Below are 72,089 nucleotides of genomic sequence, written 5' to 3' on the forward strand. Positions count from 1 at the left end.
TTACAGCACTGATTTTCATGTTACAGCTCTTAATTGATTGCATCACTCGGGTATTGTAACTACCTAGAATCTTCTCTGGAACAATTAGCTGGCATATTTTCACACTTGTCTCGCCACATGCCGTGTGATCTCTTGCTTTGTTTCCAGTCGATATATCTAGTAAATATATCCAGCCCGGCCTGACTGTGAGAACTAGAATAATTGGTACTTGAGTAGCACGTTAAAACGAGATAAACAGCACGACAGCGAAGTGACACAGAAAGTTCCTTACTGCTCTTGTTTTATTGCTGTTTGCTCCATTTATTATGTTATTAGACTCAAACTTATCTCGTTTATAAAGCGAGTTTGTCTAAATTCTCCGTGTAATCAAATTTAATGGTGTAATTACAATCCATCACTTTCGCTGCATAGAAGATGTAAACTAAATTGAAGTTACCAATTCTGACTACAACTTACAAGCAAACATTCTCATGGGGGCAGATAAAAAGTTATTTTTTTTCCTTCCATCACGCTAATAATGTCAAAACAAGTGCTTATACAAATTTTGGCCACTCGGCCGCAATTACGAGGCCGTCCAGAAAGTGATTTTCCCTGGGGCAGTTTATAGAAAGAAAACACAATTTCATGGAAAGATTTATTGGAACAGACACAAGAATTATTGCGCTATTTGTCAACATATTCCCCACCAGAAATGAGACATTTGTCATACCGGTTCGGATCCCAGACTTCTACGACACAAGGATACAAAAACTGACCCCATGGTATGACAAATGTCTCAATTCCAGTGGGGAACACGCTGAAAAATAGCGCAACAATTGATGTACCTGTTTCAATAAATCTTTCCCTGAAATTGTGTTTCTTTTCTGTAAACGGTCCCAGGAGAAATCACTTTCTGGACGGCCTCGTAATTGCGGTCGAGTGGCCAAAATTTGTATAAGCACTTGTTTCGACATTATTAACATTGTGGAAGAAAAAAATTTAACTTTTTTATCTGCCCCCATGAGAATGTATGCTTGCTAGCTTTATTGTCCAGTCTGTACGTGGTTTTCCTGTGCATCTTTTGCAGGTTGGATTTTGTATGGTAATCTAAAAGCCGTAATCCTGATCACATTATATATCCATTGCTATCTGTAATTTTTATTTTCGTCGTAGAATAGTTTTTCCCTGTACCGATACTGGCAAAATATTTCAGTATTTAATACAGAAAAGTATGTAGACTACTACAATATTTATTAAAGCAATAAAAAAATGTCATTTTTGTCACAATTTCGAGTCTGTTTATCCTTAATACCTCACACCTATTCTGTAGGTGGATTCTTGACATTTCATAGTACTGCGTAGGCCTAAGTATTACGGTAATGTAATAATCCTCTGTATACAGGGTGATCAGTTTTGGTATGGATAAAATAAAAACACCGTAAAACATTTACTACTGAACTTTATTTGTTGAAACTTTGTGCATACAACACTGAAAGTTGGGAGATTTCTCAGAGCTCAACAGACCCCCATTGCGCACCCTACACAGCTCATAGCGGTGATGCAATTCACCCATGCCAGTTGTAACATAAGAGGGGTCATTTGTTGAAACGCTTGAGTAATTTTTACTCTCAGATCATCAATGTTCCTAGGTTTCTGTGAATAGATAATGTCTTTAACAAAACCCTACACGAAGAAGTCAGGAGGGGTTAGATCTGGGGAGTTTGAGGACCAAGCCAAGAGATAACTGCTTCTCGTACTGGGTTTCGCCTGCGATCTCCTGCATGTTTTTTTAACACGGAACCTGTTTCTACAAATGTTCGATACCACAACATTATGGAATCGTATTTAGGTACATTACGCACGCCATACTCACTCGAAATTCCCTTTGTACTCTTTTAACACTCTCAAATTTAGCATACTAAAGAACACATTGTACCCTCTGTTGATTTGAAGTAGCCATTTTAATCATCTACGATTTTCATTTGTCCTTTCAGATTATGCATTGTTGATTGTCATATATGGAAACTCTCATCTTTCAATCATAATATAACCGGCAAGAAATTTTTCCTACTATCATAATAGCGTTATAATAATAAATTAATATTACCCAGACCCAAACCGATCAGACTGTATATTTCATACATAGTTAAATGGTAACCACCATATGACATTGTATAATATCGTCGGTTTACAAGCAAAACACATTAATATTATTTTAATGTACCGAAGTACATATGATATTTCCATGCACATATTCTGCGTCATCATATGATGAAAGAGTAATGGAACGGAGAAAAATTCTCTCCGGCACCGGGATTTGAACCCGGGTTTTCAGCTCTACGTGCTGATGCTTTATCCACTAAGCCACACCGGATACCCATCACGGTGTCGGACATAATCGTCTCAGTTTAAGTTCCAACTCTTGGGTTCCCTCTAGTGGCCGCCCTCTGCACTACGTCATTGATGTCTATGAACGTAGGACTGAAGTCCACACATGTGCTGAGGTGCACTCGTTATGAGTGACTAGTTGGCCGGGATCCGACGGAATAAGCGCCGTCTTAAATCACGAAGTGATTTACGCATATCATATACATTATTTTAATGTACCGAAGTACATGATATTTCCATGCAGATATTCTGCGTCATCACCTCAGCACATGTGTGGACTTCAGTCCTACGTTCATAGACATCTATGACGTAGTGCAGAGGGCGGCCACTAGAGGGAACCCAAGAGTTGGAACTTAAACTGAGACGATTCTGTCCGACACCGTGATGGGTATCCGGTGTGGCTTAGTGGATAAAGCATCAGCACGTAGAGCTGAAAACCCGGGTTCAAATCCCGGTGCCGGAGAGAATTTTTCTCCGTTCCATTACTCTTTCATCGTATAAAAACACATTAAGTCAAAAATATTACTTTTGAGAAAAAGTGTTTAAAAGATGTTGACAAAACTGAAATTTCAAAATATTATTTTTAATAAGCTGTTTCTTTTTATGTGTTTTTTCCTCCAATTCTAAGTTTATACACATACCTTATGTAGGCTACATTATATACGCCTTTTTCTCAGAATCAATAGTTTTTACTTAATGTATTTTGATTGTAATTCGGCGATATGTTATTGTTATTAACGTAATAATTCTCTGTATATATTTCATATTTCTGTACACCGGAGATAAAGGACACTATGTCCATTTTTTTTTTTTTTTTATTTACGGAATTGAGGTGTTCGTAAACTTTTATTTCATTTTTCGCGCTCTTTTCAGTGGTGCAAAGCAATAACTTCTACGCGTAATAATACGCGATTTAGCAAGTTGGAAAGAATACTACGTGTTTTCTTGTTATATTCCCCTTTACTAATCAGTTCCTTTGGCGTCCATACATGATCTTGCCCACACCTGTGGAGTAACGGTCAGCACGTCTGGCCGCGAAACCAGGTGGCCCGGGTTCGAATCCCGGTCGGGGCGAGTTACCTTGTTGAGGTTTTTTCCGGGGTTTTCCCTCAACCCAATATGAGCAAATGCTGGGTAACTTTCGGTGCTGGACCCCGGACTCATTTCACCGGCAATATCACCTTCATTTCATTCAGACGCTAAATAACCTAGATGTTGATACAGCGTCGTAAAATAACCCAATAAAAATAAAATACATGATCTTCCTGGTCTGAATCCGCCTAGATGTCAGAAATATATTATATTAATTAAATTTCTTACAACTGCGAGAACCTCGTATGTTAATGAAACTGTAGGTCATAAAAACTGCTTTATATAGAATAAAAGCGGCAGGAGTTATATTCCTAACAAGGTCACCAACTAACGTACAACAAAATCATAGGTCAAGTTGAGAAATATTACATTCGATAAGAAGAAAGGAATAAGTAAGTGAAAGTGTTACAAAGAAGTAATAGGAACACAATTTAAGTCAAAAAGCAAATCATAATATTTTCTAAGTTTGTTGTTACTCTGTTTCAGAAAGTGGCTTGTTACTATTGAGCATAAAAGTAAGTCACCTTAGTTTAGGGGGAAAGGCGCTACAGATATCAAGCCAGAAACGAATGTTTTAATAGAAACAGTAATAATGAAAATATGTTTTCCGGAAAACCTGTAATTTCACTTTAACATCGTATTTCATTCACTAAGAAAATCTAAATACAAAGAAAGGGATATACAAACCAAATTTTGGGAATTTAAGGAATTAACAAGAACATGTGAACAGAGAAGTAAGAAAAAGAAAAAGCGGTAGAAGAAGTAGTGTATATCACTAACTCAAACTATATAATGCTGTGTGGAATTTGTGTGTACTCCATTACGGGTCGTTGTGTGTGCTACATTGTGTTAGTTCTCTCCCGACATGTTTCTAATTTACGTCTCCTGTTTGTCTAGCCCTCCACAGTACTCAGGACGAGTATTAACATTATCTACAGCTATTACACTCTCCCCAGCAAACAAACACTCGACAAACTTCAGATTCCTACATATTCGAATTCTAGAAATTTTTGTCAACAGAAATGTTACACGTCACAAGGAATTATATGTGGGCAATTATTCCTATGAATTCACTTCTTGTTATGGTTTTCCTTATGGTTGCGTAAGGGAAATAGACTATAATTATTTTACAAGTGGCTTCAATATTTATCATATGAAAGCGGAAGAATTGTCATACGAAAGTGCAAAGAACTGCCATATGTAAGCTGAACATTGTCATTATCAATGCGAAAGAATTTTCGTACGAAAGTGCAAGAATTGTCATAATTATGAAATCGGAAGAATTGCAATTATGAAAGCGGAAGAATTTCCATATGAAAGCGGAAGAATTGCAATTATGAAAGCGGAAGAATTGCCATATGAAAGCGGAAGAATGGCAGTTATGAAAGCGGAAGAATTGCAATTATGAAAGGCGAAAGAATTGTCATATGTAAGCAGAAGAATATTGAAATTATAAAAGAGGAAGAATTGTCATATTAAAGCAGAAGAATTTTCATATGAAAGGAGAAGAATAAAATTGTCATATGAAAGAACAAGAATTACGATATAAAAGCGCAAGAATTATCATCCGAAAGCGGAAGAATTGCTATATGAAAGCGCAACAATTGTCATATGAAAGCAAAGAATTTGGATATGAAAGCAGAAGAATTGTCATATGAAAGCGCAAGAATCACCATATAAAAGCGCAAGAATTACCATATGGAAGTGGAAGAACTTTCATATTTAACCGGAAGAATTGTCTTATGAAAGCGCAAGAATTGCCACATAAAACAGGAAGAATTGCCATATAAAAGCGCAACAATTGCTATATGAGAGCTGAAGAATTGTCATATGAAAACGGAAGAATTACCATGTGAAACGCAAGAATTGCCGTATGAAAGCGGAAGAATTGCCATATAACAGCGCAAGAATTGTCATTTGAAAGAGGAAGATTTCTAGATAGAAGCGTAAAAATTAGACGTAGAAAAGGAATATTTATACCAGAATTGAAATAATTGGACGTTGAAATGGAAAATTTAAAAATATGGAGGCGGAATAATTCTACAAAGAGGCAAAATAAACAGATGTAGATTTGGAAGAATTCAATACATAAGCGGAGAATTAGACGTAATAGCGTAAAAATTTGACGTGGAAATGGAAAAAATAGACGAAGTCGTGGAAGAATTCAATACAAAAGTGGAAAAATTAGATATACAGTAGAAGCGGAAGCAGACATGAAGGAGAAAGACATGAACAAAGAAGCGAAAGGAATGGATGCAGAATAAAATGAAATATTGAAAAGAAGGGAAACATAGAAAAATAAATCGATTAAGAAAACGATTAAATTCATTGAAAAAGTGTAAGAAGTAGGCAGGTACTCACTCTTTGCCGGCTGTTTATATATAAATCTGACAGTAGTTGCGGCAACTCTCGCCCAGTCCAAGGTCGCAGCGGTCCACTCCATCTCTAGACGCACTGTATAAAGAAGTAAATGCTAGAGGATCAGGATCAAGAACAGGCGGTTTTAGACAATTATCTCTCAAGTTTTCGATATAGATTGTGAATTTTATTAAATTTATGTTATAGATGAGTTACCAAATTTGCTTATACAACGAATTTAATTATTTTCGTTTTGAAACTTTCGCTTGTTCTGTATTATGTGAAATTATTACACTTGGATTTTTATGATAGAGTAAAGAGTGCAGAGAAATAACCTGTTATCAGTAACTTGCGAGAAAATATCATATTCCCTTCATTGTTTGCATTACTGGACTTCATTAAAGATGTTGTTCTAAGAAACCGAACTGTAATAATTTTAATGTGCTCTGAAGCGAAGAGCGTCACTGCATTGTATTTCGATATAGGTACCCGTCTTTATTTTCTTTCAAGGCTATTAATAGAAGAAACAATTCCCATAAGTGGTGAAACACAATGGCAGTGCGTGGGTTTGGAGTATTCCAATACTTGTTACAATTTGGACATGTCACAACGATGTTACGAAACCCACTTTTGCAAATAAGTAACGAGCTTCAACAAAACTTTTTTCTGATTATTATTAGATTGTCCCGCACTATGTCTACACACGATGAGAGAACGTAATGAAGTTTTATGCGTTTCGCAGTAGTTACGTTCTTTTGTCTTATTGAAAGCGACAGGCCTATTCTTCATTACAGTTCGTTTTATAGAATTCCAGTGCATTCAAAAATCATACATTAATGCGCCGAAATAACAAAATTTAACATTTGTTTTTCGGATTACACACAAAAGGCAACCATTATACATCTAAAAATATAAGATAGTTGGATTTACTTGTAAATTATATGACATGTAGTACATCGATGTAATTAATTTTGTAAAAATTAATTTAAAAACCTATTTGTACACTGTAATGATCGGATACCTGAACATCTAGTAAGAGTAATTCGAGATCTATACACAATATATCAGAAATGCTGTTACACATACCTGCTTCAGGTAGATAAGATATATTAGATTAAATAGGTTAGAGCAGATTTTATTTTTATATAGTTTAATTGATGAGTTGTATATGTTGGAAAGTGAATAGTAGTCTGTATAGCTGAACTGATGAATTTTATAAGCTGTAAATTGAATAGTTATCTGTACAGCTCAACTGATGAATTTTATATGCTATAAATTAAATAGTATTCTGTATAGCTCAATTGATAAATTATTTATGCTTACAAATTGAATTAATCTAATTGATATGAATTGTACAATTTTGTATAGCTTAACGGAAGTATGCTTGTAAATTGAGTTAATCTGTTTACTATGTATTGTGTATTTTTGTATAGCTTGGCTGATGAATTGTATATGCTTTAAATTGAATAGTAATATATAGGCCTATAGCTGAACTGATAAATTGTTTATTCTTGTAATTTTGAAGCAATTTGCTTGATATGTATTATTAATTTCTGTATATTTCGTCTGATTGAATTGTTTATGTTTTTATGTATTTACTAAACTGTCCCTGTAAATATTATGTTGTATTACGGCTAAGACCACAAGCCTGGCTCTTACGGTAGTGGCTAGAAACATTTTTGTTTTATAATTTTAATTCGTACTCACTAACTAGCTCGCTAGTAAAATAAAAATAAAAACAAAAAATAAATTAAATAACTTACTTGCTACATATATTACATTTTATAGCTAAACTGATGAATAATTGTTTACGTTTGTGAATATAATAATCGGATTGCTATGTATTATATATTTTTGTAGAGCCACAACGTAGCTCAGTTGGCAGACGACTCGCTGGCCTGCTGAACCGGAGCTGCGCTCAGGCTTCGGTTGGATTCCCGTTTGGTCTGATTGCCTAGTTGTTTTTTTTTTTCGAGGAATTCTCTGGCTGTGGGACGGATGCCGAGTGGTCTATGGCGAGTCCTCGGCCTCACTTCACTTCATCTCGCCAGAAAATTGTGATATTTTAAAATTTTGGCTTGTTCCACATCTTTAAGCTTCAATGCTAATGTAAGATCTATGGAATACAATAAATGAAATGAAATGAAAAAATGAAATGATAAGATAGATTAGATAAGATAAGACAGATTAAATAATATATATTACTTAATTACAAAGGGCTTTTAAGGAACCCGCAGGTTCATTGGCACCCTGACATAAGCCCGCCATCGGCTCCTATCCTGTGCAAGATTAATCCAGTCTCTATCATCATAGTCCACCTCCCTCAAATGCATTTTAATATTATTCTCCCATAAATAATATATATTAGATTAAATAATAGAGAGAGAGAAATAAATAGCCCGGCCTTAATTAAGGATGACGACGAGGATCCGGAAATTAACAGCAAATAAAAATATAATTAATTAAATATGAGTATTGTTATAAAAATAAAATGTAATAATTAAGCACCACTGATTATGAATTATAAAATAAAATATTAGAATATGATTTTAAAATTTTTACTTATAAATAAAATATTTTATTTAAAATTAGCATATCCTTATTTAAGGCCTTCTGAGTGGTATAAATGAAATTGTATAATCTGCAGGGAATCTTTAAGAATTTTCGAGATGATTTTTTGAATTTGAAAAGATGATATTGAATTGTTTTCAAAAATTATATGTAAATTTTGGTAAAGAACTCCAAGCACCAAAAAATAAACCTGTCACTGACCAATTGAAGAGAGAGATGTTATACTTGACACTAAGGTAGGGAATACAAGGTTCAAGAATGACCCTCTTCATGATCAACCTGATGAGCTTGGTTTAGATTTTGTTATAGACAACAGACAATTTTTCTTTACTAATGAAGTATTACAGGGAGTCTTAACTTCATTTTAAAGTTTTAGGAAATTGATTACTAGTACCTTTATGTGAGGGTCAGATATAATGTTTACTAAAAATATAAACTATTATATATATATATATATATATATATATATATATATATGGGCACATTTTTCAACATGAAAAATTGAAAAAAAAAAATATATATATATATATATATATATATATATATATATATATATATGCATATGTATTTCAGTAATATCTGATGAAAAACTCTCAAGAAAATACAATGGAAATTGTAGAAATTACAAAATTACAGAAGAAGAAGAAGAAGAAGAAGAAGAAGAAGAAGAAGAAGAAGAAGAAGAAGAAGAAGAAGAACTCAGTAGCTCGTACACTTTAAAAAAATAGTTCCCTTAGCGTTGCAGGACTCGCAAACATATCGAGATATAAAGTATATTCTATTATTATTATTATTATTATTATTATTATAAATAGCATGGCCTATGTGATTTTCTGTTGCAGAATTCAGTCTACACGAGGCCTCCTTTCCCAACAGCTGCAGTATGTTTTGGTTTTTCTTATCTTGCGCACAACTAGGCGCACAATTGTTCTGTGCCATATTTTTCCTCGTTGGTTTATTAGTCATTAAATACCTTTTGTATTACGGAGTAAGTACCAAGCACTGCCAATATCTTTGATCACATAAACATTGTGACTGCAGAAGCTGATGAAACGCATTACGGCAGAGCAGAGCAGAGCAGCAGTGTTCCTCGTCCAGTTCACGGATGTTTTCGGCCTGCTTATATGAGCATATGTATTTTGACTGACTTAGCTTCGACATAATAGTTTCATTGTTATTGAAAATTACTGTCATTGGAGTGGAAGAAGATACATCATTCAACTTAAATTTGGTAAGATAATTTTAAAATTAATAGTCTGATTAAGAACGAATTATACACTTTTTTGATTACAGTAATAACATTAAGTAGACTAAGAAAATGACAACGATTTCTTCAAAAGTAGGATTGATCATATTTTAACAGAAAGACTTCATAACGATTTTATTGGCAACGAGAAGATAGCAACTGAAATATATATCCATGTTGAATCTTTCGTACACTACTTTTAACACTTTAATATAAATAATTGATTAAATGGCGATCTTACTCGTGTTAATTATCTGAGCATTTGCGGCTTACAGCTGTTTCGGTGCTATTCGACACCATCCTCAGAGCCTACTAGATATCGGCACTATTCAACTTCGCTGCCTGTTGTGTGGGTGCGTTCGTGTGATGAAGAGTTGTGTCAAATAGTGTGTGTTCTGAAATTGATCTGTGTGTTGAGAATTTGATTGGGGTGTGTTTTAGTGTGACTGTATATTTCATATTGTTCTAGTGTGTTGAGTTTTTGGTTTTTGGGTTGTATGTGTAGAATTTCCATGTCTGTATTTATGTTATTGTATGTGTGATTGACATTAGTTATGTGTACGGCATATATAGGTGTATTGTGTCCTGTGGTTTTTTGCTTTAATGTGTTATTTGTATCGAGTTTGGAATGATCTGCCCGTCTGTCCAATGTAGAAACTGTCGCAACTATTGCATGTGATTTTGTATATGCCTGTGTGGTTGTATTTATTTGTTTGTGTTAGTTGTGTGTTGAGATGTCTTTGTAGTGTGTTTTCTGTTCTGTATGCTATGTTGTATTTCTGTTTTCTGAATGAGGATGCGATCTCGTGTGTGTTTTTGTTTTCTTATGTTAGTGTTAGTGAGGATGGTGTCGAACAGCACCGAAACAGCTGTAAGCCGCACATAATTAACACGAGTAAGATCGCCATTTAATCAATTATGAAATATATAGTTCTTATTTAATATTTTATGGACATCTTAGCAATGTTAGATGGATCTGTAGGATTATATTGCTTAAAATCGTGATGTGTTTCTGTGTACATGTTTGTATGGTAATGTGGTATCTATATATTGGATAATTTCAACTTGAATATTATTTGTGTTGGATACTGAAGTTCGTTGTATAACATTTTCTGTTTATTTCTGGGTTTTTTTCTTATGCTTTTAACTGAAAGTGAAGCCTTGCATCGTCATCGTCATCATCATCATCATCATCATCATCATCATCACCATCATCAACTCTTCAAGGATTAGGAAAGCTCTCCTGCTCCGACCTCATGTTTCATGCTCACTGAAAACTTAGTTACATACTATGTAATACAATAAATACTAAGTTTGTTTTTGTGGACATGCAATTAAGTTTGCATAGTTTTAAATAACAGCTTTTTTAGTATTTCCGGAAAAAACTCAAAACAATAGACAGTTTATTAGTGTTTTATTAAGACAGGAAATTCCAAAATAAATATTAAGGAAAGACTCATTGAAATAGTAGTAGAAATGTTGAAAGTGTAGCCAAGTTTGGGATCAGAAATATGCAAGAATCCTTGGTGTCATTATGTTCTATTAATCTGAGATACATGAAAATAGTACCAATGGAAAGAGAAAATCAAAAAGTTTAGTTCCTTACCTTAAAGATCATCAATGTTTGGGGGGCCTTGGTAACACGGCACGCATTAAGCCTATATCAAGTTCCACGTAGGTACGCGGATTTTCCGATCCCCAGATACTGAGGTTATGTCTGTTCATCTTACCAGAAAGATGAAAAGTGGCTTCGTCAGAAAACACCACGGAACGAATAAATTCATCATCATTTTCAATTAAAGTCTGCATACTCATGCAGACATTTCTTCTTTGTTCCCTGTTTTTAGGGCTTGCAGCAACTGTAGTCGGTGCGAATGAAATCGCAACCGCTTGCAAAGAATCTTGCCTTAAAATCAGTGTACCATTTACGGATTGCAGGCCCACTGGGTGGATCTGCACCAAACTTTGTTCGGTAATGCCGTTGCACATTAATAACCGAAATTCAAGTTTTTCTGTCCTCTATAGCAGCCATTTGCGTCAACAATGAAGAAATTTGTTTATACGCGCTATTATTAGGCGGTGTTACCAACTAGGAAAACAATGTTGCCAGAACTAAACTTTTCGAGTTTCTCTTTCCATTTGCTGTTATTTTCATGCATCTCAGATTCATAGAACGTAAATTACATGTGTTCGAAACCGGAAAGGTCTTATGTAGGAGCCCTGCATTCCATCACGACAAGACCGAGGTTCAAACCCTGCCCGCCTCTATGAACGACCAGCGAGCGCTCAGCCATTAACACAGTCATCCTCGCATTTCTTCAACTCGCTACGCGAAATGTCATTAGTCATCACCATTTATCATCATCATCAATTTCAAGGATTAAGGCATGAAAGGCTCGTTCCGTCTCGTGATTTATAATTGCTGAATCCATCTCCTCCTGATCTGCCGACATCTCTTCTACCACCTGGTTGATATCGTGAAGCTAATTTCGGGAGACGGTGGTCTTCCACTCGCTCCACATGTTCTTTCTCATTAATTCTATATTGATATAGCCTAATTTTTCTATTAAGTTAAAGATATTGAGCTCTTTCTGAAGTCTTCACTTCTCTTCCTTCTTTAACGTATATCCCGCAATGTTTCTTAAAATCTCTTCTCTAGGGCCTCAATTTTTCTTCCTTCGTTTTTGGATAGTGTCCAGAACTCCTCTTCATACATCAGTATGAAAACAGTCATTTTATAAAATTTTAATTTCGTTTCTTTCCTGGTGTTGTAAGTACCTTTTTATTGTGCCACATATATAACTGAATTTATTTTTGTTTGTAGCGTCGTTTTTATTAAGACAGGAAATGTTGCATTGTAGGTAGTCAAAGCTTTCCCTCCAATATAATTTTTGCTCTTATTATTTATGGTGAGATCGCTTGAATGCTAAAACCTTAGTTTTGTTGCTCGATATTTTTAGGTTAAATCACATTATTTAGTTTAAATAAGGACTTCTGCAGTTCAACTTCCGAGCTACATATCAGAACCTGGTCATCCGCAAATAAAATTGATTCTGAAACTGAATTTCTTATTTTAAAATGTGTTGCCTGTTCTTTCTGCCATTTGTTTACAGCATCGTCAATACAGAGTGATTCACGAGGATTTACCGCCACTTACGTAGCTTTTTTCTGAAGATATTCTGAGCAAAAAATATCATGCAGGCCTAAACATGTGTCTTAATTTCAATATTTTCAAAGTGACACTAATTTGAAATTATTTGTAAAATACCATTATTCTTTAGTTTTAAGGGTAAAATAATATTATAGATAAAGAATGAACTATTCAGGAGTATCATTTCTTTAATTAGCTAGTATTCTGAAGCTAAAAATGTGTTGTGAATTCCATAGTTGCTTCGTAGAGATTTTTTTTCGATTTTTAACTACAAAATTATATTTTTCTTACGAATTTATCACAATAATTGTTACAATTGATGCAACTCTTGTAAATTCTTCAAAACTATACATTAGGATGCATAATTAAACTGTAAAGAATCAAGATCCTAAAGTCGTGTGATTTGTAATAATTAATGTGGTAAGTGCGTAAGAATGATGCGATTTTTAGTTAAAAATTGAAAAACAAAATCTCTATAAAGCAATCAACAAATTTTAAGCTACAGAACACTACCCAATTAAAGAAGTGATACTTCTGAATAGTTCATTCTCTATTTATAATATTCTTTTACGCGTACAAATAAAGCAAAAAAGTTATTTTACAACAACTTCAAATTAACGTAACTCTGAAAATATTGAGATTGGGACATATATTTATATGAAATTGTTTGCTCAGAATGTCTTCTAAAATAAGCTCCGTAAGTGTCAGTGACTCCTCATGAATCACTGTTATATAAATTAAATATTAATGGTGAGAGAGCAACCGTGTCTCACTCCTTTATTTATAGTTGCTATTAGATTCGGATTCCTTTTGGATATTTTATCAATTGTAATTTTATTTTATACATAGATACTTCTTATTATCATTATTAGATGTTGTGGTATACCTTTTTGTACAATTTATTTCTATTGATCTTGTCAAAGGCGTTTTCAAAATCTATAAAGGCCATAAATGTAGGTATGTTGAATTCTGTACGTTTTTATATTATTTGATTTATTTTAAATATACAGCCTGCACATGATATCCCTTTACGAAATCCGTTTTGGGCTTCTGAAATTAGGCATTCTATTATTTTGTTTAAGCGATAGTCATTAATTGGTTTGTAATGTTGGGGACCGATTACACAAGTTGACTGCAGCATGGTACATAGACCGGGAACATGAGCTAGTATGAGGACATTGACTTGGTTCTGTGGACGATTACGCGAATAACAAGGTTCACATAAACAAATCTGGACAGCTCTAAAAGTAAATATACGCTACATAGCATTACAAAGATATATTTTACGCACCTTTTGTTATTTGCAGAAGAATTATCATTGAGCTATTCGTGGGTTTGAGTTTCTTCCTTTCTTTTCTTGTGCTACAATGTCTCTGTATATAATATCGCTTGTCACCTCTTATGTTTGTATTACATAATATACAGGTAATGTTCCCGTCATTCACTCCAAAATGCTCACCAAATTCCGCTGCAAAAATATGCGCCTCAGAACCTTTAACCTTCGGCATTATTATTCAGCAGGTACACTGTTTACGCATGCTACGGTAGTGACTGGCGAACGGAGTATTCAGCAGGTACACTGTTTATGCATGCTAGAGTATACTGACTGGTGAACAAAGTATTCAGCAGGTACACTGCTTATGCATGCTAGAGTACTGACTAGGAAACAGATAGTCAACTTGAAATCACCGTAAATTTTGGAGCAGTTCACGATATGACTGCGAAGAATCTTTTGTCTGTATTCTGACTCAAAATCACGTCCTAACAGTCCGAATCATTTGTCCCTTAAAAGTTATCTATCTACAATATATAATTTGTCGAAACATATCTAAAAGAGCTTTAACGTCAATGTTTAGTTTAATAAATAAGTAATCTGTATTAATTTAAAGACAGTCTTTTCTATCGTAAATGTATTGTATTGTATTTATTAACATTCCATGGTATTCATACATTGTTTCACAGCTAGAATATGGAACAAGTCAAAAAACTTAATACTATTATAAAGTCTTAATTTATAGTCACAGTCTAGATGAAATATATACAGAAGAGGTTTACAATACAGTCTACTAGTACAACACAAAGTTTTAGTATCAATTTCATGAAGCGTTATTGAATGTCATGAATTCACCTACAGAATTCTCTAATTTGGCCCTAAATAATCTTATGTTTTGAGTTTCATTTTTTATATCGATAGGCAGGCTATTAAACATTTTTACTGCCATATAACACACTCCCTTTTGATATCACGATAGACTTGCCGATGGAGTATGAAAGTCATTTCTTGACGTGTATTTATGTTATGAACTGTTGAATTAGTTACGAAGTTTTCGCGATTACATACGAGGAAGATTATTAATGAAAAAATATACTGACAAGCCATGGGCGTTATTTGTAGTTTTTTTTTTAAATAGTCCTACACGATTCCCTAGATTTGGCACATACTATTATTCTAATTACTCTTTTTTTGTAATAGGAATATACTGTTACTATCTGTGCAATTTCCCCAGAATATTATTCCAAAACTCATTACCGAGTGGAAGTATGCAAAGTATATTGTTTTTAAGGTTTTTACTATCTTTTGCATAGATCTAATAGGAAAACATGCTGAATTTAGTTTGGAGGTAATTTCTTTAATATGATTTTTTTCAATTTAACACATCGATTTTTAAGCCAAGAAATTTGGTTGTTGTTGTTGTTTCTAATAGGAATCTATTGTTAATTATTGCGCTTGAAATTTGAGAGGTATCTGAATAACTGGAAACATCGGTGCTGAAATTACTTTTTCATACAAAAAGTGCTACTCTTGTCCATGAAGTCCTGACCACAATTGCTAGCGTTGATTAGTACGGGTCACCTCCAGTGACACACTTCACAGCAAACTCATTGAATAAATTTAACTGAAATGTCACTCAATCGTGACCAAAACCACTGGAGCTGACAGCGCCCTTTCCTGTGCCATCCCTTCCGACATTTTACACTCTATTTCATAGTAAAAATTAAGCTCGCAATTTAGTGAATATTACAGCCGATTTGTTTGGTTTACATAACAAATTTATTACCAATAAAGTCCAGTAGTTTATGGGGAATTTATTTCCTGATCACTTTCAAAAGTTTGAATAAAGTTAGAATATTCGATAGAAATTTAATCTTTTAATTCACATGTTACAGTACAATTAGGAAAACCAAATTTTTTTCAGGTAACTGTTACGCAAGCTAGGGAGAATATTTCAGAATGGTTTTAATAATAATAATAATAATTATTATTATTATTATTATTATTATTAGTAGTAGTAGTAGTATTATCAATTATTATTATTATTATTTGATTTATTTATTTATTTATTTATTTATTTATATTTAATGTGTTGTACAACAGCCAGTGGCCAATTACAGTTCAGCACAAAGAATGAACAAAACCATAGCAATGATATAAAACAATAAAAGTAAAATGGAATAATTAAAATAATGACAATTAATAAAAATGATAATTGCAAATGAAATAATGGAATCATATAAATGAAGAATGAAATATATAAATAGAATTACAATGATATACAAGATGCCGAGAATATTGTGATACTTCTCTAAACAAAAGGCATAAATAAAATTCATAACAACTGACATAAAACTCATAAAGTATATACTACACATTAAATGGATCAAAGTTCAATCCATGCAAATTAGCATATTTTATACATGTGCAGACCGGAGAGAGAGCTTTAGAATTTCTATTATAAAGTACTTTACGAAATCTTAAACCCTTAGCAGGAATACGAAGACTGATATTGCTTATGAATGATTCACAATCAATATCACCCTTAATGGCTTTAAAAAAAATAAATAATCATGATCTTGACGTCTGGTAAATAAACTACAGCAATTAAAATATTTGCAATTAATCTCATATTTATAATCGGAATTAGGTAAAAATCTATAAGAACACAAGGAAATATTTTTTTTAAATATAATAATAATAATAATAATAATAATAATAATACTTATTGGCATTTAAGGAACCCGGAGGTTCATTGCCGCCCTCACATAAGCCTGCCATTGATCCCTATCCTGAGCAAGATTAATCCAGTCTCTACCATCATATCCCACCTCCCTCAAATCCATTTTAATATTATCTTCCCATCTACGTCTCGGCCTCCCCAAAGGTCTTTTTCCCGCCGGCCTTCCAACTAACACTCTATATGCATTTCTGGATTCTCCCATACGTGCTACATGCCCTGCCCATCTCAAGCGTTTAATAATAATAATAATAATAATAATAATAATAATAATATAAACGAACAAAAAAGTGCAAAGAGTTGAATAGAGCTTCCTTGCCATTATTGCAGATTCTCTTGCTGTTCTGTGATTTAATACCGGTTAATTCAGTAACAGTGAATTCTTCCATTACGTGAGGTAAGGTTAATGACCCTTCAGTAACAGTGCGTTTATGCTGGACTGCGTGTGATCGAAAGACGTGCGCATAGTCTAAACTGAAGGCGTTTCATACAGTAGTAAGATCAGTCGCTATAAAATACGCGACACTTTTACGGAAAAATTATTAGAGCAAGGGAAAAATGAAATAGGGCGTTGCCTTACATGCATTTTTCTTAACCACATGTCAACACATGGGAGGAGTAATAGTAGGAGAAAGAATGATAAAGTGCATAAGATTTGCTGATATGGCGTTGTTAGTAGAAGAGGAGATAATATTAAGGAATATGCTAATGGAGCTAAATGAAAGCTGTGAGCAGTATGGAATAAAATAAATGTCAGCAAGACGAAGTCCATAGAGCGTATTCCGAATCTCACCGGACCGGTGGACAACAATGACGTCACGCTACAGCGAAATAGGAACAAAACTCCTGGAAGGTTCGATGGCTGTCATGGCGGCTGTACAAGTTGTTGTCTGTGCTACGCTAGCAATATTTTGCGAAATTTCCGTACTGTCATCTCGTTCAAAGAAAAGAGAGCATAAACAATTTATTTCTTGAACCGGTAGTAATAACTGGTCCGTTGACATGTTCGCTCATAAGCCATTTACATATTGTTTTTACGGTGTGCTCATTACAAACAATACAGCAGAACACACCGCCATGACACAACAGTGCGCGATGTCATTCGTCTGCTAATCCCGATCTATAAAAGAGCCAATCAGATTCACTGATGGCGGTTGATAGAGACTGCCACCACCTCTGCAAGCTGATGGAACCGGTGCGACACCGGTGGAGCATCAGTGACGTCATCATTGAAATTCGGAACACCGTGATGCCATCAGATTGCTCAGTGCTGAGATTCGGAATACGCTGATAGTCATAGAAAGAAAAGTAAAGTAGGTAAACTTGCGAATTCTAAATTCTAGAACAAGTGGACAGCAGTAACATGGCCTGCTGCCAGGAAGTCAAAAGGAGAATATCAATGGCAAAGGAAAATTTTAATAGAAAAAGGAACATCTGGAGAAAGAACTAAGAAAGAGACTAGTGAAGTGCTTTGTATGGGGTGTAGCATGGTATGGAGTAGAAACATGGACATTATGACGAATTGAAGAGAAGCGACTAGAAGCATTTGAAATGTGGATATGGAGGCGGATAGAGAGTGTGAAATAAACAGACAGAATAAGAAACGAAGCTGTATTGGAAAGAGTGGGTGAAGAAAGAATTATGTTGAAAATGAACAGAAAGAGAAACAGGAATTCTTTGGGTCACTGGTTGAGAAGAAACTGCCTACTGAAAGATGAACTCGAAGGAATGGTGAACGGGAGAAGAGTTCGGTGCAGAAGAAGATATCTTTTATTTTATTTTATTTTAGTTGGTTATTTTACGACGCTTTATCAACATCTTAGGTTATTTAGCGTCTAAATGAAATGAAGGTGATAATGCCGGTGAAATGAGTTCGGGGTCCAACACCGAAAGTTACCCAGCATTTGCTCATATTGGGTTGAGACAAAACCCCGGAAAAACCTTACCAGGTAACTTGTCCCGACCGGAAGAAGATATCAGATGATAGACGACATTAAAATATATGCATCTTATGCGGAGACAAAGAGGAAGGTAGAAAGTAGGAAAGGCTGGAAAATGTTCGGTTTGCAGTGAAAGACCTGCCCTTGGTCAGAACAGTATGAACGAACGAACGAACGAACGAATTAATGAATGAATGAGCGGTCAAACTATTTACACGTATACATCCTAACTCTCTGTATATTATATTCACGAGAGAGTTCTTCTCTTTCTTCACTTCTCGTTTACAATACAACCATGAACAGAATTTAAATCTCTGTCAAGTATTACGAAGGAAAGAGAAGAGATGAATCATGCCTCGCCCACTGCCTTAAGCAGATAACCAAGAATTTCTCTGACCTGGTCACCGAATACTTTGCAGCAAGAAAAATGTTTTTGGGAGAATGAGAATTCTCACGATAAAAAGCAAGGTGATATCGTTGCCAAGTAAATCTCCATTTCTCTAGATCCAACAGGTGGTAGCTGGAAGAGAGGTCGACCACAAACATCAGTAGACCTACATATTAAGTTTTAAGAAAGAATTATTCTTGTAACTGAATCTGTTATGAGTAGTTATGCACTGTAACAGCAAACTTCGAAATGAGTGTTAGAACACTCAGCTAAAGGTAACAAATACACTTACGACTTCTGTAATCCTTAAATTATTCTGCTCAAGAACGCTTCACCAGAATAAGAGGAATTTGTAGTGTATAATACGACGGATAATATTTCTAAAGAAATTCCCTCCAAGGTATTGTACAACGAATTGTAACAAAAAAAAGTACAGTATTGAACTACGCTTTCTAGCCATCCCTCATTGAATTCCACTATTTCAAGTAGATTTCTCTCTGAACAAGGAATTATTACTAATTAGCAGAGAGCATAATGTTTATCAAGAACTATGAACACATTTTCAATACGGCATCAGTTTCTCTCTTTATTTTATTTTATACATTAGCGATATTGCATGTTTCCACCAATGTTCCCTTAATTAAGTCCCTTGTTTATTATGTGGATTATTTCTTTATTTTTACTTATTTTATTAAATGTTCAATTCTTCCTTTCTTTATTCCTAACTATGGTTCGGATAAAGTACTGTATCAGGATAGGTATACATTGGTCCGTACATTTTGTTTACAAAAATGAACCACTTTTTTTATTTGTTTCCTCTTTTCGTTTTTTTTTTCCCACTTTCTTAAACTAGTACGTACACAACACCCATGTCCGAGGCGGGACTCGAACCCACAACCCTTCGGGCAAAACGATAGAGACATGCCGTGCTCTTACTGCTTGAGCCATCCAGACCGGCATTACTGGGAAGAGCGCTCTCCAACCCCTAGCTAAAACATCAGTGAATTTTTTTAGTAGGTTATTTTACGACGCTTTATCAACATCTTCGGTTATTTAGCTTCTGAATGAGATGAAGGTGATAATGCCGGTGAAATGAATCCGGGGTCCAGCACCGAAAGTTACCCAGCATTTGCTCAATTGGGTTGAGGGAAAACCCCGGAAAAAACCTCAACCAGGTATCTTGCCCCGAGTCCACACCTGTGGAGTAACGGTCAGCGCGTCTGGCCGCGAAACCAGGTGGCCCGGGTTCGATTCCCGGTCGGGGCAAGTTACCTGGTTGAGGTTTTTTCCGGGGTTTTCCCTCAACCCAATACGAGCAAATGCTGGGTAACTTTCGGTGCTGGACCTCGGACTCATTTCACCGGCATTATCACCTTCATTTCATTCAGACGCTAAATAACCTGAGATGTTGATACATTACTCCACAGGTGTGAACAACATCAGTGAATGGACAGTATAAAAAAAAAGATCTTGCAAGCTGGGAATACCGACGGAAGGAATGCGAATGAAACAATGCGATAAGGAAGAGAGGGCGACAGGAAAGGTAATTAGATAGTTTGAATGATATTCATGAGTACAGTCGGAAGAGAAATGACATCGATAGAATCAGTCTTGCGTTGCGATAGTCACATTACAACTTTAGTTTGTTCCATTGCATGTGAATACGTGTCTTGTATCGCACAGTATTATTATTTCATTCGTAAACATATGTTGCGCGTTTAATTAGCTTCGAATTTTTCTCTTGCTACGTTGTTTATTTCCACAGCGATGTCCTCATCTGTCCATCTTCTGTGAAGAGACAGTACTTCCATCGGCCCGCATCGCCTACATACACACGTCAAAACAGACAGCAACGCCACCATTCCTTTTCGGTAATCGTTTCTTGCGCGAGCTATACAGCCTTAGTTAATGTTTGTAAACAAAAGGCACGGACCAAGGATGCCTATCCTGATACAACTACTTTATCCGAACCGTAGTTATAACATTTTATTTCCTTTACAACCCTTCACATTTGTGTGTTTCATTGTTATACTTTATTTATATTTGTTTTTTAATTTGTATCTTTTCTTTCAAGTTTTTTTCGTTTCTTTACTTTCTTCCTTTTTTCTTCTCACCTTTCCTTTATTTTCGTTACTTTGTTTTATTTCGCAGCTCACAGTTCTTCTTTATTTTGTATCTCTGCTGTTAATGTAAGTCTCCTTTAATTTTCTTCGAGACTTGTGTCTTCTGTTATCTATCTTTTTGCTTCTGTTCTTATTCATTTCCTTCCAGCTTTCATTTCTATAATGTTTCATTTTCATGTTTATCTGTCTTTTCCATTCTTCTACTTCCATTTGTTTCCTTTGTGTCTTCTTCTTTTATTTATTTCCCTCTCTCTCATTTTACTTATATCATACCTTCCTTTCCTTTTTTATTTTATTTCTGTCATTGCTTTCGTTTATCTTCCGCTTCCTTCATTTTTATCGTCTCTTTTATTTTAATTTTAATTCCTGTCCTCGTTATCTTTCGTCTCCTATGCTCTCTCAACTTTCGTTTCCATTGTGCTTGTAACTTTATTTTTCTTCTTTATTTTCATTTTGTCGTTTCTTTCTTTCTTTCGTTTTCCTATCGTTTCTTTTCTTGTACCTAGCTTTTCTTTTTCCGCCTCTTAATTATAGTCTGCCTTTCTTTTTGTTTCTTTTTCCTTCTTTCTTATTTTTACTGTTCGTTGATATTCCTCGTCCATTTTTTTTTTCCTTTTTCCTCCCCTCTACTTATTTCACAGATACTTTATCCCCTTTCCATTTTGCTTTTTGTTCTGTAATTTCTCTTTTATTTATTTCATTTACTGCCCTGATTTCTACTCTGATGTAGCAATTTGTTCAGTTTTCACAGCAGAATGGATAGAATTATTCATGTGACAATACAAGTATTACTCGACCGAGGACGGTGGAGTCCTGCAGCCCGGAGCGCTACTCGCACTTCTCCTGCGTTCGTAATACGTCATCGCGATAGTTCACATTACGCCCGCGGCTCCGCTCGCCTCGGTCGAGTAATACTGTCATGTAACATTATTACTATTTGTACAAAGTAATAAAATCAGTGGTTATAAAAATATATATCTATAAGGTATAAAAATTCTACGTTAATATTTCATATTTGAAATTTATAACTTATGTATTTCATGAATTCTTTGTAGTACAGTCTTCTTTTTTTTTTCAGAATAACACGTGAAGTCATTTTGGCTGCTGTGTGGAATTCTTGACTGGAAAATTCAACAGAGAAACAAACTACAGAATGCCGAGTACCTTAGCCAAACTATGCTGTTTCAGAACCCGATCTTCTTATGTGTAAGTTATAAGCAATTTGTAAAATAAAAATGTATGTTGGTCATTATTTTGTGACACACAAGGGCTACATACATCTTACGGAAATTACTACAGTAGTTTAGTACATAATATAATTTTGTTACAATACACACAACACACAAAATACATGTGGTATATTACAGACAATGCTCATAATAAATTACATTACAAACAATACACTACACAGTCCAACTCTTTGGAGCAGTAGTTGGCATCCACGATTGCGAAACTAGCGGGCCCTTGTTGGGACAAGTTGCCTGGTTGAGATTTTCCCGGAATTTTCGCTCAACGTATTAAGAGCAAATGCTAGGTAACATTCGGCGCAACATCCTGGACCCATTTCGCCGTTATTATCACAATCTTATCCATCCTACATACAGGGCGAACGGAATGCGACCTAACAGGTGCCCCAACCTCAGGATTTTTCATCATAATGACAAAAATTAGCCAGTGGCGCAAATGGCAGACATGAAGCGTTAATACTATTCATTATATAACGAACGTAACATAAAATACACGCATTTGAATCATGGAGACAGTTTTTAATATAATTGATTAAATGTTAAGTTCAGGTAGGTCTACTATCAGTAATAGTAGTGACAAAGTCTGAAAGACGAAAATAGCGATAGGTGACAGGAGTCCAAGGATTGAGAAGTTTAGGTTAGGAATAACTAAATGACAGGAGAACTGTGACAAGGTTAGAGTGAAATTTGCGAGGAGAGAAGTGAGAAGGTTAGAGTCATTAGATAAGCGGACAGATAAATGAAGAGGAGGCTAAGGACTGTTAGAGTGGGTTATATGAGAGAATAGATATGTGACAGGAGACCGAGGACTGTAACAAGGTCAGAGTGAGTTAGATGAGGGATAGACCTGTAACGAGGTCAGAGTGGGTTATTTGACGAGATAGATAAGTGGCAAGAAGTCGAGAATCTATAACAAGGTCAGAGTGGGTTAGATGAGGAGATAGATAAGTGACAGGAGACCGAGGACTGTAACAAGGTCAGAGTGAGTTAGATGAGGGATAGATAAGTGACAGGACCTGTAACAAGGTCAGAATGGGTTAGATGAGGAGATAGATAAATGACAGGAGACCGAGGACTGTAACAAGGTCAGAGTGAGTTAGAGGAGAGAATATATAAGTGACATGGAACCGAGGATCTGTAACGAGGTCAGAGTGGGTTAGATGAGGAGACAGGTAAGTGACAGGAAGTCAAGAACCTGTAACAAGGTCAGAGTATGTTAGATGAGGAGATAGGTAAGTGACAGGAGACCGAGGACTTTAACAAGGTCAGAGTGAGTTAAATGAGGGGATAGATAAGTAACAGGGAGCAGAGGACCTGTAACGAGGTCAGAGTGGGTTACATGAGGAGATAGATAAGTGACAGGAAGTCGAGAACCTGTAACAAGATCAGAGTAGGTTAGATGAGGAGATAGATAAGTGATAGGAGACCGAGGACTTTAACGAGGTCAGAGTGAGTTAGATGAAGGAATATATAAGTGACATGGAACCGAGGATCTGTAACGAGGTCAGAGTGGGTTAGATGAGGAGATAGGTAAGTGACAGGAAGTCGAGAACCTGTAACAAGGTCAGAGTAGGTTAGATGAGGAGATAGATAAGTTACAGGAGACCGAGGACTTTAACAAGGTCAGAGTGGGTTATATGAGGGAATATATAAGTGACAGGGAACGAGGATCTGTAGTGAGGTCAGAATGGATTAGATGAGGAGATAGATAAGTGACAGGGAGTCGAGAACCTGTAACGAGGTCAGAGTGGGTTAGATGAGGTGATAGATAAGTAACAGGGAATCGAGAACCTGTAACAAGGTCAGAGTAGGTTAGATGAGGAGATAGATAAATGACAGGAGACCGGGGACTGTAAAAAGGTAAGAGTGGGTTAGATTAGGGGATAACTAAGTGGCAAAGTCAGAGTGCGTTAGATAAGGAGATTAGTGACATAAGACCGAGAACTGTATCAAAGTTAGTGGTTAGATGAAGGGATAGATAGTGACAGGAGGCCATGGACGCGACAAGATTAGAGTTAGATGAGGGGATAGCTAAGTAACAGAAGATCGTAACAAGGTTAGATTGGGTTAGATGATGGGATAAATAAGTGACAGGAAGCCATGGATGTGCTAGATTGGAGTGGATTAGATGAGGGATAGACAAGTGACAAGAGACCAAGAACTGTGACAGGGTTAGAGTGGGCGAGATGAGAGGATAAATAAGTGAAAGGAAGCCGAGGACGTGACGAGGTTAGAGTAGGTTAGATTAGGGAGTAGCTAGGTGATAGAAGACCAAGGACTGTAATAAGGTTAGAATGGGATAGATGAGGGGATAAATAAGTAACAGAAGATCGAGGCCTGTAACAAGATTAGAATGGGTTAGATAAGGGGATAGCTAGGTGATAGAAGACCAAGGACTGTAACAAGGTTAGAATGGGATAGATGAGGGGATAAATAAGTAACAGAAAACTGAGGCCTATAACAAGATTAGAATGAGTTAGATGAGGGTACAGCAAGTTGATAGAAGACCAAGGACTGTAACAAGGTTAGAATAGGTTAGATGAGGGGATAGATAAGTAACAGAAGACCGAGGCCTGTAACAAGGTTAGAAGGCTTAGATGAGGAGATACTGTATTTAAGTGACAGGAGACCGAAGATGTGACGAGGTAAGAGTATGTTAGATTAGAGGATAGCTAAGTGACAGGAGACCAAGGACTGTAACAAGCTTAGAATGGGTTAGTTGAGGGGATATATAAATGACAGAAGGCCGAGGACGTAACAAGATTAGAGGGGTTAGATGAGGGAGTTATTAAGTGACAGGAGGCTAAGACTGTGACAAGGCTGGAGGGAAAGAAGAAGGCACAGCTATTCCATCTACCTGTAATAGTAATCTTGAAGTGAGTGGGTGGAAGTCAGCAATTTTGTCCTCGATAACTTTAATTGGTCTTCATTGTTGCGTTAATGAGTAGTGGCATACCCTTTGCGTACGTTGACAGCACTGCAAAATATTGATGTCGGAGAGTGGAAGTTGTTGAAATGGTGTGAAATCGCTCTACTAAACAGTAAGTTTCTTAATATGGTATATACATCAGAAAGGACACAATCTAAGGCGAGCGATTGGGATTATACATGTAGCTTTCACAGTGTTAACATTTTGTTTTTAAGAACGTTCTTTCGTTTTTATGCTATTGATTTCAAACGAAATGGTGTACCTGGCTCATCATTTACTATAAAATGTTACATTTGATTAATTGTTAAATATTCATAATACCTACATGAGTCCCAGCCAACGTTCCCAGTGTTCCTGTCGGACGACCAACGCCAGGCGCCCTTCCCCTGCTTCCGCCACTGTTTGCATCGGCGAACTTTAGACGTTTCGTCAGATTAAAACTTACGGACTTTATTGTAATAACGTTAGGCACTCACCCTCCTCACAGTAGCTGCTGCAAGTGCTGCCCATCTTGTTGATATATAATTCACATCACCATAATAAACTAACATTCACACGCATCGGTTCCTCTGCACTAATTCATTCATAGTTTTCTGCCCAAGGGCAGGTCTTTCACTGCAAACCCAGCATTCTCCAATCTTTCCTATTTTCTGGCGTCCCCTCTGCACTAATAGATCCAATTTCTCTTCAAATGTTTTAAATTCCTCCAGCGTATAATTAGTTGCATACATTTTATTTTTGTCTGTTTCCCAGAAATTAAAGTCACACGGAGTTAGATCTGGTGAACAAGCAGGGCATAACTCCCTGTTAATAGTTTTTCGGCTGAATATGTGAATGACACTCTTGTTGTTTGTTGTTGTTTGTTGGTAATTAATCAACTGTCAGAAAACAGATTTAAACCTCATAAGTAGACAGTGGATGCGGGATGACTTATCGTTGAATGTAGGTGCACATTTAATATATTACAATTTTTTCATTCAGACCATTGGTTGAACAGATTTTAAACGTAAACAGACGACGTCAACATGCTACTGTAGCTCCGTACAGTCAGAATGAAAAGAAAACTGACGTACTGTAGCACATAGTCATCATTGATAGAATTACTAGCGTTGCAGTAAACGACGATATAGTCTCGTAAGTTGTCGAAGCTGAATCGTCTTCGCCTATCCTGCAGGATAACACAACTGCACACATTGCATTGCAATGTTACTATGAACGGACCGGGGTCCCTTCGTTCTGTACGCTGCTGTACTCGCCAGGTACACAAAATACGGACGACGCGGCACGTGCCATATACTCTGATACAAAACAACTTCACTTTTCCTTAAGTCATCCCGCATACACTGTCTACTCATAAGTGATACCAATAAGACATCTCATGAGGTAACTAAGCTAGAAGATAATGGAGTAGGGTGGCCAGTCCATTGCATATATCTCCGATTAGCTACATATTACACTAGTAAGACTTCAGATGCATACAAACAATTGTTCTTCCTCTGATACCTAACGTCAATGTACTGCCCGATAATAGATGTACATATCAGCCAGTACCTCAATCAGAGGTAATGAATTACATTAATAAGTTTTAATTTGGCGAAGCGCCCTGAGTTCGGGGAGTTCTGCCGCTAGTCAGCCTACAGGAACACCGGTAACGTTCGCTGGGTCTGAATGTATTTTGCGAAAAGTTTTCTTTTTAATTCCCTCTGCAATAGTGTATCTTCCCGTATTAATGTTAAATTATTCTTGTAACTAAACATTTTAGGATATACGATGCTGCAAATTCCCAGGAGGAGAACCATTCTGACGATCTGAGAAGATCTTCAAAACAGCACAAAGACCAAGGCAAGAAGAATAGGCCAAAATCTTGGTCTGTTCCCCAAATTGAAAGCAACCGAGTTGAACAGAGGAAGGAAAGAGGGCGGAAGGAAGAAGACGCAGCCAAATGGAGGAGCTTGCCTTACTTATTTGCGAATGAAGGTTTGGATATTCCCTCTCCAACAGTGCTTTTCTATGCAAAAGGTTACGACAAAACCAAGATTCGTATTAATGAGCCTGATAGAAACATGTCGGGAAAGGGCGTGTCTGATTGGCGTTCTGTAATCATAGAAGCAAGCATGGCAAGAGATGGTAAACCATTGGAGACAAGTACCTTGAAAGGGACCAAGAAGAAAGCTCCATCACCTCCACTCTCATCAAAGAAGGAATCTACAGTTCAAATGTTTACCAGAATTAAACTAGATATTGAGAAAAACAAAAAACCATCAAATGGAAAGAAGGAGCATGTTTGCTCATCTGCTGCAATGCTTGAAGACAAATCATTGTACAAAGAAAATGGACAAGGGAATATGATAAAGAGGGAGGAAAATAATCAGAAGGAAAAAGAAGATGATGAAAAGAAAGATGAGGAAAAGAAAGATGGGAAACAAGCGCCAAAGTCAGATTCTGAAAAAGAAGATTCAAACAAGCGAGAGAAGTGTGAAAACAATAAAGAAGAAGAAGAACCAATGTATCAGCCTATGCATTTGCCTGCTTCGGCTCGAAAAGATGATTATGTGCATATGAAGAACCTATGTTAGGATCCACCAACGTGAAGATACATTTGATTTCTTTGCAACAATTGAAATTATGATTCAAATTGGGAAATCAGAAGGGACATTTTTCTACCTAGTATCTGTGTTTTATTAACAACTTCATAAAGCATACACGTTTGGGTAAAATCCAAGAATCAGTTACTGTTTCTCCAAACCGATAGAGCAATAACGCAATATTATGACATCACGCATGACGGCAATATTTCAAAATAAATTTAATTGGGGGACTGACGGATGCCGCCCCTAACACAGCAGATTTGTTGACGTGTGATGGCTTAAAACAGGTTCCTTCACGATATGTGTAGGCCATTCGGTATTTCGTAGAACTTTCCTGCGCGTGAGGGGAAGAAAAAAATGGACTGAGAAGCTTCCCTTCGTCGCTAAGCTTCGACTTCAAAGATAGCGGGTGCTCGCTAACCCTACCAAAAGGTTCTTGCTATAAGCTATGGCGCACCAATGCATTTGGTTTCGCGAGGTAACGAATGACCTATAATCCATAACAGATTTAAAATAAATGCATTTCAATAAAAAAACTTTACAATGGACTTATCCTAGACCCGTTTAACCTTCATAGTACATAACCTTCCACATTTGTTTACAAGTATAGATATTGATACAGAAGATAATTTTAAACAAACGTTTCAGATAATGGAGTTGAGAATTAGAATTAAGGCTGGTTCACAATAAACCTGGAATGGAAACGACAACGAGAACGGAAATAATGTTAAAATATGTATTTTAACATTTCCATTCTCGTTGTCGTTTCCGTTTCCAGTTTATTGCGGATCAGCCTTTACTGTACGTCTCTTAAACTGAATAGTAGATAATAAATTGGGTCAATCTTCGATATCGCCCCACACCACACGCGGGACTGACGTCTGATTTAAGTTTATTTATGAGTTAGGTGAGTTAAATGGGGGGATAGTTAAGTGACATTAAGCCGAGGTACGTGACAAGGTTAGTGGGTTAGTTGAGGGGATTATTTAAGTGATATGAGGCCAAGGAATTGTGTAGTGTTGAGAGTTACCAAAGTTTCACCCTAAACATTTCATATAGCCTATTTCATTATGACTAATATTTCTTTTACTTACTGCTATATCTACATAACAAGTCGTCAATTTCATATTAGTTTATACGCAGGTACAGTGGTGTATTCCTGAACAATAAAGTGCCTTGGCTTTGGAATTTCGGTAGTCGTCATCATCATAACCACCATTTCCACAGGAATACTTATGGAATGTCAGACGAAAATGCATGGGTTCGAATCTAGATATAGTGTGTTTTAGGTCTGCGGAGTATATCTCACTATGAAATTGCTTAAATATCAATAAAATATGACTTTTTATAAATGAAATCGCTTCAATATCAATAAAATGACCTTTTTAAAAATTGAATTGCTTCAATATTAATAAAATATGAATTTTTATAAATGAAATTTCATCAATACCAATAAAATATGCCTTTTTAGAAATTAAATTGCTTAAATGTCAATAAAATATGACTTTTTATAAATTAAATTGCTTTCATACCAATAAAATGTGGATGTTTTATAAATGAAATCGCTTCAATATCAATAAAATGAACTTTTTTTAAATTGAATTGCTTCAATATTAATAAAATATGATTTTTTATCAATGAAATTGCTTCAATATCAATAAAATATTACTTTTTATAAATGAAATTTCTTTAATATCAATAAAATATGACTTTTTAAAAATTAAATTGCTTAAATATCAATAAAATATTACTTTTTATAAATTAAATTGCTTTCATACCAATAAAATGTGTTTTTTTATCAATTTAATTGCTTCAATATCAATAAAATATGACATTTTATAAATGAAATTGTTTAATTATCAATAAAATATGACTTATTATAAATTAAATTTCTTCAGTATCAATAAAATATTACTTTTTATAAATTAAATTGCTTTAATATCACTAAAATATGACTTTTTATAAATTAAATTGCTTTAATATCAATAAAGTATGACTTTTCATAAATTAGATTGCTTCAATATCAATAAAAATATTACTTTTTATAAATTAGACTGCTTGAATATCATTAAAATGTGACTTTTTATATATTAAATTGTTTCAATATCAATAAAAATATTACGTTTTATAGATTAAATTGCTTTAATATCAATAAAATATGACTTTTTTATAAATTAAATTGCTTCAATATCAATTAAAATATTACTTTTTATAAATTAAATTGCTTTAATATCAATAAAATATGACCTTTTATAAATTAAATTGCTTCAATATCAATAAAATATTACTTTTTATAAATTAAATTGCTTCAGTACCACTAAAATATGACTTTTTATAAATTAAATTGCTATAATATCAATAAAATATGAGTTTTTATAAATTAAATTGCTTCAATATCAATAAAAATATGACTTTTTATAAATTCAATTGCTTCAATATCAATAAGAATATTACTTTTTATATATTAAATCGCTTCAATATCACTAAAATGTGACTTTTTATAAATGAAAAGTCACATATTATTGATATTTAAGCAATTTCATAGTGAAATCTACTTCGCAGATATAACATACTCTATATCTAGATTCGAACCCATGGATTTTCGTCGGACATCTCGTATGTTTGCGGAGATGATGATGATGATGATGATGATGATGATGATGATGATGATGATGATGATGATGATGATGATGATCGCTACCGGTACAACCGAAATCCCAGAGTCGGGACACTTTTTTATTTAGAAATACACCACTGATCCACAGGTGTTTGTTATTATTTTAGCCGGGATAAACTGTCAAGAAGGTAGAACTCATTCTTATCCGAGTGGGACTTCTAAACTGTTCCAAAGATTGTAAACGTTGCATAGAATAATATCAATTTAAAAATAGTTCATACATAAATACCACAATTAAAAAAGGAAGTACAGAATTCATTATTTCTATTGCAAATCTACACGTAGCTTAAAGAAAATCACGCGAACACTCACGATGCAGTTGATGTTCATCTGATGCATACATCATATTCACCAAGGCATGTTGACGACATAGCTGTTGGGTGGTTACTAACGGATTTGTACCCCCACTCCATCTCTCCCCACCTCATTTCAACTCGCAGCCACCCTTATCAAGACAATTTATACTTCCTGTATATGCTCTGATCAACATTGCCAACCCATGGTGACGTACGATAATCGATCATAGCTCTCATAGATGTAAATGTCTTAATTGAACTGTGGAAAAGATATTTTATTTTTGGGGACTTCTTATGTAGGTCAAAACTTTGCGATGTGTTATTTAAATCTCTATATTAAAATTTAACTTGAATAAGGAATAATATATTTACAGCGGAGATGAGAATGAATTTGAAACAAGTACACCTGTATGTCGGATACAGAAATAGGTAAAACTTTATAATGCTATAAAAATGTATTGGAAGTGCAAATATAAACGTGTAAAATAAATGTTTGGTACTTAACATGACCATAATGATAGGATAGACCTACTTGTAGCAGAAGGAGGATAAAAACAATAATAAGAGGGAGGAAAGGTTTTAAAATTAATTTAATATTTTCTTAACTTGCATTGAGAACTAAAACCAGGTAAGTTAAATGCATTTTATGTTAGCTAATATTGGTACATCCCAGTGTTTGTGCCCATGACGTTCTTAGTGAGTTAAAATAAAAGGTTGACATAATGAAACTGTATTTTCTTATTGCATAAATATGTTATGGTCATTTCTTCAAAAACATCTTTGTATCGCCTAATTTTTGTTCTCCTTACAACAATTATTGTAAAATAAAATCATTTTGAACATAAAATAATTTCCATAAGTTAATTATATTATTTGAGTTGCATTAAAATATATTAATTGTTCCTCTTGTATTAAATATGAAGTATTTTATTTTAATATTGTATAACACACCAGAAAGTGTATAAATAATAAACAAACAAATAAACATATATTTAATATTTAATAACATAAGTAAGTTCGAATGTGACAAAAAGTTATGGAATGCTTTGTTCCCATGCGCAGTGAAGCCAACCAATTTCCGGAATTTAATTGAAATATAATTTTGAAAGTCCCCTTGATCCATTTGAAATATATCCTGTATGCATTCCATCGTTTTAAAAATAATTTTGATCATAACAGAATATCAGAACCATGTATTGTAATTTGTTTTGCAAAGTCAGTCAACGCTTCCGAAATTGATTGTTCGTTTTGTAAAATGAGCTTTGCAATGATTATAGAGATTTGTAAGGCATTTCATTACACTAAGCAGATTTAGGCTACTAATCGAACGTAGTTATCGATACTGTTCAACACTTCGTGTAAATGTGAATTTCATGGAGACGGAAAAAATTGTGCGCTATTATCGTCCTATCATAGCTCGAGTCTTCTACTGTCGCTGTTTATATGTGCATTTATTATATAGATTGTAGGGTTAACATTTCGAATAAACTACAAAAATAAAAATAAATTAATAGGTGTGTTCATAATATTTCTTTATTAGAAGAAACTGCGTCCAGGGTTGTACACAGTAAACTTTATATATAATCACAAGTTCGTCGTTTTGGTTTAGGACATCTGAAGAACGAAAATGTGACATAAAGGTAGAAACTTTCTGAATTCCTTATTCTCACCATCCACTGGTGGGGAGCTTTTGAATACTAATTAACTTAATTGAATGTAGTCTACTATGGTTACGTTTTAATGTTTCATACGATATAGTTAATTGAAGACAAAAGAAAAGACAGTGTACCGTATTTGCAGAGGCACATGTATTGCTATTGTAAACCTTTATTTCAATCCTGTAAAATTCTCACTCTTCCATCGCTATATGTATTGCAGTGTTTGTTATATACCAAAATGAATATAGATAATTTCCCTTTGAACTTGCATTTTCACGAACACCATACGAGAAGTTGTAAAGATATAAGACTTGATTTATGCAGATACAAGACTACACAAAACAGTATTTATTATATATCTCTGAAGTTTTATAATAGCTTACCTAATTCAACTAAAAATTTAAATTATGATTCATTCAAATCGTTAATTGAAAGAAAATTGTATGAACATAATTTGTATAGCATTAACGAATATTTTAACTTGGCAAATAATTTTGTATCTTATTTATATTGACGTTGCTATGCATAAGGTACTTATGCCCAAGCCATAAAGTAGCTATCTACCTACCTACCTACATATCTATTAAAATATGAAAGCTGAAAAATAATGTAATTAACTGAAAGACATTACTTCCTGCAATTTGATCAACTTCTGAAAATTGTATCTTTATAAATAAAGTGTGTGTATTATATCATAAAAAGGATAAACACATTCTGAACATGTGACTTACTGGCTTATTTACGGAGTCTGAACAATTTAAATCTGATTCGTACAACAGTTTTAACAATGACCTTATCATGAGGTCATTTTACCAATCTGAAATTTTATAGAAGTAGGTATAAATTTAATAATATGTATAACATAGTCTTTGTACAATTTTCTGTTGTGCAACACTGTATTTGTGTTCAATATAATATATTAAATTTAATAATAAAGTCATTTACTACATTCCATTTCTCTCTTGGTTACGATGTTACGTTTCTCTGAGTAAATAAAGATTTTCGAAGCTTTCGAGTGACTTCATTAGTAGAACTCATATCTTGTGATGTCATAACGGAAAGATGCGACTTTTGTGATGAAGTTTGTGACTTTTGGTATTATTTTCTAAAAATTTTAGGTAAGAAAAATCTGTTTCGGACCTTTATATCAGTTGTTCTGTTATGATAAGAAATTATTGTAGAATGCAGGTGCAAGAAAATGATGTGACATGAGAAATAACTCAGCTTCCGTTACACAATGAAGTGAGAGATGGTCAGAGTTTGTAAATGAACGGATGTCATGCACTGGACTTGTGTTACTAAGATTGTAATAGCTTGTAATGTATTTAATATATATTTTTATAATAAATGTTATAATAGGCTAAATGTAAAATGTAAAAAAAAAACTTGTATTAATATAGTACTTGTAAACAATATGCAACAATTATGTGTGAGTTTACAGAAGTCAGAGCACTTGAATTAATAGTGTGTACTTATTATGTTTCACACTTATTAATATAGCAGTAGAATATTACACTAGACTAGACATACGAGTAAAAACAACTGTGAACATAAGTTTGTTCAATATACTTTTTTCTACCAAGTGGCAAAACAAAAAAAAAAACAAAAACAAAAACTACAAAACTGTTTTTATCATTGATTATAGTTCACGTTAACACTTTGTTTGTTAAAAACATAAAATTGTTTAGTCACACGTTAAAAAGTGTTAAAATTTGTAAAAAAAAAAAAAAAAGGTATGTACCTTGGACAGGCGGCCCGCTTCGACGTGATGTTACGTCTTCATCAGTGTCTCCTGAACTACTGACCGACGTGATGAAGACGTAACATCACGTCGAAACGGGCCGTCTGTCCAAGGTATATACCTTTTTTTCTTTTACAAATTTTAACACTTTTTAACGTGTGACTAAACAATTTTATGTTTTTAACTGTTTTTATCTGTTCCAGTGAGAAGTAGTGATCTTACTGTATGGCTGAATATCGGACAAATATGTATGTATGTATGTATGTATGTATGTATGTATGTATGTATGTATGTATATATATATATATATATATATATATATATATATATATATATATATATATATATTGTTTTACGAAACTTAAACAGAGTTACATATTACTGTTTTAATCTAAGTATTAAATAATATCTTTGCATACATTTAGAGCTAGGAAGATTCCTTCTCAATAACGTTTCATTGCCTACAAAAGCTGTTAACATATTCACAAAAACAATTTGATATGTCATACAGTGGACTATAGGTATCCTACAAGGAAAACTCAGTTCAGACTCCTCGCGGCGCGCATGCTATAACCCTCTTACCCCCCTGCAGTAGGCGTGAGAGCATGCTGGGAACGGGAGCATACGTCATCTGCGCGAGACAGTCACGTCCGCTGGTGTCTGCGCAATGAGTTGGATGCCGTCTTGGCGTCTTGATCATTCGTGTACAGCTTCGTACATTGAATTAGTAGAGCAGAGTGTTATGTTCTTTCATTTCAAGCACACACTCTCTATTCAGATTCCCTAAAGACGTAGGCTTTGTTAGTCACCTTTAAAATCTCTAACTCAATTTCGAAACAATATGTGCAACATAGCTTTTATGCGTAAGATATAGAGAAAATGTATCGCCACATCGAATCAGCGCATTCACTTAGCTAGACAATGTGGCGTTAATCTCAATAATGTCACTTTGGGACGACCATAACGAGCCCCATTTTATGTTCATAGTTGTATTGTGTTCACTGCAGTTACTGCACATATTATATGCATATTTTTCACAGTAGGTTTTGAATTAACGGTTTTGTACTTTATTACAACTAACAATAAATTTTGTATGATGTTATATTGAATTAATTATGGTATCATATATAAAATAAATAAATGTATTATATGATTGAATAACGAATAAATTGCTTAATGAAACTAAATTGTATTTGTAATTAAAATCATATCACATTTTACAGCAGAGTACTTATTAGGGCATCCATACGTGACAGGCATATCGATAGTTGAGAACCAGACTGTTCTAAGTCCAACTTTTTATAAGAAAGGAATCTGTGTTTCATTATGTTCCAGTTCTTGTCTGCATATATGACTGGAACAAAATTATAAATATTTCTCTCCAAAAGGTTGGTATGAAGCTATTCCAAATTGTTTCATGAAGCTTTGAATGTCAGGAGCTTAAAATGGCTCTTCTGAAAAAATAAAATAAAATAAAATGGACTTGGAACAGTCTGGTTCTGGGCCATGGATATGTTCAGATTACTGAAAATGTCAGCAAGTTCGAAAATAAAAAAGGAATGAATTAAGTGAAATTGTAGTATGAATACAAAATATTAAGTTTATATGGTATTAAAAAAAATTTTTATTCAGTTTAACTAAACGAAATATTGTAAGTAATATACTTTAAAACTTAAGACTAAATGGCAGCAAATGCAAAAGTGATTGTTAAAAAGTACAGACTAATTATGTCATAGGGTCTATGGCAAAAACAGACTGATATTAAATATTTAGGTAGTCACTCTGATATTCAATTACCTTGGGTAATAATTGAAGACTGGACATAAAAAGGCTATAAGTTCCAAAGAAAAACACCGCAGAAAACAGGGCTTTCTTGTGGGACTAATAATGCAATATCATATGTTTTCACATCTATGGAAGAAGCTAGGTTCTAAATAAAAATTTAAAAAAAAATTAATTTCCAAAGATATTAGTACTTACAACTTTTTTATGTCCAGTCTCCAATTGTCGATTATTATTTGAAGAAAAGATTATCCACATTAATTTGATTCGAAATTTATGAGGTTGTATTCCTCCTCCTTATGTGAAAGTATACCGCACTTTTTTGTTTCTGTTTTTGCAGTTAATCTGTTGCCATCCATCCATCCATCCATCCACCCATCCATCCATCCATCCATCCATCCATCCATCCATCCATCCATCCATCCATCCATCCATCCATCCATCCAGTTATTTAACTAGCTAGCTAGTGAGTACAGATTAAAATAAATAAAACAAAAATGTTTCTAGCCACTACCGTGTACGGTGTGGTCTTAGTCAATAATATAACATAAAATTTACAAGGATAGTTTACTAAATACAGTAAGTAACTTAATTCAAACCAATAAATAACACACAAGAGCAAAAAAAAGAAGAAGAAAGAGAAAAAGATAGAAAAAACACATTTAATATAAACTGACAATCAGACAGAAGCCAGTGATATTCAATAAAAACGTGAATATAGTCGATAGAAATAAAAGGTAAAAAATGCACACATTTGTTAATATTATATATCATGAATAATTTTATAAATTTCTTTTTTAAAAGTTTCAATTTTAAAATGTTTCAAATTTGGAAAATGCTTTGTAATTTTATTATAAATTCTTGGGGCGAAACTAGCACCATGTTTAAGAGCTGCACTTGTATGACATTTAGGCTCAATTAATGGGAAAGTAGACTTTTGTCTTCGAGTACGATATTCATGTCGATTAGATTTATGTTTTATTTGATTCCTGTGGATCAATCTTTTGGGGACGTATTAGCAAGATTAATGAAATCCTTCTATTGCAAAAGAAAATATTAATAAAAAAAAGTGTCATTATACAATGCCATGTAGATTTCTGTTTGTCACCTTAGGTACTTTGACTATAAGCTTTAATCAGGATTAGGATCCGAGACAACTTAAGAATGAAGTGAAGTTACAGTGCAACGGAGTACAGATGGAATGAGGTGGCGCGTTGAGTTTTGTTTACCTGTGCGTTAGTATACAATCCGGTTCGTAATCAGAGGTACAGTATTCTTCCGTCTCTCCGGAACGAACTCAGGCCATCACAATGCATTTTCAATTCATAGTGAACAATTTTTCCGAACTAGTTGCAATTATGTACATGGTTGTTCATTGTAACGCTAACACCTTCAACGTCGCCGAGGGACAGGAAAACTTGTGAGGTATGTATCCTACTTCATTTTCCACGGTCACTGGATTGTACTGTTAACAGTAGAATATAACGAAGCACATTGATGTCATTGTTTACATTCACAGTATGTCTGTCTACTATGTTCAAGGGACTCTATGTCAAGTTGTGGGTACATTGGTTGCTAAAGTGTCCCGGATCCTAAGCCTGATAATAATATTATCTTCGATTTCATCAACAGGGGTTAAAAATATATATTAACCCTGAGTTTATTAACTTCAGGTTGAAAGTTTAACTCGTTCCTGCGACTAATGCCATTCGCCAAACTTTTCGGCAGAGAGTTAGCTACAACGAGTTATACACTAGTTGGTTAGTTAACACCACTTTTAATCCTCGAGGAAAAGAGAAAGAAGTACTAATCTAGAAGACCGTGACCGAGAATTTGTTTTTGTGAACGGACCTTGTTGCTTGGATCTTTTGTTTTCTTCCACTACTCCATCCTTTGTCTTATTGATGCAATAGCTACAGACACCTTAGAGACAATTCTACAACAGTAGCTTTTGAAACTTCAACATTGTTTCCAATCATTACATGAAAAGACCCTGTAGAATAATAATAAAAATAATAATAATAATAATAATAATAATAATAATAATAATAATAATAATAATAATATCTTTATAGCACTTGCAGCATATGAGAGAAAGAGAGGCCTGTTTCTTTCCGTTATGTATTCCAACCTCTCGCGAATTTAATCGACAATGTTACTAAACACGACTTTCAAGAATTTACAGGTTATCTCCTTACAAATTGTTCCTCAGATATATTCTCAGAGGTATCTCTGTATTAGGAATACCATTTAACATCTAAATAGAGCAATTCTGCGTCAAAAACATTATTTACAGCAACCATTTTGTTTTTGGCCTCCAGTTAAAGTTTTAACCCAACTAAAAGTAAGTGTTAACTTAACCCCAAGCTTAACCACGTGTTAAAACTAACAAAGCTAAAACAAACAGAATTTTGATCGAATCTAGAGTCAAAACTGTATAACAAGAATTAAAGTTTCAACAGACCCTTACTCTTCGTACATAACTCCCCAGCAAATTTTGATTTAAGATATAACATACATCACTATAATATTAGGTTTGAATCAAATATAAATATGACCTATTTTAGATTTAAGAAGGACCCATAATAGTTACGTAGGACCTAAATTGTTTAATAGGCTAATTGCTTGAAAATGTAAAACACTTACCGGTACCTAGCAAAACTTTAGAAGCATCCTTTTTATTCAATTTTGATTAAATAATGTACAGACCCAGAAAGAAAATTTGGGCCACCTGAATTTTCCAAGTTCCAGTTACAACATACTGCGCATGCCTATATAGTGCCTAAAGATAAATATCACATTATATTATAGATTCGATGATACGTTACATTTCAGATTCGATGGTATGTAGTCTTAAGAAAGAGCTTTATTCTACGATACATCTCAAACATAATTTGCATTAAGATATTTTTTGCCGTAGAGGTATTAGGTCGAATATATCAGAAGGGTGATCGGGTGTTTGCTCCGTATACTGTAGGCCTATGTTGGATTCTTAGTGACTGATACCACAATTAATATTTTTATTTCCTTCGTTCTTGAGAACAATTTTATAGGAGCAATATCTTCCAATAAATCATAAAATGTGCAAATTTGTTGTACGGAGTAGAGGCCCGAAGACTAGTACCACAGTCTCCAGCGGGCTTATTGTGCCTTACCACTCCTTTACTTTTGACCTTGTAAGTATTGTGACTCGGCTTTGTGATACCAACTGCTGATTCAACTTGTAACGTCTTTACCGTTCCGATGAAGTCCCCCTGCAGTGCCATTTCACCCTCCTACAGTCTCCTCAGACTGATGCCATCTGTAGGTCAGTCACAATACTACATCATGCCGACACCGTTTTGGTTCATGCTAATGATGGTAATTGGGAATCATATTTTACTGTGAATGAAATTCTTAAATTTCGGTACAGAAATTTGCTTCATTTCGGTAATTTTTCTCACAAAAAAACATAAATTCGGTGTTGTTTTACATTTTAAAAATATAACTTTCTGACTCTCGTCTTCCTAGAGACACTAGAAGTATGTAACATCATTCGTGACTTTGAATTAACAAATTTGGGGGTACAAGCTTGAGTGGAAAAGTATCTGTGGGGTTACGAGAAGAAAAAAGGTTGAATACCATTGTAACAGATTAGTAATAGCAATAATAACAGTAATAGTAAAATTACCAAATGTGTATATAAACATGAGATTATGTAGTAAGACACCAAAAACCAAATAACCAAATCAAAACGTCGGCTTAGAGTGTAAACCTGCTAACTAACAAAAAGGAAATTTTACAGGGTAATACGAACTGTACTTCGGATTTGGTCCTAAAATTTCAGGATTAGTTTAGCAATACTCAGCTTTTTTTGTTTTCCCTGTAAAATTTCCTTTTTGTTAGTTAGCAGGTTTACATTCTAAGTCGACGAAAAGCTTACGAGTCGAAAGGGAAAATATCATTTGGAATTTTCTTTATAAAATGTAAGATAATAAAACAAAATTAAAAGTTAATGTTTTCTAACAGTTTTATTAATCATTATAATACATTGTTTAACTTCATTACGATAACATCAATATTTAGTACATAAACTATTGACTTCAGTTATAATTAATACAACATTTAATTGAAAAAAAAAATTCTGTATAATTAAGTTATAATACATCAGCAAAAATTAACATCAACAACGCACGAGACTCGACAGTTCATATAACAAAATGTGCCAGCAGGACAGTTTTGCACCTGTTCAATAGGCACGTTGTTCGGATCACATTCGTAGAAAGATGAATCGCTGGCGCAAAGGAAACCACCAACATTACATGGAGGTATTGGGCAGACGTAATCTCGGGTGCATGCCGAAACTGCTGGGTCCGGGTTGAAGAATGTTGGTTCTGGACAAGTCATATCCACCTTTAGGAAATTTCCAGGAGAAACGCTTATGCACATGTAGTACTTAGTACAATCACCTGGATAAGGAAAATTTCCTTCAGATTCGCATTCGTTAGGTGTCGGTATTGGTGTTGTAGTAGTTGGCACGCAATTGTACTTATCAGGACTGGTACAAAATTGAGAATGTGGATTGAAAACTAGATTCCCAGGACAGGTCATGTAAGTCAGAAATAATTTTCCACTGAAATCATAAGCGCAGAGATAGTATGCTGAACAGTCACTCGGATTTGGGAATCTTCCTTTATATGTACAAACAAAATCTCCATTCGCTCTCACACTCAACGTGGCAGCTGAGGATGGCACAATTTTATAACCGTGTTGATGGTCATCCTGACGGTGGACGAATGGATTGGTCCAATTGAATTCCCAGTTAGCTGATACTAAATTTAAGCACGATGAAAGGAAGATCTGGAAAGAGAGTAACAAAACGTAAGTTTAATGATACGATTTATAACATAAGAACTGCAATATTCTTTATTTAAAAAAAAGGCATTACTCCAAAGATTTACATTTTATAGAAGAAATTATATCTTGTTACTGAATTTTCAGACAGCATTCTTTATTTAAAAAGACTTAACTCCAAAGGTTTACATTTTATAGGAAAAATATTATCTTGTTACTAAATTTTCAGGCAATGTTCTTTATTAAATAAGACATAACTCCAAATATTTACATTTTATAGAATAAATGATATCTTGTTCCAGTATTTTCAGACGGTATTCTTTGTTTAAAAAGACTTGACTCTAAAGATTTACATTTTATAGGAAAAATGATATCTTGTTACTGAATTTTGAGGCAGTATTCTTTATTAAATAAGACATAGACTAACTCCAAATATTTACATTTTATAGAAGAAATCATGTCTTGTTCCTGAACTTTCAGACAGAGGTTTCAAAGTAATATTATTTATAGGCCTATAATTACACCATACAACAAATGGCTTTTAAGGAACCCGGAGGTTCATTGCCGCCCTCACATAAGCCCGCCATTGGTCCCTATCCTGAGCAAGATTAATCCAGTCTCTACCTTCATATCCCACTTCTCTCAAGTCCATTTTAATATTATCCTCCCATCTACGTCTCGGCCTCCCCAAAGGTCTTTTTCTCTCCGGTCTCCCAACTAACACTCTATATGCATTTCTGGATTCGTCCATACGTGCTACATGTCCTGCCCATCTCAAACGTCTGGATTTAATGTTCCTAATTATGTCAGATGAAGAATACAATGCGTGCGGTTCTGCGTTGTGTAACTTTCTCCATTCTCCTATAACTTCATCATAAAACAAGGAAATACATAAAAAAACGGAGCTCTACAGAACTATGTCAGTTCAAGTGTTAACATAAGCAAGCGAGTCGTGGATACTTTAAAACGAAATAGAAGTTAACTAGAAGCAGCGGAGATGAGATTTCTTCGTAGAGTAAAAGAATGCACAAGAAGAGATCTGATAATAATTGACAATATATATTAAATATACAAAATCTTAACGATGAAAGATATAAGTATGAACAATGTTTTGGATCTAGAATGAATAGTGCAAAGATACCATTATGACATGAAAGTATAAATCTAAAGGGAAATTGGACATCCCCGGAAAAGGAGGAGTTAACGAACACAACGCGAGATGCCTATATCATGAAGTGAAAAAGAAAAAGAAAATGATGATTATAGTGGTAGTGATGATGATGATTTTTAGTTGTTTATTTAACGACGTTCTATCAACTACTAGGTTAATTAGCGTCGATGGGATTGGTGATAGCGAGATGGTATTTGGCGAAATGAGGCCGAGGATTCGCAATAGATTACCTGAAATTTGCCTTACGATTGGGGAAAACCTCGAAAAAAAAAACCAAACAGGTAATCAGTCATAGCGGGAATAGAACCCAAGCCCGAGTGAATCTTTGGATCGGGAAGTAAGCGCCTCAGCCGACTGAGCTACGTCAGTTGCATATGATAATGATAATTATTATTATTATTATTATTATTATTATTACTATTATTATTATTATTATTATTATTATTATTATTATTATTATTATTATTATTATTATTATTAACAAGGATATAAGGGAATCGATAGATTTTTATATGATAATTTTGCAATATGATGAACACAAATGTTAACCGCTTGCAATAAATCTGTGATTAACTCAAAACATTTCCATTTTTATTACGTATGACTGCTTAATAATCCAATTATTACAGATTGTTATAGGCACTCTTAACTATTGACATTTTTTAAATTATTTCTCATCTAACTTAAAGGCTGCCAAACTAATAAATTATGTTGGTTACAATTAGCAATGAAGAGTTTTAAATGCCAAATGTATAGTACAGAAATATACAATACCAATAACTAGTATTATTTTACGTGATGAAAAGAATGAGGAAAACCACAAGAATACTACAAACAGAAATTCGCAATAAAAAAGTGAAACAATAGACAAACTGGAAAACAAGGAGGATTTATAATCCTAATAGAAATTATTACAATATTACTATGACCGTATTTACTAAAAGATTTCACTTTCATAATTTCCATGGAACAGAAGGTAATAATATAATCTACTAATTTTGCGTTTTTATGATTTGTGGTGGAAGGAATGAGTGGAACATAATGATCTAAATTCTATTCGGACAGATTGGAAAATTAGACTCAGGGAGGGTTCCCAACTTTGGGTCGGTAATTCCAGGAAACTTATACGAGGTACAAGAGAAAAAAATTTCTTGAACCAAAGAAGACAATTTAACAGCAATTTTCACAGTTTCTATGAGGAAATAATCTATTCGAATAAAGTACAGTCCATCGCAATTAATTGGTATGTCCATTTGAATTAATAGTCTATGGTGATTATCTTAATCTACGTGCTAGTCAGTACCACATTTCAAATTTTAAGTCAATTTTATTGGCTTATTTGTCAAACTTGGTAAACAGGAAAATTAAGAGCTAATGTACCGACAGACATGAACATCAACATTTTGTTTTGATAACTTTTAGACAGTTGAATCTTTGAACATATATTTGTCTTGCAATTTGGCTCTCATTCTCAGACCTGGCCTACTCTTAACAAACTTATAGTTCTAGAATTCAGTGAAATTAGTTTCACCTGCATTTCTGCTTTCAGCTGGTTATCACTTAGGAGTAAATATTGAAACCTGGCACTGATAGTTTCCTACACCATGTTCATGGAGAGTAGTATATCCAGTGAAATTTTTAAGAATGCAAATATCTTCATACAATTTATTTACGCGGATATTGAGCTGGAAACAATTAACCAGGATTTTAAGTCTTTCCACGTAGATAGAGTTTGCAAAGAAGAGACAGACTGACAAAGAAGATTGACAATCCAAAATTACACCAATTTGAAATATATTGTAAAGCCAAGTCAAAAAGAAGAGTTGCACTTGATTCAGAAGTTCTTCCTGTCTGCATCAACCATGCTCAAAATATGCTACTAATCGAAAATTATTCTAATTCCGGCATTTTGCCGTCCTTGTCAGGTACAAAAATTCCTCTGGGACATAGCGTAAGATTCCTGGTCAATACCTCCGAATACTGTATTGTTGGGAACTCAGATGGTTAAAGCACAATTCTTGCTTTCAAGGAAGTATGAACTCTGTGTTTGCTCTATCTTCGTCTTGTGTTCAACTTCCATATTTACTACATGATAACAAACCTGACCTTGGCAAGACTGAACTGAAACGAGTGGTTGAATTCTCTATCTCACGATCTATTCTGCTCCCTTTCGGTAATCTGTACACTTATTCCGCGAAGTAATAACGTAGTCAGATCACAGATGGCAGCTGTGTTTCAATTTGAAGTTCAGTAAGTGAGAGCGCTCTGGTGAGCGGATTTGAGAGGACATGATGATTAGGGATCTGCGTATGATCAATTTTATTCAACATCACTTATGTTGTCACGTACTCATCTAGACAAAATAATAATGTATACCGAGGTATACAAATAAATATTGGTTTTAACCAATAGAAAAAGTATAACGTGCAACAATTTTTACACATTATCATCATCATCATGATCATCATCCATGGAGCTGAAGCAGGAAAAACTCTTGAAATCATCTTTTCTTTGGTCCGACAATACCTACATCTCTTTTCTATTTCTGCTTTTCGTATAGGCCTAGTTGTTTGTTAATTTTTGGAATACTATTTCTACTACTGCCTTCAGAGGCGGTTCTAGCTCGGGCCCTCCCAGTTTTAATAAAAACGTTATTTTAAAATTAATTAATTATTGCCGAATAAATTTCTCATTTACTTGATATAAAGCAAACTAATGAATTTTATGAACTCTCCCCTCAACTTTGAGACTAAAATGCAAGTTCAAATATTTCTAATGTAGACAAACCTCCATGCGATATAAAAGCATCGATATCTCCCCAATTCCGTGACGTAAAGGTGAATGCAAATGTTTCTAATATAGACGAACCATTTGTTATCAGTACTTCGATCTACGATGGTTCGTGCAAACCACGTAAGTCAGTTTACAAACAAATGCCATTATATAATAAGAACAGAAGTTGTAACAGTAAACGATTTGATAGGTATAAATTCATTGAATACTCGGAGCAGAAATATGTAGTTTTCAGTTTTCCTTGTTTTAAATCAACATTTAAAATATTTCTGCATTCAGGAAGAATAATTTTAATCAGTCAAATCGAGTAATCTCGGAATGTTTAGCAAAAAATTATCGCATTTATCTCAACGAAGGCAGATAGCTACAAAAACAACATTTTCATTTACATCAAGTCAAACTGTTATTACATAGGCCTACTTGTAACACATACCGTTAAATTAGGTATATGTTACAGGAAGATATTTCGTACGTTAATTTGCTAGATTTATAAGCAATATTTAACTTATAATTAATAGAAATGTGTTACTTAATTTGTTTTCATCTATAAGAAGTTAAAAAGTGTTAAACCTTTTAAAACAAATTTAAGATAAAAATGACCAGTTATTTATGATAAACTGATTTATAAATATGAGAACAGTTATGCAAGGTAAAATGTGGTCATGTTTTAAATCGATTGATGTAAAAGTCATCAAACAAAATATGTTTGCATTACGTAACAACAAATAATGATACAGTATAATAAGAGTTGTTCAATTACATTATAATCATTATTATTTTATTATTTTTTAGATTTATAAATATCTTTCAAAATAAAATACTAAATTGCCCTAAATGCAGACAGAACTATTACTGAATATATTTACCAAGCAACAGAAGAATACTATACAGAATTCTCTCTTATTTACATGAACGTACCAATCTTGTAAAAAACAATAGGTACTGGTAATATCATGTATAGATTAGATACGTATGTATAATTATGTAATCGTACGAATTTCTTGTAACTTAATCTACAGCATTTATGTAAAGTGATTTTAAAATATATATTTAATTGCTAAAATAGTATTACATAAAAATATTTGGACACAAATGAATAATATTGAATACATCTAACAATAATTTGAGCCTGAAATAAATGTTGTAATTTGATTATTTAAGACAGAATAATCAATTATAAAATGGAGATATGCACAACCTAAGTACATAAGCATATTATTATACTATATGTAACTCTATAAATAACAAAAAATTGTTGCCAATATTAAGACATAAGATACTTTATGTATCATTACTTACTCGTATTTATCATTCAATCCCAGCAAAATATGATTTTTAAATTTTAAGGCTACAGTCGAGACGAAAGGAATAATAATAATAATAATAATAATAATAATAATAATAATAATAATAATAATAATAATAATAATAATAATAAAATTAACTATAATTGAATATTAAAGTTTTGCTTCTATAGGCTACATGAACTGATATAACAAATTTTCAAAAATTATGAACGTACATCAAGTAATTTCCTTCATATTAAAAATCTAATCAGCAAACAGGGAACTTATTTTTTATAGTGTAACGAATCGAACATTTACTGGTAAAGGCTAGGAAACGGAAGAACCAGAAATTGTCTTAGTTGTTAAAAGAGCTAAGAATATATATTACATAGACATAAGAATTCAGACCCTATGAACATCAGAAGTCGAAATAATAACAAAGTACAAGAATTTGATAAAATAAAGAAAATATGGAATTAAGTGGAGGTTTTTATAGTTCTATTACTAATCTCTGCGTCGAATCTTCACACAAGATGTAAGAAACTGCCTGTTGAAAATTATATCAATGACAACAGAATGAATGAATGAATGAATGAATGAATTAATTAATTAATTAATCATTCAATCAGTCAATCAATCAAAGTACAAGAATTTGATAAAATAAAGAAAATCTGGAATTAAGTGGAGATTATTATACTGTAGTTCCATTACTAAACTCTGGATCGAATCTTCACACAAGATGTAAGAAACTGCCTGCTGAAAATTATATCGACAACAGAAAAAATGAATGATTGAATGAATGAAAGAAGGAAAGCAAGGAGAAAAGAAAGCTAGAATGAAAGAAAAAAGGAAAGGATGAAAATAAAAATCTCTTAAGCCTTGAATATTTAGGGCTGTATTCATACACATTACGCTAGCCCACACTACAAACGTGCTAAAGTAGCCCCGGTTATAGCCAGGTTACTTTTACGGGATTCATAGGCGCTGATTATTCTGTGGCTACGTTAGTCTGCGTATTACCTTTGGAAAATGTTACACGATGCTGGAAATGTTACTGCGCATGTGCAGACTGGCAGTTATCGTGCTGAGATGCAAGCGATTCTGGATTGTTTTTGTTTATATTTTGTGAGGTTATTGGCGATATTATATTACAATAAACTATTTGTTTTTTCTTCTGTGGTAATAAAAGCAAGAAATATACGTGCAAGCGTGCGAGTAATTCGACTACACAAGAAAAATTGTCCAAAATGTTGGTAGAAATGTTATAATATTATATGTAATATTTTTAGGTTAGACCTAGACGTAACTATTATGAAATATTGGATTTCAAAGAATGACTTATTCAGAATGCTAAAAATGTTTAATAAGAGGGAAATATTGAGAAGAACCTTCCGACATGAAGTTTTTATAACTAACATCTAGCGTAATAACGGATTGCAGTTGGAAATTGTGTCTCAATTGAAATTGGTAACTGCGATCATCTTCGTTTTCATATTATAGGTTAGAACGCAGCAACACTCTTAATCTCACATTTTCCTCAGTGAATCAGGTAAGTTTCTAAAATTAACATCAAGAGACGTTCTAAATAAATTAATTTTGTAAGGTATATTTTCCTCCTTCGTCTCATTTCACGAATTCGACGAAGAAAAGCCACGTTATAAACTTCATAGCGAGCCATGTTGGAGATTTAGTCCATCTTTAAAACTACCCTATTGCCAGAGGTTAAAATTTAGCCGGCCAAACCCTGCTTAGCACGCGTACTATCGCTAACACTGGTTTATGAATACGTTAGTTCGCTGATCATCCACCGGAAGTAGCTATTTAGCCCGCTCTAAGAATGTCTATGAATACGGCCCTTAAAGTCAATGTTATAGTGCGATGGCGATCACATTCTCACTGCCAAATCAGGCCGATAGTACCAGCATAAAGCTGAGAGGCAATTTATAAAGTAATAATGCGAATATTAATACTGACAAAACTAAACACTGCACCTAGTGGTTCCTCAAAATTCAATTCTAGACATTAATACAAAATACATTTCAAAGAGTTTACTATTTTAATTAGACCCACTTATAAACACAAATAAATTCTATTCGCAATATTTAAATGAAGATATTAGTATTGAAATTAAAAACTAAGATAGATGTTACTCTTAAAAACGCAGATCGATGTTACTGTGCTTCATTAAACGTTTTGGAAAGTAAATCAATTTCAAGAAAGGTAAAATTGGATTACATAAATCTTTGGCTGCTCCAGTATTGACTTATGCTTCTGAAATTTTGACGATTAGAAAAATATTTGTCGAGTATTTGATCCAGTGATTTAGAATTGAGATTAACGAAAGAAAAAGTTTGACAAATCTGACAGGAATGTAAAATGAGTCCCATAAAAATGATAGTTTTGGAAGAACTATAATGAAAATAATAATAATAATAATAATAATAATAATAATAATAATAATAATAATAATAGTAATAATAATATAGAATAGAAGAATAGAACTTTTATTGTCGAAGGCATAGGCCTAGTATATCCATAGACATGGTCAAATATAATATACATTACATTGAATTTAAAAAATGTCAAATATAAAATACATTATTCATTTCAAGGGCCCATGCGTGTATCCTCTAAATTGTAGGGACACAAATTTATTAATTTCATTTTTATATAATTCCTGAATTTGTGAGAATTTTTTGTAAATTTGATATCCTCAGGCAAACTACTGTAGATTTTGATACCAACGACCATGTAGGTTCTGCTAATATTTGTAAGATGGTGTACTGGAATAGAAATATGAAAATCACTATTTTTGTGAAAATCAGACAGATTTTTATAAATTAGTTGTAAAACATTAAAAACATATATACCATAAACAGTGAGAATATTATACTGTAAAAAATATTCCCTACAAGAGATCCTACTGCCAACGCCCGCTATTCACCTGAAAATACGCTTTTGAGCCATAAATATATCATTCAGCATGGTTCCAGATCCCCAAAAACAAATGCCATATGAAAGCCTTGACTCAATGTGTGCAAAATAAAAAGACATTAATACATTGCGATTTATTATCGTTCTCAAAATTCTGATTTGATAACAAATATTGTTGAGTTTAGAAATTAAACTTGTGATAATAATAATAATAATAATAATAATAATAATAATAATAATAAAAATAATAACAATAACAATAACAATAACAATAACAATAACAATAACAATACAGCAATAATTATTGTTTTGAAATAACAGAATTTAGGCCTAATGGCCTAAGAATAATTTAATATAATACAATGTAATGTAATATAAATAATACAAAATAATTGAAAAAATAAATGTAACTATTATTATTGTTAAGGCTATCATCATCATCATCATCATCATCATCATCATCATCATCGATTTCTGTGGCATTATAGATATTACTAATGCGTTATATAGAAACTATTGCCATATTTATTTTCTCATTATAATAGTAAGTTAAGAAATTACTATTATTAACTGTAATATAGAATGAAATTGTGTTATATAATTTTCTGCATCAATAAAATATGTTTATCTAAATCTAGTAAATATTTTTAAATAAATTAAGTTCATTGAAGATAAATGACATTTCACTTTTCAAAAATTACATAAAATAGGGTTTTAAGTAGAAAACTTACCACAAGTAATATCTGCCGTAAGAGTCCCATCTCTTAAACAAGAACTTAGGCTTAACAATAATTGAAATGATTATTCAGAGTTCGTGTCAGGTATGAAGTGTTGCCCGAACTGTTCTAATGTTCTTCGATTTCGTAGCGAAGCACAAATATATAGTCCTGATGAAGTAACTACAGTGTAAATTGCCTACTAAATAATAAGGTCATAAATATCGCACAACCTTCATGTCTGGAATATTTTATGAGGGTCTTAAGCCACAGTTTACAGAAGCTTTCAGAGCGCATCTTTTCGCCGCGGCATCATATGCATAACCTTCAGGGCATTTAAATGTTAACTGGCGAAATCCGTCAGCAATGGGGGAACACTGGTAATAATGATAACAACTATATGGGTCAGGAAACCTCCCAATCTCCTTACACCGGAAAGGTTCTTCATCTTCATCAGGGGGGCAATTTATGGCAGCATTTGGTGAAATACAATAACCAGGACATGTTTTCTTGCAAACAGTGTTAGGGGGACAGTTAAAAACAAATCCAGAAGGTGTGTTCTCACCAGGTGCACACAATTGTACTTTTGAATAAGTAACACAATAGAATCCGTTATCTGTGCAAGTTGGGGGAGGAGGGCAAATTACGTTTTCGGAAAAGCTGCAAGATTTCGTATCTACATTAAATTTTGAGCCTACAGTACATGTGTAATGTCCTTGTATAAGTTCCCCATTTAATGAACTGCAAACGTAGTACTTCTGACAATCGTTTGGGTCTATAAATCTGCCTTCTTTAGTACACTCAAAAGCAATTCCACCAACTTCGATCCTACTTAAAATGCCTCCGTTTTTCCCCGCCATACAGGGAGAATCAAGGGCACAAGCTCCGAGGCAATCCATGGAGCAGTAACTTTGTGGAGGGCAGATGTTTATGGTGTCATCTGGGACACTGCTGTTTCCAGAGCAGAACTGCACTTCTTTGTCACTCTTGCAGTAGAAGCCATAGCTGTTGCAGGTCTTTTCAGGTGCCAACCCGTTTACCACACACGTAATAAACTGAAAAAAATAATGTTATATGAAATAATATGATTAGAATACATGCGTCATACACGGCATGAATAAACAGACTAATATATGAGTTTGGCTTCCTCAGTCATCTTCAAATTTATTATTAACAAGGAATATAACCTATTAAGGACCTAAAATAGAATGAACAGTTTTAACTACTTTTACACAGAAGGAAAGAGTTGGAGTAAAGTTTTGTAATAAGAAAGTAGTGCCTATGTATGTAAATAGAGAACCCAAATAAAGTTTGTAATAAAAACGTAACTTTCCATAAGTTTGAAACGGAGATGTGGATTATCTTCTACAATATTATATTTATATAACAAGCTTTAAGAGAGGATAGAGTGAAATTCTAGTAATTTTAAAACAAGAATAGCATTTTCTTTTACTTTTTGTGAAAATGAATCAGCAATTTCTTACTTATATATTGACCAAATTTCAGAGCTTTACGGCGCTTGAAATCATACAAATTACGTCATATTTAAATGGCTTCCAGTATCATGGAAACTCTGAAAGCTGTTTCCTCACACTTTTTTTTAACACATTTTCTCACGTTCAAAGTGTAAAGGTTCTCACAATTTTGATAGTAGGAGCTTGAAATTTTTACTGCACGTGCAAAAAAATATTTTCTCAACTTCACTAATCGTTTCATATGTAAGAATTTCTACCACTTAGTCTAAAAAAGAATCTTATTCAGACGCTTGTAATGCCCCATTTTGATTATTGCGATTCCTTACTAACTAATGTAAGTTTACTCTTAGCTGAGAGACTACAACGTGTTCATAATGTGTGCATACGATTCATCTGCAATACTCGTAAATTTGATCATATAACACCTTCCCTCCAGTTACTTTTATGGGTGCGTCTGAAGGAACGAAGAACAATACATTCACTGTCTCTTCTATTTAGAATCATGCATACTTCTACTCCGAATTATCTGTTATCGCGCTTTCAATTTCTTACAACTCTTCGAAACCAGCATCAAGCACTTCTTTCTATCCCTCATCATAGAACGTCTCTATACTCATCCTCCTACACTGTAGAAATACCACATCTCTGGAATTCGTTACCTAATGATGTCAGGGACTGCCGGACTTTATCACAATTCAAAATTAAATTGGAAAATTTTGTCTTGTTTAATGCTTTTTTAGGTATTGCTAGAAGTGTTGATTTATGTTTTTTACTCTAGATTAAAATCGCAAGTTTCTTGTTTATGTTAGTTAATTAGGAAACAATTAATTGTACTTAATCACTCATTTAAAGTTTGTGTAACTGCAACCTGTGTATATTTTTGTGTGACTTTACTTTGTTTATAGTGTTTTTTTTCCTTTTTATTCCTGTTTTTGTATTTGTATTTCTGGTGGTGTGGAAGAGAAGGCCTGATGGCCTTAACTAACCAGAATAAATAAATAAAATAAATAAATAAAATAAATATAAGCTTTGGTGGAGTGATACAGACGTCCGCGGTCATTTTCTTTTAGGGCTAATCCCGACATTTGTCTTAACGCCTTTCGAAAGCCATGGAAAACCACAGGCAAGATGCGTTGCCTCAGTTGACTGTGATAGCAATATAGTGAATGACTATGAATACGTTGATGTTTTATGTATTGGTATGACCAGTAGATACGGCTATTTGCGTGTGTAGAGATTGCAATATGATGATAGGTAACTGAAGCGGGAAGCAAGTTAAGTCGGTGTAGTGTGAACTACTCGTATTTGGTAAAGGAGAACAAGTGAACGAACATTTCTACGTTTGTTAAGTGGATGCCAGTGTTTAAAGTTTGGAACAATGGGGTAATGCGATCAACACCACGGACACCACAGTCGAAGCGAAAGAAAGAATGTTATTATGATCCTCATTGTCAAGGGTTAAGATCATTGTACTAGAGCAGTTGATTTTTATGTCGGATAAAACAAGAAGATGTTAGCAGTCCTATTAATGCCGTAAGCTATGATTTATTTTTAAGTTCAAATGGTTCGATAACTACGTAGCCTCTCTGGAAACTGACCATTGTGCTGGAGAAGAATTTATTTGTGGGATAGTTGTTATTTTGTCATCTGTCCGAAGACAAGTTCGAATCCTATAAATGACACCGATAAGACATACCCAAGAGGCAACCACGCCAGGAGATAATGGGAAAAGGTGGTCAGTTCTTTTCCCCCCTCCACTGAATAATCGCTGACTAGTAACTTATTACATTAATAAAATTTCAGATGTATACAAAGTATAGACAGACAGACAGATGCACTACACTATCAGAATTTGCCCTTAAATCCAATGCAAGGGTCTTTTGACCGTACGTGCTTTACAAAACAAATTCTACTTTATAGATTTCATCCCCTAACCTATAATTAAATCCAATCACTCACCATAAAACATACAGATTAATATGAAACTAGTATAAAACACATTATATATACATCCTAACCCAGTGACCGGCATGTTCCGTGCTCTGTGACGTCATACCACGGAGCCGCCACGCTCTTTGCTCGGGAAACTCTGCATACTGAGCACAGCGAGGAGAGAAGGTTCAACTGAACAGTGGTGGTACGACGCCTATGCAATGACAGCGCGATCCATTCGTCTGAGGTAATATGGGAACAGCACAATTACAATACATGTGTACGAAAACAAAACTGTACATCCGTGATAAATCAATGTAACAAAATATTTTTGTTTGTAATCAAATTTAATATACTTATAGTAATATGAAATTCATAATACAGCCAGCTACAGAAGCTTTCGCATTATGTAAATGAGGCTCCGAAACTGCTATAAATATACAAATATGGAAATAAATAATTCAAGCAGTACTACATCACTTTGTCTACTCGGAAACTTGAAAACAGTTCAAGTGTTTTTAACAGACATTTTCCTACACAATATACAGATTGAACTGTCGAGACCCTAACTTGGTGAGTAGTATGCAAAGTATATTTCAACTTTTGAAACACACCATCACTTTGTGTTACTATCGTGCCCAAGCTAAATGCTTTGTCGAGATCAAACTGTGTTATGGAGTATGGAGGAATGGCGAAGTGTTTGATTTGTGGCAAGCTGTTTCAGCATGTAAAGAAATTCAATATCAATGCCATTATTCTGTATGCCACATAAATGATTATGACAAATATGGGGGGAATATCGACAAATACTTGTGCAGCAATTGAAAGATAAATTGTTAAGTGAAGATAGGGAACACACTGTCAGTGAATCAATGGTAAGCTTAAGGCTTAAGATATAGGATTTCACTAGCCATTGCAAAGAACATGCGTTTTTTTAATGACGGGGAATTTGCCAAGAATGTTGCCATCATGACCGCAGAGTAGTTATTCCCTAGCAAAATACAGGAATGTGATTCCATCAATTTATCTCCAAGAATTGTCGTATCATTGCTGCACTGACGCCACTGCGCTGGTGCGTGTTAACAGTAATACGACTCATCTGCTCGCTCTTCCAAGCTCTTGAGGCCTGACTGGCTCTTGCGTCATAACTGCAGCTTCTGCCGGCCACTGTCCTAACCTAACAGTCAAACAGGCATAAAAGTGTATACTGTAAATCAATAATTAGCATTATCCCTTAGTCAGTTCGCATCACAAACTTCAGCAGCTGATGTTCTAAGCTGTCTCTCCTTCAAAAGGAACAATCCAGTCTTTTGTTCGTATTCTCTATTCCCCATCAGGTCAAGACATACAAGCGGACCCCTGTTCCGGCTTAGCATCGAGGGTGGTAGATATTTTCTCAGGATATGTTCTGTTTTTTCACAATGGGTTAAAATGTGTGTCCAAGAATCCTTTTCCACACATACTGGACAGATGCGGTCTCCTTCTTCCATGCCCCCAATCTTAACCATGGTAAACCTCCTCTACTATCTTTGCTACAAAAATTTGTGTAGACACATCTCTCCCAATTAAGCATGAGGTCTGATTGTAAATGTAGTGAAGATTTTTCCAAACACTGGAGCTCAATCTCTTGCCTCTCGATATCAATTAAACGAATCTTCACATTACGCCATACATTTCTTATATTATTTTCTCCTTTTCGCCACACCCAACCCATTCCTATATGATGCAGCCCTCTGTGCAGTTTATAAACCCACCTTTTTCCTCATCCATCTCTTTGTTGAACATTTAAGAGAAAGTGGCAATAGGTCGGGAAAAGTCCATCCCATCATCGTTTTTGTCCACTACGAATTCTTGCATTCAGTTCCGAAATATCGTCTCTAAATTTACAGCTATATGACATTCGTACTGATTGTGAGGTTATCACTGTAAGTTATTTATGCTCCCATGGTCACAATTCTGAATATATGCTACTGTTTGTGATTTTCATACTATAATGTGTGTACTTAGTAACCTCAAATACAGTCGCATAAATTCCTTATCACATTGTAACAGGTAACATATATAAAGATACAGCACCAGTACACTGATTGCTGATTCACTTAGTGTTCACTTGTTTTCTGCTATCAATATGGAATGGTGAAATTTATACAATTGATTTGGAACATGTGGTATAATCAATTCTACGACCACAACATTTTTTTTTTCATTTCACAAGTTCTTCTACGCATAATGTCCTTCGAGACCTAAAATTATATAATTGTTAAAGAATTGTATGCATACGTGCATTCATGTACAGTGCTAGACAAAATAGATTTCCCGGATAGAATATTTCCAAGTCTAAAAATTAAGCATCGCGCATGCTCAGCATCAAAAGCGCCTATTCACAACACTTGCACGTGCCACAGCTTGTGTAAAGACTTGGGTTCGAATCCTGGCGGGACTGCTTTTAGTTAACATGCTTTGTAACCTAATTCAATTTAGGTAATTTTTTCGGCGTTTTGCGAGATATTTTACTCAATATGTCAAACGCTACGTAAATACTCAGAGTCATGCGATTTATAGTACATGTATAACAATTTCTTACTCAACATTTCCGTTATTTCGGTAATAAATATGCTGGAAGTCGCCGCTACTCGTACTTACAGCATATGTATGACAGATCTATGAATGGATTTGATGTAAATAGTAGTTACATGTAGGAGCGTATAATTGGATACTTAATAGTAGAAAGGTGCTAAGTGCCAAAATTAGAAAAAAAATTCTATATTTCACTAAAATAGTGCAAATTCCCAAGGGACATTATATATCAATAGTGCTAGATCTACAGAAGATTGTAGAGTGTTATTACGACCATCAAAAGATGATAGTGGTGCAAAATTGCACCTTCAAATTTATATATATATATATATATATATATATATCTATACACCTAATACATTATTATGTTAGAAAACGCATAAAAAATTACTTTATTGTTTCTTTATTGTTTTAAGTTAAAAAAAAAATATTAGTTATTCAGGCATAAAGGGAGTGAGAGTAAATTTATTTTTTTTATTGGCACTCTGTATTAAAATTTACATATTCTGAATCTCCATTACATTTTACGTATGAATGCGTAGAAATTTTACCCCTTCATCTGTTTCGTGTCTTTTAACTATTTATTAAAGATGTTTCAAGAACTTCAAACTTGAGACAAACAGATATGTAAAATCGATATTGACGCATCATTTGCGTGGAGTGTTTGTAGTAATGAACCATAATTTACGTCCCGACAAATGTGTGCTACTGTGTTGAATAGGTCATAAAATTAAACAAAACACTATCACTAATCAAATTTTACAACAGATGTTCAAAATGAGAACCAGCCAAACAATGTCCCAGTCTATCACGGAAACAGTTCATTGCCTTTCTCACAGTTACATTACTAATCTGTTCCACCTCATATCTACAATTGACTATTTAATTCCACGAACCTCGGATCATTTGGTAAGCAAGGTAATCTCTCGGACACCGAAGACGGCTTGTTTATACATATGTCAAATTCAAAATAATTCTGGCAACAAACCTTGTAAGGTATTAGGTGAAATCAGGACAGTTATTTCTAAAGATAAAGTCGATTAAATAGTTACCCTTGGTCGCTAGATAATGTTTACTAATATTTCACATAGTCATTCAAATTTCTTAAAAGTAGGACATCATTTCATTCTTAATGAACGTACAGTTTCGGAATCATGATTCGTAACACATTCCAGGACCGTCAAGGTAATGTGATATTTAAACTAATTAACTATCAATCTAAGTATTGTATTTCATTTAGAAATGAAAGTTCTACTTACACAACAGAGAACAAAAACATATGTAGCTCCAATCGCCGGAATCTTCTCAAAACCCATCATATTGAAACACTTTCCCACACTGAGAAGTCTACATTCAAAGATGACATGGAACATTTATACTCTTTATTCTCGTATTTCGACCTTTGATAGCAAACACCTTTCAATGACACAAATATTTGTCAGATATTTGCAGTAATTACATTTGCTGTTTCCTTGTAGTTTTATCATCATATCGCCTTGGAAAGCGATTACAGAAAGGAAGTAATAAAAAGTGTTTTAATTTTATTTGTAATAAAGTAGGTCTAGGTCACACATTTTATTCTCTGTATAGCTTTGTCTGAAGGCTAATCATATTGACATGGGCTAAATTCTGTCTACTATGAAACGAAGTACCTTGGCAGCGCCTTAAATTTATTTTCTCACAGTAAATAGATATTATATGATAATTACCTCATTGCAGATAGAGTGTTTAGATTCTTTAGCCTTGATCTTATTTCAGTTAACAAGCTGATATAGTGCACAATATATTTTATGCCATCCTTGCATTATAAACAGATTGTTACTACATCCAATATCGTAATAAGAGCGTGTCAATAATAGCAATGACGTAGGCTATTCGCTATAACGCAGCGTTTCTCAAACTTTTTTGAAGTGGGGACCACTTTTTAAAGTCAGAACAGTGCCGCGGACCACCTTACTCTTGTTCCTTTCGAAAGCAAATTTATCATGTTCGTAGCATATTTTAATGCCAGTATATTTATATTTTAAAATTTAATTAAGGTTCGGTACTTTGGTCCTCTGTTATGAATTCGGGTGGCCCCTGGCTGGATCACAGGCGCGGCGCCAGATGTGTAGGGAAAAGATGTCGAGAAGCACCACGTATATAGTGCTTTAAATCCCTCTTTTGCCGCTGAGAATAGAGTGGGAAGTCGATAGACGGGTAGGGTAATAAATTTCATAAAATGCAGTACTGGGAGAAAAAGTGAAATTCGATTGCCATGTGTCATTTCCAGACTCTGAGATTTTAAGCTATAGTGTGATACGCAATTCGTTTGAATTTTATTTTTTCTTCTGTATTTTTTGAAGGACCACAAGGGCAGACCTCGAGGACCACAGGTGGTCCGCGGACCATAGTTTGAGAAACGCTGCTATAACGTAATACCGGAACGCTTGGGTCGGGATGCATGCAACTCGTCTGGCTATCTTGCTTACCGCTTCTGCGCGCCGTGTAACAAGAAATGAAATGCAGGACACAAGGTAATGTATCATTCATTTCCAATCTTTAACAGTTTTGTGTCACATTTGCAATATCACATAAAACAGTTCTGTGGTTCAGAGAAATTATATTAACAAAATAAAGGAATATTTGTAATATAAAATTTGATACCTAACCTATAACTAGAATTTGTAATACCTGCAAGGTCATCCATTTGTCTTTATTCAATGTCAATGCAAGGCGCAACTAATCGACACGAACATATGAAGACTTTGTCAGCTATGGATGATTTATAATTTATTTCATACAATTTATAATGCTAAGATTCCATAAAGTGTTGTATCAAACTCGTGAATAATCTTATTAGGCCTATGACACTCGTGAAAATTCACTCATGCCATAATCATCAAGATTATAGACTTGTTGCATAAATAAATAATATAAAATAATACATTTTTATCGGTATCAGTTCTCATGAATTTAACAGTTGTACGAGGTAATTTCATAATTAATGCAAAGGTTGGCAGAACTGTGAAGTGGATGATGCAACATCAATAAAAATTACGTCAGTTGCAGTTGAATTATTGAGGAAGAAGCTCGTGTGTTTGTTTCGTCCATAGCATACTCTGTGTTTAGGTAACGAGAGATATAAATGGAGCCTACAAGTGTCTCGGGTACTGTGAAGATTGAAGACGAAAGATGGAATCTTTACGTGGCAAACCTCGCCCCGTCCCACACAGCAGTCCACACTTTCACGGTGCCTTGAGTGGAGTTTGTGGTGAACTCACAGTGTACCGTAATACAGTTTCTAGTTGGGCTACTTGCTTTCATGAGGCTCTTGTCAGTGAGTTTGCAATGTCCAAGCGTTTCTGTTTATGTTCAGCAGTCAAGCAGTGAGAGACCCATCATGCAGAAAGTTTCATCTTCTTCAAATTCTTTGTCAAAATACGGAATACTGAATTTGGTGAAATCCCCGTAGCTTCTGGAACATATCTGAAAGGCTTCTTGTGCAATTATTATTAATTTTTGTTAAAAAAAATTGTGACAGCTTGTTCACGCATTGTAATCCACATTTCCCCCCTCCGCTTTTCCTTTAGGAAAACTGTCTTTTCTAAAATTCTCTTGCGTTTGAAATTCGAGGCAAATTGACCCGGGACCTCCACTGTCACTTACATCATAATTAGAGGGTGGAACCGGGATACTTTAGCAATCAATGTACGCAAGCACTGACTATAGCTTTAACACACATTGCGGACATAAAGAAAGGTAGTACAGTCTGGTTATGATTGAAAATAAAGTACATGAATACATACCTTATACATACCTCTGTTTTGTTGCCGGCGTTACAATGAATAACAAAATACATCCGAAGATTTGCGAACTGAAACGTCCTGCGGCGATCGCTCAAAAACAGTTTCTATATTTTGAGAACGACCGTTCAACATCACAGGATGTCAATGGTGAATGAAAATAATACGACTGGTGTTTCGACATTGCACTTGTACACGTTACCAAATACACTAGAGCGTCTCGTTTAGGCACAGTGAAAACGTAAAGAAAGTGCAGGTAACTTGTGGGAGAGGACGAGCCGTACGATAAACACGAGGGATGCACAAGGTTTTAGTTACAACATTTATGGCGGAGCATTAATTGAAATTATATTTTCCAAAAACACACAAAACTAAAGAACACAAATTGCGTAACTTTATCATACACACATTTTAACAAACAAGCAATTGTAATGTTGAGACAATTCAATATAACAAATCAAATTTTGCTACTTACATGATGTTGCTTTCAAGCACCATTTTTTACGGTCATAAATTTCATTCTCTGTATGACTAACATAATTTCACCGTCTTCTGTGGCCGACTTAACAAAACTACAGTGTATTGGTCTGAAGTGACAACATTATTTTCTAAACATAATAAGTATCCCTTCTCAAAGTTCAATTTATTCAGGTACAGTATAGAAGACGGTGATATTATGTTAGTCATACAGAGAATGAAATTCATGACAGTAAAAATGCAGCTTGAAAACAACATCATATAGACTAAGTAGTAAAATTTGATTTGTTATAATGAATTATTTCAACATTACAATTCCTTGTTTGTTAAAATGTGTATATGATGGTATGCTATTTGTGTTCTTTTATTTTGTGTGTTTTTGGAAAATATAATGCTAATTAATGTTAATTAATACCCATATAATTAATTGTGTCTAAAGCCTTGTGCATCCCTCGTGTTTATCGTACGGCTCGACCTCCCCCACACGTTACCTGCACTTTGTTTACGTTTTCACTGTGCCTAAACGAGACGCATTACTGTACACGTAAACACTGTGACAAACAACCTCGACACTAACAGACAACTGTTCACTATAACTCTGCAGTGCTTGTGAAAAGTGACATAAGTCAGTTTTCACAAACCTCTTTTGATAATTTATTGACAACTTACACTGGTTTATGTCGATTTGATTTTTTTTCTGTATGAATTATTGTAATGGGAGGAATACCTATGTATTTTTTCCAAGTGAACACATGTTCCGTAAGTTGTCAATAAATTATCAAAAAAGGTTTGTGGAAACTGACTTGTGTCACTTTTCCCGAGCACTACAGAACTGCGCACAGTACTCTGCTGGCTTAGGTCTGGTTCCTACAGCGCACAACGGGACGGCTGACAGGTCATTTTGCGTTCTTAACAAAATGTACCTACGAGAGTAACGTCATATGTCTAAGCTCCGTTGTGCATCAACCTATTGCCGCCGTAAAGGTATCCCAAGCCCGCCGTCTAATTATAACATTTGGAGTTCGTAACACTGATCAATGAGCTTATTCCCTCCATTTCAGTAATCAGCTGTGGAGTTTGCTACAAGTGTGAGAAGGTTCTTCCTTGAAAAAGCTGAAAATGGTTCGAAATTCAGCGAGTGTGGATGTGAAGTGGCAGATTATTGGGATGTGCAAGAATGATTTGAGATAATATCTAACTCTATTCAAAAATTCATTAATCTAAGTACATCCATTCTAGAGTAATTATTATTTTTCTACACAAAATGAAATTTTTCAGTAAGTTTTCACAACAGAAAAAATTGTTATATAATCCACAGGGAGATTAGGTTTTCAGTAAAAAAAACTTAATTTTTCACAGGCAGCATTTGATACCTATAAAAACACCAGAGGATTTCACTTAAGTATAAGGACAACAGTGAAACATCTCTTTTAAAAGGATGTCCTTGAACTTTTGATAGGACCTGTAAAATGGAACGAGAGCAGCAACAATTAAACGTTACCTAGGCACTGCATGAACAGCCAATACACAGTGAAAAGATAAGCTTATGGTGTGCTGTTTCTGCTGGACTCATCAATATGAAAATGAGAGAGTTATTGTAATGAATGATGAAAGATATCGGCAAATGTTACAGATATTATTCAGAAACTCACTAAACAGGGATGGCATTTGGTTTCAACAAGGCGGGGCCGCGGCCCACATTACCAGGGGCACACTGCGGTTGTTAAGAAATCTTTTCCCTGAACATTTAATTTCTCGGTTTTGCTATATAAACTGGCCGTCTCGATCCCCAGACTTTATAGCTACTGACTTTTTTACGTGAAGATATCTTAAAGAAAGGATGTTTCAAACAAGACGACACTGGATTGAGATCTGAAGAACGAAATGCAGGCACAAGTACAATAAATCAAAGAAACTGAATGTTTATTGCAACGTCTTATGGACAATTTCCTGGTAAGATTGCAACAAACCATAAGATGCTGAGGGGATCACTTGAAATGTGTCATTTTCAAAAAATAATAACATACCAATAAATTGGATTGTCCGAGCCGTATCCTGTGTTGTTATAATATTTCTAAATCTTACAGTTACTTTATAACAGCATGCTGAAATATGTCAGAATTAATTGCAGAACACTGTCAAAATGAAGTTTTAAGGAAAGCAATATGTTGATTTAAAAAAGTCCTATTTCAATGCCAATGAACTTACGGTACGAGCGTATCGTCACATATGGAAGATCCTGTAAGAAAAAGTTCAAGATCATTAGACCGATATATTAACGAGAATGTTTGTGTAATACACCAAACTTACTGTGTGAAAGTTTGCTTATTCTTTCTTTTCTTTTCAGGGTCTATCCACTCTATGGAAGTCACTCTGTGTATCTTCCTCCTGCAGATGACGATCATCGTCACTAAGGCTATTCCAGCTCTCCATGCTGTCTCGGTCCTTCCCTTTCCTCCTTCACGGCAACCACTCTTGAACAATCTTTGGCCATTCTCCGAACATTGCCACAATTTATGCCATTTAACATTAACAAACATTGTACGACAATGTGCACAAGATAGAAGCAGATTATCTCCCACATTTAGAGTTTTATTATCTGCTAAGATCTGAACAGCGTTGAAGAGACCAAGAGCATCTTGTGATGTATAAAATAATGTCTTCAATGTGCTAAATTTAAATTCGTTCATAATAATTTTTAAGTTAATATTGGTAATACAGGGCGTTAGAAAACTCTCTCTGCAGTGTATAAAACAAAGCACCACTGGTGCTTGGAATGTTGGTAATCCTCAATGAAGGCATTTCGGCCTTGGTATAATGTTCTGTGAAGGTCACACCAGTCTGAGTGCCCGGACAGCTAACAACACTACCATCCACTTTTCAAACTTAACGGATTTCTGAGCGTTCTACTCACTGCGGAAGGAATTTTATAACACACTGTATAACCACTTACACTATTGCCTTAGCACATAGTTTATAATTAATGAATATTCCATTTTTATTTCCCCCAAAGGCAAATATTTCATTTATATAACATATTTATTTATACAATTCTACATTTATATTTGAAATATCTTCAAATGGTACATAAAAATTTTTATCGAAAAGTAATTAGAACATACTTCTCTAAGGTATAACAATTAAAGTGCAAGTTATTTAAAACAGTAAATAACTTTATAAAAGTTCTGCATTTGCGTATATATGAATATTACTTCATAGAAGCTATCTTTGAGAATAAAATAAATTAAGTAATTTAAATTTGAAATTAAACTGCATCTCTTGAATCTATTCCAATACCTTTGAACTATATATTTATTACGTGTTGATAATCGGTAAAATGAGAAAAGGACAAAATAACTTCAAAATATCTTCAAATGAAAAGAGACAAGATCATTTCATAGCAATTTCGTGAAAAGAAGCCAGTAATAGCCTAATTAGATAAAGAAGAAAAAAGATGTATTTTTTTAAATTTTATCTTATTCTGTTTTAAGTTTGAAAGAAATTGTGCGTGCTAGCACGGGAAAATACTTAAAAACTTGCTAATATTTAAACTGCAAATATACAGAAATTTACAGCCATAATTTGGTGCAATTATTCTTACAGCGTTGTAGGAGATCATACAGGAATATTTCATGGTGAGAGACGTAACTTTTTTATGCATAATTTTTTCTTCACTTACTATTACATGCTACGTAAAAAATTTTTAAATTTGCATACAGTGAATAGATATCAAAAACAGATCATTTAAAAGAAAGCTTAAATTTTGTACAGACTTTCACGACTCAAGTATGTTAAAGTATACTATTAATTATGATATTGACGTGAATATTCTAAGTATTTTTACAGAAATTATTAATTTTAAGTAGCGTGATTTATTATAATGGAATAAAAATTTTCCCACAACCTGCCACAAAAATAAATGTTGCAATAGTTTGTTTTAAAAATTATCTTGTTAAAAATAAATAATAAGAAAATCAAGCTCCCTCACACAATTTGTTTTTAAGATGTGTGCACAAATAGCCATTATTATACAAGGTGAACCGTAAGTAATGACATTAATTTCTAGGGGTTATTCATTGAGGTATTTCAAACAAAAAAGTTTAATAAAATTTTGCTCGTTTTTGGTTCCTATTCGAAAAAAAATTGTTTTATATGAAACATTTCATAGCGCGTTTTGGGAAAGCCATTTATCATTCCCAATATGCTCAGTCAATTTAAGAGAGCAGTTATTATGATAATAAATTATTGAAAGAATTTAAGTTTTCACCTTTAAATGTGCAAAAATTTGATCTGAAAAATATAACATTTTAAATTTCCTTGCAGAATAAAAATTAAATTTGTTCGAATCAAATTTCTACACATTTAAAGGACAAAACTAAAATTCTTTCAGTCATTTATTATCATAATACACTGCTCTCTTAAATTGACTGAGTATATTGGGAATTAAATCAACGGTCTTCCCAAAAACACGTTATGAAATGAAGACCTCGGGGGTAAAGAGTGATAACTCTAAAAATTGAGATTGACAGTTCTCAGGTTGTTAACAGCCTTTAAGTCACATTATCTTTGATTTGGTTAAATAATTATGTAAATATGTTAGCAACGATTGGATTACGTTGCTTGAAAAATATGATGATCCTCTTGTGTTTGCAGTAAAAATGAAAATGTATGCAATTTGTAAATGTGGGTTATGATTATTTACCTCCGAAGTCTTCAAATGTTTCACATAAAACAACTTTTATTTCGAAAAGGAAGCAAAAACGAGCAAAATTGTATTAAACCTTTTTGTTTGAAATATCTCAATGGCATTACATACAGTCCTCTCTGTACAGTAATAAAAACTATTTGTTCACCTAGTACACTATTACAAATTACTCTAAAATATGGCTGCAACTTTTTGTGCATTGTTTGTTTGGTCAACTGTCCGAAGACAGATCTGAACCTCACAAGTGATACCAACATGGCATCACTTATGAGGCAACTAAGCCAGGACATAATGTGGTAAGATGGCCAGTTTCTTTCCCCCTCCATTGCATACATCGCCGATTAGCTACATATTCCACTAATCAGACTTCAGATGTATACAAACAACTGTTCTCCCTCTAACACAATATATCGTCAAGTGAGATGTACTTCGTGATAATAGATATACATATATCAGCCAGAATCTCAATTTAAGGTATTATTGTGCATATGCAGTTTAAATATTAGAAGATCTGTAATTGCTTTACCATACTTTCACTTATAAGTCCGGGCAAGTATTTGATATTCGACGAATGTTTCAGGAATAGCACAATGACGCACGCGCGCACACATACACACGTCAGCAAGCACACAAAGAAACAGGCAAATGAAGAAAAGGTATAATAATAATAATAATAATAATAATAATAATAATAATAATAATAATAATAATAATAATAATAATAATAATTCATTCAATTATAATGAATATCTGAACAAGAATACAGGTATCAAAGAAATAATAAAATTTATAAATGGAAGTGTTAGGTAATACTGAATGTAATAATTATAATAAGTACATATGGTGCTTATCATATGTATAGGAAACTGTATCATTACTTCTATACATTAATATACAGGCTGTCCCTGAAGCGCCTTTTCACGTTATTCAAATAGGAAATTCAAATCACGCCAATAGAGAAGAGGTAAACATGCTGATTCAAAGACTTTTAATACTTAAAATAAAATAAACTTTAGGGGTGCTATTCATAGACATTTCGCTAGCCCGCGCTACGAGCGTGCTAAAGTAGCCCTGGCTATAGACGGGTTACTTGTACAGGATTCATTATCATATCATCGCTAACACTGGTTTATGAATACGAAAAACGTTAGTTCGCTGATCATCCAGCGGAAGCCCGGGCTAAGGATGTCTATGAATACGGCCCTAAGTTTTTTGAATGTAACTTCTACAATCCCTGACACTCCTTTAAAATACATCCAACGTGAGTCATGCGAGTATAATACGGTATAACTTCAAGAAATGGACGGCGTTCCTGGGACACTGCTTATATTATTTCTTATACTTCAGAACAATCAATTATTACCAGGGAAAGGATTTATATGTAAATACATATTTACTTATAAAGCTAATATAATTTATATTTTGCATTATCTTTATGTTTCACAATGTGTAGGGTTGAAAAATCCTACTTTTATTTTCCATATTTTTCCATATTTTAGAGTTTAGTACATATTTTCGTTAATTTCCATATATTTTCCATATTTCATATAAAACAGTCCATATTATATTAGGTTTAACAATAAAACAAAACAAAATTCCATTAACTTTTAAAAATACATTTCAACAATAGAGATTTAAACACATGTTCAGTAATCCCTTTAACATCAGAGTTATTTGAAAATTAGCAGTCCTATCAACAATGGGAAAGTAAGTTACAAAACTGTATTAATTTAATTTAAAATTTTTAACAGACTTCAGTTGTGCAGCTCAACAGTTAAATGCCAGTCAGAGTACACATAGGTTCAGTTTTGTAAATCATACTATAAAGACGGTAAATATGCCAAAAGTACGTCATTCAGTCAATTTAAAATCAAAACTAACAAGTTACATTTCAGAATTTAAAGAAGATGGTTTATCAACTGACAATAAAATATTATTTTGTAATTTGTGTCAGTGTGCAGTATCATCTACACAAAAGTTCCTGGTGCAACAACACATTACAACTAGTAAACATCAGGCCAACAAACAACTAAATTCCAAGCAGAGACAATTGTTTTTAACACAACCAACAACATCGAATGTAAGATCTGAGTTTAACATCGACCTGTGCCGTTCTCTCATCTCTGCTGATATTCCTCTCTACAAACTAAAGAATAAGGTCTTCAGGGAATTCCTTGAAAAATATACTCAACATACAATCCCGGATGAGTCAACACTTAGGAAGACGTATGCTCCATCCATCTACGATGAGACAATACAGAAGATAAGAGATGAAATTAAAGATAGTTCAATTTGGGTTTCCATTGATGAGACTCCCGACAAAGAAGGTAGACTTGTTGGTAATGTAGTTATCGGTTTGTTAAGTGAACAATATTCTGAACGAATTCTTTTACATTGTGATGTTCTAGAAAAGTGCAATAACAAAACTATAGTTAAACTGTTCAACGAAGCTATGGGTATCCTGTGGCCAAAGGGTATTATGTACGATAATGTGTTATTCTTTATTAGCGATGCTGCCCCTTATATGGTCAAAGCTGGACAAGCATTATCTGTTGTATATCCTAAATTGACTCATTTTACTTGTGTGGCGCATGCATTTCATCGTGTGGCAGAAGTGGTCAGAGACAATTTCCCTAAAGTAGATTTGTTGATTTCATCAGTGAAAAAAGTATTTCTCAAAGCTCCCAGTAGAGTTAACGTGTTGAAAGAAATGTACCCTGAAATTCCATTGCCACCAAAGCCAATTTTAACTAGATGGGGTACATGGCTAGAAGCAGTTGAATATTATGCCGAACATATAGACTCTATTAACAATGTTCTCCTTGCATTGGACTCTGAAGATGCAGTCTCAATTGATACTGCGAAAACAGTTACCTGTGACATAAGTGTGAAGAATGACTTAGCTCACATTCAGCATACATTTTCATGCATCATAAAAACGCTCAAAAGTCTCCAAAATAGGCACCTTTCACTATCTGAAAGTTTTGAAATTATAAATAGTACTGTGGAACAACTGAATCGTGGTAGAGGTAAAGTTGCAGATGCAGTAAGAGCTAAGGTGGACACTGTACTTTCAAAAAACCCTGGATATGAAGAACTACAAAAGGTTGTTGCTGTGATGAGTGGTGAATCAACAGTGAAGATTAACTTGGACTTATCCCCAGCAGACATTGTGAAATTGAATTATGTACCAGTTACTTCTTGTGACGTCGAACGCTCTTTTAGTCAGTATAAATCTATCCTCAGAGACAATAGAAGAAGATTCACTTTTCAGCACTTGAAAGAAATGTTTGTAACCTATTGTTATGGTAACAGACAATAAAAATTGTGTTTTGTTGAAACTACATTGGAAGATAAGGTACGTCCATTATATTTTTTGTTTAGTTTGATTAAAATGTACCAATATTTAACGTACATAGTCATTTTTTTTATAATTTTAAGTCCATATTTAATTCCATATTTTGGTAAAAATCCATATTTAATTCCATATTTTGGTAAAAATAACTACATATATATTTACATATTTCATATATTTTTAGTCCATATAAATCCGTTCCCTGATTATTACAATATCAATACTAAATTATTTACTATAATATAGTCAAAGTGATCCTCAAAATACAGTTTCATTCCATATATTACTACAACTCACTCATTCCAAATCACAAAAGCATCTTTCTGTACACAAAATACTTCTGTCACAGTTTAATAATCTAGTTTTTTACGTCATCCAGTCCTTAATATATCTGTTCTTTCTTAACTTTTCTTACAAAATATCACAAACTTCTCTTCAGTTTTGATGCACATTATTATTTATGCATTTCGGATATTTTTTTGAGGAGTTCAATGTGTTCGACTATTGATGCTGTATTGATTCAACAGCTACAACTGTCATAATTCAAGTGTGTACATTTTTTCACGTAAATGTTTTCAACTACAATCATACTTCCTTAATCATCGTGCATCGTACATATTAACATTGAAACCAACGATGTTTCCATCAAGTGAATGCTTATTTCTTAATTTTTTTCAACAGTAAACTTTCCAATTATGGAAGAAATTATTCATCTGACCTTGAGATATGTGTACCTACTATCTGAGGTTTCTTGTGTCAGTAAATCTTCTGAATTTTTAGATATGTATTCTTGTGATGAACTGCCATCAAATTCTGTTGATTACTACGAAATGCTGGATGATGAATAGTTCAGTTTCTTTTGTCTCAAAATTATAAGATGAGTGAGATGAATTTCTGATTGTGGTAATGATTGAATTTAATTAACATCTAAGAGCTTGAGCTCCTACAGATTCTTTGTTACTATCCATTGGGATTATAATATTTAGTGCCTCATCTTCGATGTAATTTAATTACTTTAAAGTCTCCCTGTTTGAATGACTCTCATATCTAGAATCAAGTATTTTTAATTAAAATATCATCAGGAATATCTGGATACTTGCTACTGATATTTGTAATACACCAAGGTTTGTAAACTCGACACAAGTTTATTCGATGAGGATAATATGGACATCTGAAATAAACTTGTGATTGGATACTTAATTAAAACAATTTAATGTCCACCATTAGAGTGAAGGTTATAGAAGGATATTTTCTAAAAAATCATATATTTATAGTCATCATTAAATTAATTAGGTTTCTCAACATTTTCGTAACCTTGACTGTTACAAACTTCAACAACAGAATTATCATCTTTGTCGCTGTTCATTATTCAATCAATTACGTCAGAATCATAATTGTGTTCTTTTAAGTATGACCTCGAAATTGGTTCAGATGGTACTTGGTAAGTAAGAAATTTGTCATGTACGATTTGGATTTGGAGCTTGATGAACAGGTTTAGGATATCTGTAATTCAGGTTGCTTGTAGACATATACTTATGATACAGGATAACATTCAGTCCGTAGATATAAGATGTGGTGCCGAAAATTCTTCAGATAGATGGTCGTTGATGTACACATTTATATTTATATGTTCAGGTTTGATTCCTTCAAAACCAAGTAACAAGCGAAGCATTAATTTTGAAGTTCTCTGTGATGGACTATAGATTAGTATTTTACCAACATTTAAGTCTTTTACTTGCTCATCACTTTTACTACATTCATGACAGTTATATCTGTTTGGAGAAATGTTAGTGTCTTCGCTAGACTCGTAACTCGAAGTAGTCTGTGATTTTGTAGTTCTTAAACTAGCAACATATTTTGAGATGCCGTCAGTAATTCTGTCTATTATTTTAGTATCGTCTGCTCCACGTTTATTAGAAATGTAAGGGTAATAAGTTGTCTCTATTTCTGTGATCTCACTTCCATCTGGCGATACATTTTTAATGTCTGTCTGTTTCGTAACAAACACTTCTTCGTTTGTATTTACTGGTTTAGGAGAAAACATGAAATAATTTTGTTCTTGTCTTAGTTTTCTGTCATATGACGGACTTTCAGTGTTCAGATTTTCTATAGATAAATAGTCTCTTTTATCTAGCTCAACAGATACAAAGTCACTGTTGTCTAATGTGCCATTATGCTCCGTTAACATAAGATTTTCTCTTGGCGGATTTGCGATAAATAAATTATTACCATCAGATTTAAAAACTGATTGTTCTGTTTCATTATATCCAGGGTCTGTAAGATTTGAATCTAACTCAACAAAGGCTGAAGACTGAGAACTGTGTTTTTCAAAAGTTTCTTTCTCAGTCTTTGTATCTATTCCTATTAAACCACTCTCAGAAGATCTTTGCTTGAAGTCAAATAACTCCATAAATTTAGAATCGGGTTCATGCAAATTGTTTGTCTTTGAAGAAACAAAAATTTCTCCTCTTGTTATATTATTATACCTTTCTTTATTTGTTGCAGTTTCCTCGAGATTATTGTCTACTTTCTTCTCTTTTTGAAGAGCCTTGCTTCCTAAAACTTCAGGAGCAGCGCTCCAATTATAATTTATGTCTTTTATTTTTTGTACTATTGTACCCGAAAGAGCTATTGGCACAGCTGTAGTATATATGCTTTTTGTTTTTTCTGTACTGACATTGCTTCTCATATTAATTTCTTGCGTACTATTTGGTTTTAAAGTAATGTTGAGATCTATTCTGGTAATATTTTCTGGATAATTCATGGAAATAAAATGTCCATCTCCTCCGCTGGTAAAGACTATTGTAGGCGGAGTAGTAATTAGATGACTTTCTTCAGAAATCCTATTCGTTTGAGTCTCATATCCAAGTGACATTTGTATTAAAGGAACATCAAACTGTGATCTTGAAATTTCTTCAGTCGAACTTATTTTTGGTTCTGTACTGGAAATATCACCATATTTAATTTCTTCAACACTGTCATTGCTTCGTATCAAGTTACTTTCTGTTAAGTATTCTTCTTCAGGAACTTGATCAGGTACCTCATTCTTCTTTTTATTAAGTACTGCATTCATATCAGTAGTGTTCGTAGATCTACCATTTGCAAATGCTGAAGGTTTAATCTCTCCCCTTGTTAAAGTCTCAAGTTTCGGGCGTGTTTTTCTGCTTCTCTCTCGATGAATTTGTGCCATTACTTCTAAGAAAACATTTGGTGCCTTTGCATCTTCTTCGTCTTCAAAATAGATACCTGAAAAATTTTTGAATGCAGGTCGAGTAATACTAACGTATTTTCTTTCAGCTGACTCTGGTTTTTCCGCTGCATCGTCTAAATAATCTGTGTCATTGGACTTAGAAACATACTTGCCATCAGAGATAATATCGGTTCGTACAATCATCTTAAAAGGAAACTCAGTTGCACCGTTTACTTCGTTAATGTTATGTGTAATGTTGATCATTTCATTAACATTTTCTGATTTTAATTGTGTATCGTTGTCTTCTTCTCGTGATGTATCAGAATCATATAAGCTTGAAAGATTATATGCATCATGTGAAACTAAATTCGTGCTAGTTATAGGAGGAACAACAGATAATTCTGATGCTTCTTCTTGTGTTAAATTAATAATTTTACGAGGGGTATAACTTTCTGTGGAAATACTGTCATTACGAATTAATTGGACAATATTGTTCATACTGTTTATTGTCTCTCGTGAATTTGGTGTGGTTTCTTTGGTGGTAGCGGAGAATTCTTTAGTCCCTGTTCTCAATTCCTCACTCATTACGTTTTCATTCATATTCAGAAATATATTCGGTTCTTCATTTGGAGAAACTTTATCACTACTGTTATCCGATTCTTGAGGACGGACTTTAACGACAAATCTTGCTCG

At 33.9% G+C, this 72,089-nt stretch overlaps 1 protein-coding gene and 1 long non-coding RNA gene across 2 annotated transcripts; one reads left to right on the plus strand and one right to left on the minus strand.

Annotated features, from left to right (window-relative positions):
* The first annotated feature begins 9,443 nt into the window (after window positions 1-9,443).
* Window positions 9,444-29,530, plus strand: LOC138695304 (glutamic acid-rich protein-like). Its single transcript, XM_069819731.1, has 3 exons — window positions 9,444-9,619; window positions 22,328-22,455; window positions 27,188-29,530. Exons 2-3 carry the CDS (start codon window positions 22,403-22,405, stop codon window positions 27,999-28,001), a joined length of 867 nt encoding a protein of 288 aa, XP_069675832.1. The 5' UTR covers window positions 9,444-9,619; window positions 22,328-22,402; the 3' UTR covers window positions 28,002-29,530.
* Window positions 29,531-40,158: 10,628 nt separating this feature from the next.
* Window positions 40,159-50,155, minus strand: LOC138694631 (uncharacterized). The gene is made up of 2 exons (XR_011330986.1): window positions 49,916-50,155; window positions 40,159-41,006 (listed from the first exon to the last, which is right to left on the minus strand). It is a non-coding gene; the product is annotated as an uncharacterized lncRNA (long non-coding RNA).
* Between the last annotated feature and the right edge of the window lie 21,934 nt (window positions 50,156-72,089).

The sequence above is a fragment of the Periplaneta americana genome, chromosome 2 (genome assembly GCF_040183065.1).
Source record: "Periplaneta americana isolate PAMFEO1 chromosome 2, P.americana_PAMFEO1_priV1, whole genome shotgun sequence".
Lineage (NCBI taxonomy): Eukaryota > Metazoa > Arthropoda > Insecta > Blattodea > Blattidae > Periplaneta > Periplaneta americana.

Coding starts and splice junctions, on each gene's coding strand:
- LOC138695304 (XM_069819731.1), top strand. CDS start 22,403: ATGCCGAGTACCTTAGCCAAACTATGCTGTTTCAGAACCCGATCTTCT. Junction 22,456..27,187: donor AGAACCCGATCTTCTTATGT/GTAAGTTATAAG, acceptor TAAACATTTTAG/GATATACGATGCTGCAAATT.